Here is a 58,464-nt window from a genome sequence, read left to right on the forward strand (position 1 = left end):
ACAGTGTGAAAAAAATTACTGCAACTGAAAATAGAACTGCAAAAGATAAGACAAAAATTGTTAAAAATACAAGTAAGTTTTGAGATAGGAGTAAAATTCTATGTTCTCTTTTTTTTTTCAATTCTTGAATATGTCAACAGCTATTTTTCGCAAACAGTTTGTAGTTTGCAAACTGAATGTTTGCATTTGTTCTGTTAGTCTTTCTTGCTTTGAGGGTTAAAATAATTTTAATAGGAAGTAAACCAAGTGCATGATAGTAACTTGATTTGAAACAATTTTCATAAAAATGGTTTACGTCATCTTTAACTTTATATTTTAAATCTCCGGAAGAAAATGAAATCAAAACAATCCAAATTCAACATCTTTAGTGGGTTAGAAAACATATTTTAATTAATTCAATTATTTTTTTCCACTATTTGCGCCATATGTGGCAACAATAATTTTTTTTTTTAAAAATTGCCTTTTAACCCTGGGTTAGGCTGGTTAACTAACACAATTAATATTTTTTAGGGTACAAATTATGTATAGAAAATATTAAAACTGTTGACATTTTATGTGATGCAATTTTCAAAAAAAAATTGCTCAAACATATAATTACAAATTAGCAGAAATGAAATAACACACAAAAACACAAACTAGATATTTATACAAAACATGAAAATAATAACACAGGTATTAAGTCTGATTTAGACACAAACAATTTAAAATATAAAGTATGTTTAAGATTCCACTTCATGCTTCACGTGAGATGGATCTGCTTTAGTATGATGCTGTGGAGTTGAAGGTGGAGTATTATCACAAATAATCTAGAAAAAAAATTACAGTTTGAAATACAGTATAAGATAAATAAGCATATCTTTGAGCAAACCCTTTATGAAAGCAGGTTAAAAACTATTCAGTTTATATTTGAATAGTTGACAACAAAGAAAGGGTTGAATGAGATTGATGTAATAACCCTAGTTTTGAAGAGCTTCATTTGGTGGTGTAGTAATATGGCTGTAGTAGTAATATGTTTGACAGCCAACTTTTGCATGCTACATGCACTTCAAATGAAACGCAATGTTAAGGTTATCCCTTAACGCTTAAAGTATTCTTAATGACTTTTAAAATACTTCGTTTATCAGCTAACATCTAAGAAATCTGTATACTATGCACATTTCAGTATCTGTATACTATGCTAGATCTGGCTCGCATTTGAAGGCCCTAGCCCAAGATCAATGAGATTTTTTATTTATTTTTTTTCCTTGAGCATTAGATTTAATATGCCGAATAAAGGGCAAAATTCTACTAGAAGACGGAAATACAAGATATATATTTAAGATTATATCTTATACCTAACTTCTTAGCATGATATTTTATGCTTTTAAATAATTTATGCTAAATAATTGTAGATTTTTTTTTATCCCAAATAACTGAACCAAACAGATTTTTATGTATTTCTTTAGTTTGAAAGTAATAATTAGTAAGTTGTAAATAATAGAAAGTAATTACCGGAGTACATGATGTGCTCTTTCGGCAATATTTGAGAAAAAAAACTAAATAAACAAGGACCATAATGTTAGCTGAAGAAGAAGAACAGTAAATATTTCTTAAAGATATGAAAACTGGTGTTTCTTTTTTTTGTATTTACACACTTTGCAGCATAAAAGCAGGTTTGGAAAAATTTAAAAGATCTTGCATAAAAAAAAATTTTATAAGGATAACTTCACAAGAAAAACTTAGCCAATTACATCAAAAAATACATTATTTTAAAATCCAAGTCTGTATGCATCATATATTTTCTTTAATGGAAAATTTAGAGCACACATTTTCTCTTGTTAGCTAATTCAATGAACTTTAAAGTAAAAATTAAATATATAAAAACTCTTATCTATAATAATAAAACTTTAAGAAAATGTCTAAATTAACTTCAATGGGCAAGGGCTACTTATGAATATAAATAATTTTAATTAATGAATAATTTGAAACGACAATTCCTATTAAATTTTCTACACATTCAAATTTTTCTTTTTTTTTCTTTTTCTTTCTTATGTTAATATGAAATCTGATGCAAAACGTTTTCCTATCTTAGAAAATTAAACGTTGAAAAAATTAACACAAACATAATAAAAGAGCTAAAGCAGTTTAGTTAAAAAGAGATTTGAGTTGTATTCAAGTTCAATAGTAGTGAATACGGAATATATTTCTCAATTCAATGTATTTGTCGCTATTTAGCTCTTTCTAGAAAAGTTTTAATTACAGTACAGAACGTTGTGAATTTTACCATATCTTTTCACAAATTCTTTAAGTGCAATCTTTAGCAGGAACTGAGCGTGGACGACCAGATCTAGATAGATCTTTACAGCTATTAATATCTAATAATCGATTGATAGTTCCCTATATAAACGTTCTATTAAAAGCAAGATTTTAATTGCTGAAAGAGTTCTACATCCCGAAAATACGTGATCGAAAAGCTGTTTAACTGTCAACCTTCTTTATTCCATCTTTAAATTGATTCTAAGTATTTTGCTTTAAACAAAAATTGTCTGCACTTATAGAAAGTGCCACTCACAGGATTACTGAGAAAGCAATTGTTTTATAGAAAGATTAAAATTAATTCCCATTTTTTGGAGAGATACAGTATTTAATAGCCACCCTGTAGTAATTGATAAGTTTTATTTGTAGAATTAATGTTGTTTGACTTAATCCCTTAAATGTTATTTTTTATACAATACATATTATTGTTAATTTGAATCCTTTTCCGATTCCACAATGTAACTTTAACCGATTCAACATCGCCCACTTTTTTTAGAAAATTAATATTTTCATTATATATTAATGATATAATAAAATTCATTATATATTATTATACATTAATGATATATTCATTATATATTAATGATATATTTTATTATATATTAATGATATAATAATTTATTGTATAATAAAATGAATATTTTCATTATATATTCTCTTTGTTCATTCTCATTCCCAGGCTTTGACCAGAACAGGTCTGCTCGTATTGCTTTGGGTTTGATTTACGAATTGAGAAATGTCTAGTCAGGGTGCTATTCAACTAGATTATAAGACCAGAGTAGATCAACTCGCAATGCTCTATCAGTTTTATTTCATGTAAAAAGAGTCGATTATCTATATAATATTTTATGCTTATTCCAAAATTAATGAGAATCTGCAGTATTTCAAATAAAAGGAGGAAATTAATATTCACTTCTGAGTAGATTGATTCCGCAGCACTTCTGTAATCATCTCCATAGCCATCTAAGCGATCAATTAAAAACCTAAAGATAGGGAAATAATTAAATCAATTATAATGAAAATATTCAAACCAGTGGAGTATAAAAACAATATTTAAAGTTCATCATACTTTCTTTCTTTTTTTCTTCTTCTTAGAAGTTTCTTTACATAATATATCCTATTAATAAGCTTTTCATTGTTCTGAAATAGAAAAATTCAATAAGTAAATTGTACTACTGTATTAAATTATAAATCTGCAATTATGATTAAGAAAATATAGAAAAGACACATAAAAACAATAAAACAAAGTAATTCTTTCAGAATTATTATTTTTGAAGAGCACAAGAATTTTAGCTTAAAATGTATAAACATTTAAAATGGATATGAGAAATGAACTGTTCTAACATAAAAAAAATACATATAAATTTTTGAAAATTAATAAAATAGAAAAATTCATAGATGAACACCAAAACATTTATTGCATAGAAAACAACAATTCAGGCCTTTGTTTTCTAAATTAGCTTTTTTTTTTAATTCAATTTTTAAAACCCTGTTTTTCTACATTAATATTAATTATCCTACTTAAGTGATTAAAAAAATTATTTTGCTAACATTAAAATTATGCTTTAAAGCAAGCTTATATTTTTTGGAGGTATTGAAATAATACAGAGATTTCTGGCTATGCAATTCATAACTATTAAGCCAAGTAAAGAATGGGAAATGTTGGAACTGGCCATTTGTCAAACTTCTTGTGGGAAAAGGAGAGTATAAAAATAAAAACTGATTAAGTGCTCGAAAGCTGCCGACCACTTCTTATCAACCCACCATTCGCAAAACTCATAAAAACATCATAGTTTGACTCGTTTCATTCATAATTTTTCATATTTATGAAGTTTATTACTAAAAAGTATATATTTTAGCACTAATGATTAATCTTAAGTTATGTCACATGTGTTATCAGTTTTATGAGGTTAAGTGTAGTTTGACCTTTTTTCAATGTAACAATCCTCTTCAGCGCAGAAGAAAAATCTTTCTCAGACAAATTCGCTTTTAGATATTTCCTAGACAACTTTTTTGGGAGGAAGTCGAAAGCAATAAAAAAAAAAGACATTGACACTCTTTTCAACTATGGAAGAATAATTCGAGTTTTAGTGATAAATTAGAACAGAAATGCCTTTTTTTTTTTACTTTCCAAAATATTTTAACTTGATTATATTAAAAATAAATATGTTCACTTTGAAGGATAGGTAGGAGGATGATACAACCTGAGAAGATTTTTTTTTCTTCCTCAGTATTTAAAACATGATAAGAAATTTTTGTTACAAAAGTTGATATAAAATTGTTACTTGCTGATTATTTTGAATAGTATAGAATATCAGTAAGAAGCACATACTTGCTTTAAAATTTCACATCGTTGGAGGAGAGCAAAATATTTTTTCTCGTAAGGAGCTATGTTATTTCCAAATATTTTTCTTTCTATCTCTCCATTAATACTATCAGCCAATGATTCAGTTGGTGCTGATATTTTGTCTTTATCTGAGTTTTCAACCTAAATTTAAAAAGGAACAATTTAAAAAAATTAACAGAAAAATTTTAAAGAAAATATCAAATAAATAGTGTCTAAAAATGAAACAAAAGCATATAAACAACAAAGAACTCCTGCAACAGTCAGTTAGTTATCAGCAAAGCTAATATTTAAAACAAATTTATGGTATTTTATTGAAAACAATATTCATGGTTTTAAATATATTGCCAATTGGACTGGGTAGGAGTCAGGGAACTGGCCTTGCATCAGAAGGGTTTTGGGTCTGAATCCCGGACGAGGCATGGATGTTCTTTCCCTTGTACTATCTGTCTTTACTGTGAGAGCAACATTGGCCCACTTAATAGGGTGCCCTGATTCCGCATCCTACTTGCACCAACCCCAGTGCTGATGTGAAATATCCTCAGCGGTAGACGAATCATGGGTTAGAGTCCCCTTGCTGTCAGACTAACCATGGGAGGTTTTCCTCTCCATGTAACGCAAATGCGGGTTAGTTCTATCAAAAAGTTCTCCACAAAGGAAAATTTCTCCCAATTTTTGATCCAGGAGTTCCCCTGTCTTCTAGATTGGATTAAAAATCATAAGGCAAAGGAGTTGGCGATTAGTAGTCGTAAATCCAAAAAAATTGGGTCACCTGTTCAAAGACAGTTATAAAATAAAATAGTTTTAAATCAAGCGTGAGATTATTGGCTTAGATTCCCCTAACAGCATACTGAAAACAGCAAAAATATGATTTTATATTTCACAAAAAAAGTTGTAGTTATCCATGATTTCCCTGTGTACTCCCCAACTACACTTTGTTCATGGTAAATTTTACTGACTGTCTTGATAGGTCACTAAAAAAATTTATCTGCATATGGTCTGTGGGCTACTATTTGACGATCCTTGCCAAATAAAGGTAAGCAGATTCCTATTCTTGTTCCTAGAGTGCAATAACTTTATTTCTTTTTTCCATGATGCCTTTTTAATTTTAGATCAGAATAGCATAATCTTGGAAAGTTTATCTGATCAAAATTAAGTTCATCAGGGAGATTCCCTTTCAAGCCTACTTTCAACATTGTTTTAGTTTTAGAAAAGGTTTTAAGAGATTCAGGTGTAAACTTGAGAGGAAATATTTTCTTCAAATCTATTCAAATTTTAGCCTATGCTGTTGTTATCATTGCACAACCTTTTGCTGCTTTAGAGAGGATTTTTCAAGTTTTTGAAAAGACTGCAAAGGCTTTACATATAACACAAACCAAGAAAAAATAATATAGGATCAAGTTGGGTAAAGTGGCTGTACGTTAAAAAACATCTATTTTTTTCTTTCAAATTGGGATAATTTGGTCAATATTTTTAGACATTTATCGAGACTTTTGCAAGCATTTTTATTTAAATTTTAAAAACTGATAAAAAATTTAATGTTTACAAACTATGTATCTGTTTATGATCTAGTATGTTAGCTTAAGATGTTAATGACCTTTCTTTTAATGTCATTAAAAACTGGAGGGGAAAAAAAACTATCAATTTTACTTCTAACTGGTAGAGAGACATCTAAAGAACAGATCTGCATAGAAATTTAAGATCAAATTTCAAAATTCTATTTATTATGAATTATTTTCTAGGGTGGGAAAAAGTGAGTATATGGTAAGGCTTAGCTAAGTGTTTGTATATGATAGGGATATTTTTTTTCCCCTTCTGTGTTATTTTTAGAAAGTATCTGAAATGGTTTATGTTTTATAATGAAATAGCTAAAAAAAATAATAATTTACTTGTTTGATTATAGCCCTACAAAGTAATTAACACTGAAAACAATATTTCTTTTAAATTTTAATTTTAAAAGAGAAGAATGAGGGAGGGGGAAGAAATAACAATGTAGCATATATATGTAGATACAATTAAAAAGATTGCCAAAACAGTAGGTATAATGGTACAATTTAGTGAGCATATTTAAAGATACAGATGAGTTTTCATGTAAGTATCCGCATTCATATGACAGTTTTCATGGAAAACAATACATGTCTGCTATAATAAAAACACTTTTAATTGCCACAATTGATATTTAATTTTACATTCCTATTTATATTTCAAATAAATTAAAAAATATTACAGCTTTCTTTCTTTTTGATGAATTGTGTAACTGTAGAGTTCAGCAAAATATATATTGTATCCATAGTTAAACCTAATTTTGACAAACATGGACATTGTTGTTGTTGACTTATGCGTGTTTAGGCAGAGGGGGTGCGATTGTTCCTGTTTTCCAGTGGCGCCATCTATGGCCAAGAATTCGACTTCTACCACACCATACAAAACACCCGTTTATATGGTAGACCCATTCATCATCTACAGATCGTAATTTCAACCTGAATCAGAGAACGATCGATCTCCAATCCAGTACCCCCAGAGGCATTGATTTGTTATGGGAACATGGGGGACTTTTGCGATTCGAATGATTTAACATGCATCAGTCACTTCACTACATGGGGAGTCTTCGGTCAGCGGGGTTCGAACCCGCGAACATAGGCCCAGCGCCCTACCGACCAGGCTAACCCGGCCTTAACATGGACATTAATTCTTTAATATAATAATATGAAGGGAAAAAATTAAGTTTTCAGCATTTATTTTTTTAAATATAATCATGATGCATTTATTTAAGGGCATTTTTATTTCTAAAACAATAATTAAATATGTTTTCTAGTGAAATATATACTAATTTTAGAACTAAACACACTTTACCCCACTTTGGGTTAAAGTGGGTTTATCAAAACATGTTTTTTTTAAACAAAACATGTAAGAAACAAAACAAACAAAATAGATAAGTTATCCTTCATATTTAATCTATATGAATCCAATGTACATAAAATGCATCAAAATTTTCCCGAAAATAAATTTAATGGTTTCGTTTTAGAGCTTTCTTTAGAAAAAGCTTCATTTTATATACCCCACCTAACTCTATAAGCTTTCTTTGAGTAATATTTGCCATGATACATCCAATATTTCCTTATGTGTTTACACTTTTTAACCATTCGCTAGCTTCAAATACTTAGGATCAGAAATTAGTTATCAAAATAGTATCTTACCAGAAATATAAAACAGAATAATGTTTGCTAATAAAGCCTTTTATGAACTAAGAAATATTTTTAAGTCATATTTAATTAGCAGAAACACTGAATTTTGGTTATATATTATCTCTTATTCGACCTATTTTGGTCTACGGCTGAGATTTAGACATTGACAAGATCTGATGAATCTTTTTTTAGTATTTTCGAGAGAGAGATTTTAAGATCTAATTTAGGAGGAGTTAAAAGAAAAGACTTTTGAAGAAGATGATAGAATACATAAATTTATAAATTTAAAAACCCAGATATGATAAAAATTTTCACGATTAATAGACTGAACTTAGTCGCACATGGTCTCACAATGCATGGTTTAAACCCTATCGAAGCTTGTTTTGCCAAAGCTGCAGGAACAAAGAAAAAGAGAATGACCCAAACTGTTATGGATAGATGCAGTTAAAAGAAATTTTGGAATCCTTAAGGTTAAAAACCTGGAGAACGATTGTCATCAAGAGGGCGGCTTGGGAATATATTAAGTTGTGCATTTATTTGTGAATTTTTTATTCCACAAACAATTTTTTAATGTTAAATATTTTCTCTCCAAAACAACCTTTAAATTTTTCAAAGATAATTGAGGAATAAAATAGAAACCTATAACATAATTGATTAAACCTATTACATAAATGATTAAACCATTTCATGTAAAATTGATTCTTATTTTCAAAAAATTTAATAAAGATTTTTTTTTAAAAAAAAACAATGTCTCCTTTCAGAGAATTTTATAAATTTTGGTAGAAAAAGAGTGCCTTTTAAAAAAAAATAGGGAAAGTTGGCAAATATGAGATCTGTTATCAAAATTTGTATGGTATCAAATATGCTTTGTAGAAATTCAAACACTATCAAACATAAAAAAAGGAAGTGTTTATAATAAATATGTTTGATAGTAAGCTTTACTTACACCAGAAATGCACAATTTCGAACCAAATGAAGATCTCAAACTGTCAGCCCCTGCTTTTCAGCCAAAAATTAATTGCAAAAACTAACATGAGAAATATTTTTTGTTGTATTTAATCATATTGTTTTGTCATAAATGAAGGGTATGACTGGTAGCCAGCTCTGGTCAAGTAACTTCATTTTTTTTAAAAAAAGAAGGGAGAAAGATTTATATATTGTGATCAGTAGCAGAATTGATGGCAAGTCTTGGCAACTTCCAGACAGCGGTTGCAAGAAACTAAATAAAAACATCCCTGAAGGGGAGCAACTCAAAGAGTATAACTTGTGGTCACATCCGGGCAAACCTCTGCGAGTTGCCTTTAAAATAATTTGCAAGTTTAAAATCTATTTGGCGCCTTGGTTTTGTAGTTGGTGCAACAGATCACAATGCGGAACTATGACCTTTAAAAGTAGTTGCAGCGAACAAGTACTGACACAGAAAAGCAGTTAAATGCTACATTTTTAACTGTCCAAATATGCAAAATACATTTTTCGTTGTATATCACAAATGTTTCTAAATTATCCAAAATTAAATGCTAATTGGAAATATCGGGGAAATTTCCGTATCGTGATCTATGGCAGAATAGTCGCCAAGTCTTAATAGCTTCTGGGCAGTGGCCCGCAAGAAACTAAAAAAAAAAAAAAACATCGCAGAAAGGGACCAACTCGAAACGTACAATTCATAGCATGTTTTTGTTTGTTTTTTTAATTTGCAAGTTTAAAATCTATTTTGCAACTTAGCGATTGTATTTTGCACAACAGATCAAGATACGGAAATATCCCCAAAGAGTTTTTTTTCTATCAATATTATTCTTTATTTTTTAAACTAAAGAAATACTTTTTCATAGTTTACTGCTAAATATCGATTTATATTACCAAAAATGTACTCAGTATTTCCGAACAACTTTCCCGAGAAGTTTTATTTTGCATCACACAAATAATATAGTGTCTTTAACTTGAATAATTATTTCGTATATAATAAATACTTTTCTCTAAACATGTCATGACCAGATATTTTATGCCTATTTATTTTATTTTTTGCTGTCCATTTCCCCAAAGCGCATTAAACTGCCTATTTCTGCAAAACTAAAGGAATATTTCCGATAAATGGAGTAAAAAATTTTTCAATTAAACGACATAATCAACGTCCATGTTAGAAAATGGATTTTGTAATTCATTTTTGGACTGAAAACAAATAAAATATATTGTAATGCTGTAAAAATCAGCATATTTGTAAACTGTATTACTTTTTGATTTTAATATTAAATAAACAAATTATGATTGGCAATACTATCCGTGAGTAGTTTGTGACGTCACTTGGCTGTTGTTGTAGTAGTCGACATGATAAATTAAAAAGCTGTCAAAAGAAGAGTTTATAAATAGATATAAAAATAAATTGATGTATAATTGTTTATAAAACATGCAGTTTTGAAAAGAAAGCTATGTATAATTATTAATATAGCTTGATATCTGCTCTTGAACTTGAAAAACTAATGTGAGTGCGGTATGTTTTCGGGCATTCTGGATTAGTAGGCCAGAAACGAAACCTCGTCCATTTATGTGTACTGTTTTTAATTTAGAAAGTAAATAATGGTTGACATATAATTTGCTTCAGTTATGAATTGATTTTTATGACTGAAAAAATATGATCGTTGACGACAGTAGTTATTTATCCTAAATCTTTTACAGCGTTAGATATATTGTAATTAGCTATAATCACTATCCTGGTTTGTGAGAACCTAATACTTTAGACACAACTCTCTGAAATATTGTAGTTTACAAGTATTTTACCTTTTTTTTTAAAAGGTTATTCCTGCTTTAGTTTTGATATTATGAGAGATTGAATGCATAATTTGTGAGATTGTATCATAAATTTCCACCTCAGTGGATAAAACTGCTCCAGTAGAAATAGGTTTCTTCGAATTCAATTGAAAGAAACTTTTTTTAAATAAAAATATGAACCCAGTTTTTGTAATCTTGTTTGTGTTTAAATAATAGTATCAATTTCAAAATTATTTATTATTAATTCTAAATAAATTAAAACTAAATATCAAAAATTGAAAAGAAAACTAGAGTAAATGGCTTTCTTCAGAAAGTGAAATATTCTTGACACACGCAATTGAGTAAAATAAAACCTAATTATTTAATTAAATGAACTGTTAAAATATTGAACAAATTTTTTAATTCTACTGAATATACAAATGTCATGAACAGGACTATGAATCATGTATTGTATACACAGTTACTAATAAATAGCACACTATTATTTATATTCAAATGCAATACTGTTAAGTAGAAAATCTAATTTTAATAATCAAATTTAAATAAATGGTTACACAAAGTTTAAAGTTTGTCCAGTTTCTTCTGGTTTTCTGGAATAAATAGGTTTCTTCCTGACATAATGCCAACCTTGGATTATATATTATTTACCTCAATAGTCATATTTATAATTTTAGTTAATAAGTTTTTTAATTTATCAGAGTAAATGTTTAAAAAATAAATATATTTTTAAGTGCTTGATGTGATGAAATTTTAGTACAGAATTTATACACATAATAGAATTTTACAATCGGGTAAAGTGGGTACTAAAAGCTTTTGCAGAAGGCTAAAAGACCAAACCATTAAATTTATTTTACTGAAAATTTTGCTGCATTTTATATACATCGGATTCATATGGATTAAATATGGGATATATCTGTCGCATCAACTACAGTCACCAAGGTGCCAAATAAATTTTAAACATGCAAATTTAAGTTTTAAAATAAAAGTGTAGATGTTTTCTCAGGGGTGGCTATGAGTTATACCTTTTGAGTTGGTCCCTTCCTGAGATGTTTCTCATAGGCCGCTGCCGGGAAGTTGCCAAGACTTGGCTATTATTCTGCCACTGCACTATATAGAAATTTGAAGCATACCTTATCTATTGTATTTGTTTGGTTTTCAACATATTTTGATATACCTACTTTACCCCAAAGTGGTGTAAAGTTCTAAAATTAGTATATATTTTACTAGAAAATATACGTAATTGTTTTAGAAGTGAAAATTCTCTTAAATGTGTTATGATTATATTTAAAGAAAATTTCGAAAAATAAATATTTTTGTATTCTTAAATTAAAAGGTTAATACTCCTGGCTATCAAAATTTATTTCACTACAGATGCAATATATTTTGCTGAACTCTACATAATTTCGTCATAAATCAAGAAAAGTGTATTAGTTTTTGGTTTATTTGGAATATAAATGAGAGTATATAAATAATATCTATAGAGGTAATTTAAAGTGTTTTACTATTTATAGCAGGCATGTATTTTTATAGAATTTAGTTACTTTAAGAAAATTGTTTTGTTTTCCATGAAAAAACTGCCATAGGAAAACAGAAACTTGCATGAAATCTTATCTATATACTTCAATATGCTCATTAAGTTGTACCATTATATTATTTGGGTAATATTTTTAATTATATTACGTCTGTTTTATTGTTATTCCCTTTATCATTCTTCTCTTTAAAAAATAAAATTTGAAAGAAATGTTTGCAGCATTGGAATTACTATGGCTATAATCAAACAAGTAAATTAATTTTATCTATTTTATTATAAAATATTGAGCATTAAATGCTTATTAAAGCTAATGCAGAATTAAAAAAGATATCCCTGTTATACAGCACTTAGCTAAGTCTAACCATATACCCAATTATTAACCATATGCCCCCCTCAGAAGATAATCTTATGAAAGAGAATTTTGAGATTTATTCTTAAAATTATAAGTAGATCTGTTCATTAGAAGTCCCTCTAACAGTTTTAACTAAAGTTAAAAGTTTTTGACAGTTTAATGATATTAGAAAAAAGCTTAAACTAACATACTTTATAAGTTGATCATAAGCAGATAGTTTGCTATCATTCAAATTTTTTTTATCAGTTTCGAGAACTGAAGGAAAATGCTTGTTGCAATCTCAGTCTCTAAAAATATTAAATAAATTATCTCAGCTTAAAGGGATAAAATAGATGTTTTGTAACTTATACCCTCTTAACTCCCCCCCCCCTCCCGACCTTATTTTTTCATGATTTGATACAGTTAACACTTTTTTCAATCTTTCCTTTGAAAAAAATTTTTGCTTATAAGCTTGTATCATTCATTTTTTAAAAAGTTTTATTTGGTGTGTGAACTTTTTTTCAAATTTGTATCTTTTTTATAGTAGAGTTTTGCATCAATTTCGAGTGATTAAAGTACAATTATTATTTCTAAATATATTTGAAATATGTTTGTACTTTTCACTAGCTTTATATCACAGAATTCTCCCTTATCATTTAATAACAAAACTTAATTCATTCCAAGCTTTGAAAGCTCTAAATACTACCTGTTGCTTTCTTTTAAAAAATTTGGTTCACTCTTTCCCTTGTAGAAGGAATATAATTGATATTGAAAATTGTTAGCTGTTTAATTTCTTAAATGTTTAGTAATAAGTAGAATATTGAACTGCAAGTTTCTGTTTTGGCTAAATATAAATAAGAACAATTGTAAAAATTCTTCATATCAGAACCAAAACAACTGTATGTTTGTTTAACATATTTGTGAGTGTGTTTTTCTTCCAAATTGTATCACGAAGATACATATATCAAACTAAGTTCATTTGTTTTATTTCTTTGTAGATTGTAAAACTTCAAATGAAATCCACTAAAGAAATCTTCAGCTGACCAAATTATTTTGGAGTCCAATAATTGTAAGCAATACTAATTTTATTCAGATACATGTATTACACTTAAGGCACTTGGTATTAAAACTTGCTCAGGCCTCTACTTTTCATTCCTAATTATTTCAGACTCAAGGGATTTTTGTAAAGTACTTTTTTCTTTAATTGAAGATTTAATTTTATTAATTGTTGTCCAATCCATTATAATAAAAGAAAAGTTATGTCAGTCTTAAATTTTATGACAGTTGCTGCATGGGGAAATTTTTAATACTAAAAATCATTCAAAAAATTTCACCAATCTGTTTGGGGGAGACATTTAAAAAATAAATATTTCTCATGTGTTTTAACATAAAGCACTGTTATAAATTAAATTATGGACTATTTTTTTTTTTTTTTTTAAAATATAACACCAGTGCTGTTTGCTAGCTTACCGCTCTGAAACAGAATTTTATTGCTTCTCCTTTTGGCATTGTAGTAGGGCTTCCAACTGTTCCATTCTCTTCAAAAAACTTAATAAATTGGTTGTGAATTAAATAGTAAAACTTTCGAATAAGGATCATTACGCCTGATCTTTAAAACTGTCAACATGAAATAATTGCACTAAAGTTGCCCTTCATATATTTTGATATGTAGTGGTGAATAAAATAACTTAAAATGAAAAATACTGAACTAAAAATAACTCATACTTTGTAACCACTAGAATATATATATTTTTTACAAACCGGAGCAAGTTGCTCTGCAATCTGCAAGGAGCATCTGCTATAGCCTGGAACTGGCAAAGGCCGTCCTAGTCAGCTTCCACAATCGCTGCCTATATCTAAAAAGAGGCTACTGTCCGCCTACTTCTGATACCTAACACACCAAGATTTTTTTTCTACTTTGTTCAACCACCTCATGGTTGGGTGACCTCTTTTCCTGGTGCTAAAAATCAGTTTTCTAACAGTACAGTACAGAACCCGTTATCCGGAAATCAGAAAACCGAAACGAAATTCGATAAATTTTCCCGCCATTTTTAAAAAAAAATAAATAAATAATCTTTTTTCTCATAGGATTTTTCTTTCTATTTTGAAAGATGTTAACCTTACCATCATTTTGGAAATAATCATTAGTGTGTTACTTCATCGTTTTTTCTTCTTTTTAAGATTATTTCCAAATTTTGTTTTTTTTAGTTGGGTTTAACAGTAAAAAAAAACGGCTTTTTGTAGCGATTCAGAAAACCGGAAAGATCAGTTATCTGGAATAGCGATGGTCCCGATCGTTCCGGATAATCAGTTCCCTACTGTATTTGGGACTTTTTAATCTTTGTAAGTGTCCAAGCCATCTTATACATTATGCTACAATGATTGAGATTGAAATATTTTGTTTCGTTGATTGTTAAGTCTATAGTGACTTTCTCAAGAGGAGCAAAGGTTTCAATTATATTCTGTTTTGTTCCACCAATGTTGTTTAGTGACATCGACATGCACCAGAATCTGTATAAATTAATCAAAAAAATCTAAACGTGTGTATTTGATCTAAAGTGGATCTTCCTCTCATAAATTCACATTGGTGTGATCCAATAATTTCTGTGACATAAGACAATTGGATAAGATGTTGGAGAATATTTTAAATGTGATCTTCGGTAAGGTAATGCCTCTGTAATTTTCTTATTCTAGTTTATCTTTTTTGTGAATTGGCCATACAGAGCCTTCAACCCATTTAGTGGAGATCTCCATACCTTTCTTAGGTGTAGCAGATGATTTTATACTCCATACTAAGATGTATTGCATATTCTTTATTTATCTGATCGATGTTGTCTCAAAATGTTAAGTAAGCAATGTGAGGGAATGTCGCCACATTAGTAGTTTAAAAATTATCTGAAGCTATATATTTGATTTTTTTATGGTTACTGTTTTGAAATGTGTTTCTGTAGACATAAAAATTAAATTGCGATCCAATGTGCCAAATGTCTGAGTAAATTGCTTGATAGTGGTAAATTTTGACAATCTTGAGTTAGACGTAATCGGCAGCATCATTTCCATCGCAGAATGATAATAACTATAGTTCATCTTTCTTTTGTTGAAGTAAACTTCTAAAAATTTTATTATTTAATGTAAACTCACAAAGAAGAGCAATGAATAATTACAAAAAAAAATTTAAAATTTTTTTTTCTCCAATTATCGTGTGTCATACATACGTCTTCAAGTTTGGTACATGATTATTTGATGTTAATGCTGATCTATTAATTATTTACTTTTTGTTTCACTCCATTCTAAGAAATTCAGTTAATATATAGTTCATCATAGTAAATGTAATCAATAATAATAAATTGAACCAATAAATACAAATGATTTCAGAAGTTTCAAGAGATGGATTTTATGTTAGTGTAAGAATAATTAACTTGATTTTAGTATAAAAACTTTAGTGAACTTTGTTTCAAATTTAGTAATTAATTTCTTGTAACTATTTTAACCTTTATTTTACATTTTTAGAAGCTTATTCACTATGGCAGAGGAGACTAAGATTATCTATCATATTGATGATGAAGATACTCCATATTTAGTGAAGTTATCTGTGCCTCCTGACCGAGTTACATTGGGTGACTTCAAAAATGTGTTAAATAGACCAAATTATAAGTTCTTCTTTAAATCCATGGATGATGATTTTGGGTAAATAGTTATTTTATGTCAGATATTTTTAGTTCATTTTTTTTTCTATTCTTAGAACAAAAAATAGGGGAAAGGAGGACTTTAAAATCTTTTAATATACAGATTTGATTTCAACTTTTTTCCTACTTTAAAATTGATTCAATTGGTAGTTTAAAGAGAACTAGCCTCAAAAAATCGGGAATTTGTGATTTGAACTAAATATCACAATTGCCACAGGCGACTAAAATGTGGCTATTTGCAATTATTTTTGGCTTTTATGTAAAAAGTATCCTATTGGCCACCAACTTGACCAAATGGATATAGTATATGATAATTAAGTGATTTAATAAAATTTTAGTCATATTTTTCAGAGAAAAATTTCTTATTTAGGCAACTATTTTCATAGTTTTCGACAGCTATTTTCATGCTTTAGTGTACTGAAAACAACTATTTTGTTCATTTTCTTCTGTGGCAGCCCTGTAATTATGAATTATTATGTACATTTTCATTTAGCGTCAGCTTATCAATATTATATGCTGTGTTAAAGTTTAATATATGAATTACTTTCTGAGAAAGTGAAATTATTTTAGCTCATTCCGATAACATAAATGCAACATATTCTATAGATTTTTGTGCCAGCTATTGAAGTACTGGAGCTTTTGTAAATTACGAAGAGCATTTATCTATTTTTTTTAGTATCTAATTTTTTCAAGAAGTCAATGGTTATTGTTCATTATCAATGCTTCCTATTACAGCAATAACTCAAACTTTGTTTTTTAATTATGCCTCAACAAAAGATTTCTATTACTTTGAAAACTATGGCAAAATAGTTATGCAATAACAAATCTTGCCAGAAGTTTACTATCTTGTAATTTAACAAAAAAATGCGTAATAATTAATGCTTGACATTTTTAAACTAATACTGCATTATGACAAATATTATGATTCCAGTGTTGTGAAGGAGGAAATCAGCGATGAAAATGCAAAGTTGCCATGTTGTGGGGGACGAGTTGTATCCTGGGTAAATATATTAACCTCAAACTCTTATTTCGTATTTTTTTAATGTTATTACCATAATAAAAAATAAAAAAATTTGTTTCAGTTGGTTACTGCAGAAGGGAGTAGTTTATCTGATAGTACGTCTCAGTGTACTGACACTATGTCTCAAAGATCAGAATTAAGATTACCACTTGAAAGAACAGTTGGAATAGGGGACAGTCGTCCTCCCTCTTTTCAGTAAGTTAATTTCTAATTGATATTGCCTAATTGATTGATTTAATAAATTAATTGTTAATTTTAAAATCTGACTTATCCTTATTATTTTCTGATTTAAAGATATTTTAATTATTATTAAAATATTTATATAAAATTGAAATATTTTTGTCTATTTTAGTTGAGCTAAGTAAAAAAAAATTTTTTTTGCTTTGAAAATCTTTTAGTTTTATTTTAGTGAAACTTAAATTGCATTTATAATACTTCTAACTTTGGATCCGTATAGATACATTTTGAAACATAACTATTCTATGTAGTCCAATTGTTTTCTTACAATAATGTATTTAAAAGAACTTCCTACAGTCAAAGTTTTCTACTCTCCCTTTATCCCTAGGGAGTAGTTATAAAAATTATTGTTTGTTTCTATAAAATGCATGTAAATATTGTTTTTGAAGAGAATGCTCTGAAATAAGTGGGTTTTTTTTCATTTATTTTTTTTATCAGTAAGTGTTAAATAAAATAGCATTTTAAATGTTTTAAGCTGGTGTTTGATTCCATTTAACTCCAGAAAATATGTGTGATGAAAATTCACTTCCTTTAGGAATTACTGTTTTATTGTTATTATTTGTTTACAATTACATTTAAATCTCCTGGTCAAAAAAATATTTAAATAAATCAAAAATTTTGCGTTGAAATTCGTAAGTTTTGGATTCGCTTGAAATTCAGGAATTCCATGTTTCTGGGCCCTTCTTATAAAAAGTGAGTTACTATTTAAAATATGAATTTTCAATTTCTGTCCATTAATATTCACATTAAAAATGTTTCATATATTGATTAAAATAGAATAAGAAATTTTTTGTCCCATAAGAGGACGTGTCACATCTTATTTCTTGGGCGTCCTTTATGATTTTAGGAATATTTAACATGTTAGAATGCACAAGCTGGCATGTCAAAGCACTGTTTTCTATGCTTTATTTATTTATCGACTCTTTGAAAAGATTGATATTAAACATTTGATGATCTTGCATGTGTTGCACAAACTGAACCAGTTTCCATAATTTTGTTTTGTAGGAAAACAAGGAAGGGAAAAGAAAACACAATTTTTCCCTGCTATGAAAACAATAAAAAGTAATTAAAAAAGTAGTAAAAGTTAAAAGCAAATAATAAAGAAACTGATTGCTCTATTATCACACTGTTAATAATGATAAGATTCTAATTTTATTGACTTCAGTTTGTCATTTCTTGAGTGTTTTGGTACAGAAGAGATAAAAGAAAAATTTTATTGCATTATCCTTTGCTTTAAATTAAACTTCTATTTTGTGAAACAAATTAATATAGTGCTTTAATAACTTTTCAACTTAATATAGTTTCTTTTTCTGGGAAATTATAAAAGATTATTATATCTGGGACTGTTATTTATTTGCATTTAAGCAAAAAATAATTAGAAGTTACAAATTTCTTTCAATAATCTTATATTTTTAATATTTCTCATTTTTCCTGTGCTATTTTTTTTTTTTTTTTTTTTTTTTTTTTTTTTTCCAAATTAAAAATGAACTCTAGCTCTCAGATAATTGGGAAATCGTTTGACTTTAAAAATGTTCTAAGTGAATAAATTTTTTCAGTGCTCCTGTAATAGACCATCGAGACTTAGGGGATACGTGTACAGAAACTGAGTCCGTCATTAGTTCCAGAAAAGGTAAAACTTTTCTATTTCAAAATATAAGCTTTCTTTTGATTTTCAGAAGAGCATTAAATAAATTTTTTATTCATTTATTTAGATCTCCATTCTCACATGCATCGCCCCATCAAGCACAGGGACAAGCACTTTCATGATGATCATGGTAAAAAAAAATTTTAGTCATACTTTTTTATTTTGATAACTTTTAGTAACTTGCCTTGTTTTGATTTCATGTTTTGTACTCTAGATTAGTTAAAAGCAGTAGATTGATCTAAAATGGAAAATTTCTTAAATAGAGATTGTTTCGTGATCGGAGCATCTGGGGCTGGTGTGGACAGTAAACATGAGCCTCCCCCCCCCCCATAGTATTTTTATTAACCTTCCTTCTTTTTTTACATTAGTTACACTCACTAGTGTAAGTGATATATAATGGTTCATTCTTATGATTGGCTAACAACTAATACCAGATGAAAAGAATTTTAATTTGTGAAGTTCCTAACTCTGCAACAACAATGATATCACTCTTATACCATTGAAAACGTAAGATCAAGCTTTTCTATGTTAAGCTTTTGGTCCTCTTCATAAAAGTTTTTCTCAGTATAGCTTTCTTGCTGAAATTGTTACAGATCAGGTAGAGAAAAAAAAGATAATACAGCTCTCCTGAAAATTATAATACAGTGATAATTCAAAGAGATTATATTTGTAACAGCTCGTTTCTAAAGTTCTTCTTCTCAATTGCTTGTTTCTAAAGTTATTTCTTCAAGCTATTACAGTTCTGCATTGTTTTACTGTACCAATGTTTTTTGTCATGACTTAAATTCAGCAAAATGATATTGTCATAACCATCTGTATTTGGAAATACATCATAAGTAGTCTCTTTACTGTCTTGTACTGCTAAATTAGATTAATATAATGTGCATTGAATTTTCATTAAAATTTACTGAAGCAAATTAGAATAAGTTACTAAATATTTAGTGAGAATGGTGCACAACTTACATTTATAGTGTTGGCTTCAATATCTTTGTGTTAAATTCACTATTTCCTTATCTCTGTGTTAAAGATTTTTTTATTTTAAACATATATATTTTTTTTTTTATCATGTTCATATGTTCCTCTTATAGAAGTACTTGTAAACAACCTTGTGCATCTCTAGGGAAACTTTTAAACAATTGAGCTGTTTTTTAAAAATATCATGAAGTAAAAAATATATTTTATTGAAAAATCTTGAAAAGTTCCATAAAATATTGAAATATCATTTAAACATTTGGACACTTTTTATGGAAATTATGTATTTTTAAAGAAATTAAGAAAACTGTTAGTATTTATTCCCTTCTTCTGTATATTTCCATGATCAATTTCTTTGTGTTCACATAATTTTTTTAAAGTTATGCTGAGTTTTTCCTGATATATAAATGAGGGATTATGTTCAAGTTTGAGATTTATTTTTAAGGCAATTAACAAGGAATTGGGGCCATTAATAATTCTTAAACTATGTCTTTAAAGATTAAATAATGTTTATTAATAATTTAGTGAAAATTCCTTATGTATTTGTAGTGCTAAAAAAGAAATGTTTAACTAATTATTTTTAATTTCCATCTATTTATTCCTTTTCAATATGTATATTTTTCATTTTACTAAAATTCATATATTTTGATATTAGTTAATGGTTAATTTTCGTTTTAAATTAAAATATTAATAATAGTGTATGGTAATGTTTAGATTGGTAAATTAAGATACTAATTGCACAATTTCCTTTGGCTAATCCGAAATCACTGAAGCAAAAAATCTGTGTCTCTCAAGTGTTTCAATCTAATGTGTTTCTTTTAGTTCCATGTGGATGCCCATCAACTAGAATCAATGGCCATAGCAAATCTAATCACCCCCATGCTCATCCTAGACATAGAAGTGGTCATGGGTATGAGTCTTCCTCAATGATGACCAGTGATATAGAGAGTACTAGTTTTTTAGATTCTGAAGAGGAAACAACTAGCAGGTATTATTTCACTGTTATAATTGAATTTTTTTGTTTTATGATGCACTTTAGTCTCATATCAAATGTACCAGATGCTTAAACATTAAAAAAAGAAAATCATTTTTATATGTTAATAATTAAATTTCTTTGTTAAGAAAAAAAATTCTGGAAATATTTAAGAAATTAATATGTATGCAAAAGCATGTTTAAATAGTTTTAATTTACTTTTTAATAAATGCTACAGCCTTTTAAATCTATTTATTACTTGTGTAAGCAATTTTTACTTTGTAGTGTATATTTAAATTACTACTTAAATTTTGAATTATTCATAGAATATTTTTTTGGAGTTGTCTGTATATAAATATTTTTATTTAATTTAATTTATATTTGTCTTTATTTCATATTTTTTATTTATTTTTTGAAACTTAAAATTTAACACTAAAATTTGCTCTCAAACCAATATAATCTATTAATTTATTTTGTATTGTATTAAACAGTATTACAAAGATATGTATTTATTACTAAAGAAAATTTAAAGGCATATAATTAAAGATTTTTTTAATAAATTATACTTATTTTTTGTTATTTTTAGAATATCTACTACTACAGAAGAAAGTAGTGTTTCTCGAATTCATCCTAGACATCGAAGAAGGCGGCGTAGGCATAGAATGCCTCCTATGAGTCGGGTAATGTAACATTATTAATTTAGATGCATTAAAATATTTTTTATATTGACTTATATCAAAATAAAAATAATGACTATTTTTTAAAAAAAATATAGTATAAAAAGTAAAAATCTTAACCTTAATGATGAAAATTATTACTACCATGTATGAGTTTTAAAAGTCTTATTTCTTATGAAAAATTTTCAAATTTAGTTGCAAGTTATTTGGAAAGAAAGTTTTAATATTAAATTTGAGCATATTTTAACTGTAAAAAATGCTCTTGTAGAAAATTATAGTCTTAAAATATTTCTATAAGACACTATTTCTATAACTTTGTTAGAAAAAGCTGCTTCAAAATAATTTTGACTGATTGACAAATTTTTATTTCTGTTTGTAAATAAATTATAATTGTTCAACTTACATAATTTAAAAACTGATTGACCTCATAGTTTGAAATGTACATGTATAGTATTTGCATGAAGTATATTATAAACAGTGGTTTTTGAATTTTCAAACTATTTTTTTCTAAATATGCTCATAGATCAAAGGTTAAATGCCATATTTGAAATATTTTTTAAATGTTCTTAAAATGTGTTAACCGTAGTGTAAAATGTAAAAATCACATTTACTGCCATTATTTTAAAGAATCTCAATGATTATAAAAGATGTAAAACCATAGTTGCTAAAAACTTAACCAGATTTCTTACTATTGAAAATTTTAAAATATGTCTTTTTCAATTATAAAAATTGTTAATAGAACTACTAGTTTATAAGATCAGAATATGACGAAAAGGAAGTAAACTCCTCATCAAAATGTATTAGGGCACTTTCACAATAAATCAAAAGTTCATAATTTACTTATGTACTCCATTTTAATTTAATGCATGTTACTTTTAAATTACTGATAATGAACCCAAACTTGTTTGAAAATTTTAACAATTTGAAAAGTGCTATAATATAAGAGTAAAATTTCTTTATGCTTTATTCAAAAATTTCTGCTACATTGTGAATTATCTTGGAACATGTCAAAAAAATAATTTCTTTGCTGCACCATGCTGAAGTGGTGTAACTAGATTTAGTACAATTGAAGGAGCTTGTGGCAATATAATTACTACCAACATTTTTCAAATTATTTAGGGAGAACTTTTTTGGTGAGAAATGCCACAATTTCTATGTAGACTAAACAATATGCTCTTATTGGCGTAACTTAAGCAACTTTATCGAAACATAACAAGAATGGCGAGAGTTTTTATACATCTAATACAAGAGTTCAACATTTATAAGAAAACAATAAAAAACCAAAATTAATTGATTTCTAAATAGATAATGCAGTGAGAAAACTTTTTTGAAGTAGGGAATTGTTCTGGAAGGGAGCGAGATTTTAAGAAATAAAACTTGATTATTTTATTTAGGCTAACATATTATATTCAACACTTTTGTTTTAAGAATTGAGAAAAAGATTTCGTTGTTTCATTTTTACTGTTTTTTTTTTTTTTAAATTTTTTTTTATTATTATTATTAATATAGCATGGCATTTTAATGGAACATTTTATAATAGATTTTATTCTTTTATTGTTACTTTTTACCAGTGCGGAAGACAGATAGCTGGTAACAAAAAAGCTGTGAATTTCTTTTATCACATTAAAGATTTATTTTAAAAAATAAAAACATTTCATTTTCTGTTTCTCTTTTTTTTTTCCTTTTTTTTTTATTAAAAAATGGAAAAAGACATTTATAATGAATGTTATTCTTTTATCATCACATTTTTCTAATAAATATGATTATGTAAAAAAATTTATCGAATTTTCTGGTGTTAAAATTTTCTTTCAAAAATGAGGATCGATTTTTGTTTTGTTTTCTATTTAGCTATTTGTTTTTTTAAAAAAACTGATTTGTATCATTGTTTTTATTATGAAGCAACAATTAAAAGGTTTTTTATTAGACCTAATTCTTTCTTTACTTTTTTTTTTATAACATTTTAATATTTGTAACATCATTGGGCTTTTTAAAATATATTTTGCAGACCTCATCCATCAGCAGCATCACTGATTCAACTATGTCCTTGAATATTATAACTGTTACCTTAAATCTAGGTAAGAAGTTACTATTTATCTTAAAATACTGACATAAATCTATATTATGAACATATTTATAACTTTATGAATGCCTTAACTATACCTATTAGTTTAAAATTAATATACTTATATGAATGTATTTTTATAAGATTTATAAAATTTTCAAATATATAATATTGTTGATTTATAGTTGTGTATAAACGTAATGTAAGTGATTAAATTTGCAATTTATTTTTTCAGACACTGTAAATTTCCTTGGTATTAGTATCGTTGGACAATCAAACAAAGGTGGTGATGGTGGCATTTATGTTGGCTCAATAATGAAAGGGTGAGGTTTCTGATGCCATTTTTATGAAATTATTCATAAAAAAATCTTTTGCAGTAGAACTTTCATTAAACAATACTTAATTTTCAGTGGAGCTGTTGCACTGGATGGAAGAATTGAGCCTGGAGATATGATACTTCAAGTAAACGATATAAATTTTGAAAATATGAGTAACGATGATGCAGTTAGAGTTTTGAGAGAAGCTGTACAAAAGCCTGGGTAAAAAATCTTATGAGACCATACTTTTTTACTAAGTTTTGAACTTTTTGATATACATGCAGTAGAACTCATGTAAAGTTACTCATGAATGTATATTTCTCGCTTTTATTGTTTTTTGTTTTTTTCTTAGTCACCTTTTTTATTTCGTATATCAATACTGAAAAAAAAATCATGATATTTAAAACACCCTCTAATACTATTTCTCTGAAATACTGACATTTTGAATATTCTTTCTCCCAACTCTTAGATCATAATTCTCATGTAATGCTAGTAGTCACACATACAAAATAAACATTTTAGGAAAAGATGCTAAAAAAGTTAAATATATAAACTTCTCCCTTATATGCAGAATTTAAAAATTTTTTTGGTTGAATGTTTTATTGAAGCACATTCTTCCATGGAAAGATTTATAGCATTATATGATTGAATTGATAAATTGAAAAAGTAACATAATTTATCATATCGCTCAGTATGCAAGTTATCAGCAAGCAATGATGAAGTGATGCTGGAGGAATGAGGTATTACCATCTTTACTTTTAAAAAAATTATGGTCATAAGACCAGTTTATTTTTTTTTTTACCTTCCAGAAAAGTTATGTGAAGTGAAAGGTGAATATTGTCATTGCAGTAAATTGTGGAAGGAGAAACTAATAGTGTTATTGTGCTGTTACTCAAATGGTAGCGAAAAACTGGCATCCCTCGTAATTAGTCACTTCAAAGACCCATTCTGTTTTTAAAATGTGTCTAACAAAATATAAATCAAATAAATTGGCTTACACAACCAAAAATCATTTTCTGCAAATATTTATTGAAATATAGAGAAAATTCAAAATAAATTGTATACAATGTATTAGAAATAGTCTTTGAAAAGGTAAATTAATAGAGTTATTCGTATCTATCTTGTTTATAATGCATCAATATTTCACAACTAATGAATATTTAACTTTATTACTCTGATTTTCGTAAAATGTGTGGAGTTTGGAAAGTTGGCTTATACACAGTACATGTAATAATTATTTTAGTTTATTATATTATATTTTTATTCACATGCATTCTTTTTATCTATATTTTTTGCATTTTTATTCTTTTTTCCCCCTTTAGTCCTATAAAACTTGTGGTAGCTAAATGTTGGGATCCAAATCCTACTGGTTATTTTACAATACCAAGAACAGAACCAGTTCGTCCAATTGATCCTGGTGCTTGGGTTGCTCATATTGAAGCAACTAGAGGTAAATTTACATATTTTCCTCATTATTATTATTACTTTGATTTTTTTTTTTAATCTAGTAATCAAACATTAATAAAGTTTTATTTTAAACTGCTGTTTTTACAAATGTTATAAGAGATCAGTCAGTCAAATCCGATTGTATATGCCACAAGCCAAAGAATTTGGATTTAAACCACATTCATTTGTTGACTTATGTGGAATAAAATGTTTAAAATATATATTATTCTAGAAGGCTTCTCACGACTGGTACCCAACCCACGAAGATTTCTCTGCATTCTTATTTGGTTTGCTCTGCAAACCTTGCTTACTCCTAAGTTATACCCAAACCCATTTTGAATATGTTTTAGCAAAAAATCTGAAGAATTTAGATCAGTAATTAAAATCTCTAAAACTAATTCTTCTTTAAAAAATAAAAAAAGATTTCTCAAGTTGTTCAAATAAAACAATTTTTAATTGGAAAAAAATGGCAAGCAATGGAAAAATTTGCAGAAATTAAACATTATGCTTTTAAATAACAATGCCTTTTAAAGATTTTTTTAAAAACACTGTTATAAATTTCCGGACTTGAAGCTATTAGAGTAAAACTGTCAAATGACCAAACTCTTGAGAGGGCAACATAAAATTGTTCATGTCTGAAATCTGGTTAATCTATTAAAATGTAGCTCTAAATTATGTTTGAACCTGCATAAGTATGATAAAAACATTATGTAAAACACTTTGTTGAAATAAATTATTTTCGTTTTACCTTTCAATTCTTCCCAACTTATAGCTGAGTTTGTTTCAACTTCTGTTATCCACACGAGAAAAGAAATTTAATTCTTATGACCGCTTATACACTTATATTTAAATTCTTCATTGCCAGCTCAAGAGATTAATTAAGACTTTCTTTCCCGTTGTGTTCAAGAAATTTATGTCTATATATATATATTATAATATTTATATTGTGTTCTTTACTATTTCTAATTATTTATAATGATTAATTGGAGCAAAATCAAGTTTTTTTCCCCTATACTGATCCTCTTTTAGAAGGGTTACTCTTTAAAAAAAAGTATTTATTTTCCTCTGAATAATTTTTGTATTCTTTTAAGTCGTGATAAGGGACAAAATTTTCTCTTAAAATTGTTGCCTGCATATTAAATCCCTTTTCTGAATAAGCTGAAAAAGTTAATTACCATTCCCCATTTTTTTTTTTAAAGATTTGCTTTATACATGTAAGAAAAAATATAATTGTTTTTAAGCCAAAATATTTTAGTTTAAATAATTATGTAAAAATAAGTGGTAGACATTTATTTTTACATAAAAACTATTTAAGTAGGTACTTAAAAGATAAACTGTAAATTATTCATTGACATTATTTTTTTAAAAAAAATTAATAATACAACACTGACTCAAGTGAAAAAATTATCTTCTGGTGCATCATTTTTAAATGTCTTAATATCAACTCTTATGATTATTTTTAAGGTAATAATGAAGGGGCTTCTGTTTCCTCAAAATATTAACTTTTATTTTATTGTTTAAATTACTTTATATGCAATCTTATCACTATTTTCATTGAAATGAAGAAAAAAAACAATAGAGGTGATTATATTTTGGAGTAATTTTATCTAATGAGAATACTCCTGTGTATAATCAAGGAATATTTTCACAGTTTTCTAGAACACAAAGTTTTGAGGCAGTAAGATTTATGTTTTGTTTTACTCCCATCTTATTCTATCTCAGTCCAATAAAATATCTAAAGCTCTAATAAAACCAAATGCTTAAGTTGTGGGGAAAAATACAGTTGTACAACACGCTAGTGAAACCAAAAATTTCATATGGCAGCAATTGATAGGCAATTAAGGAAGCAGACAAAGAGAAACTGATGACATTTTGAGAGAAAAATATTTATTTTATTAAAATTAAATAATTATAAAATTTTTGATGCAGTAAGAGAAAACGGAATCCGAAGAACTCGTTACAACCATGAATTACAATCAAAATACAGAGAACCTTACATGGTAAAAATGATCAAGATTTCTTTAATAAGGTGGCTAGGAAATGTATTTCGATACGGCAATGAAAATCCTGTTAAAAAAATAACCTTCCAAACACCAGAGGGAAAAAGAAAAAGACCTAGAACAAGATGGTTGGGTAAACTAGAGAAGCAGTTAAAGGACTTGGTTGTTGATAGTTGGAGAAATATATAGCATCAAATAGATCTAATGGGATAAAACTGACTTAGGCGGCCTTGGCCGGTAACCAGCTTTAGTGCCTAAGAAGGACATACTATTATTAGTAAACAAGTTAGTTGTTATTGTGTACCGCATCATATAAGCATAAAATAAGTTATAATTTCAATTCAAAATATTGAGCCGTAGTCATTCAGGGGACAGAGCACTCTCCTCACCGTGAGGTGAATCGGGGTTCAATCCCAGCAATGACTTGTTGATTTGAATTTCCACACACGGCAGGCACTGACCACAGTGCTAGCGTAAAATATCCTCGGTGGTAGACGGGTCATGGGTTAGAGTCATGTTGTCGTCAAGCCAACCGTGGGAGGTTTTTCATGATTTTCTTATCCATGTAACGCAAATGTGGGTTAGTTCCATCAAAAAGTCCTCCATAAAGGCAAATTTCTCCCAATACTTGATCCAGGAGTTGCTTTGTCTTCTTGATCTGGCTCAAAATTACAAGGCTACGGAGTTGAACATTGGTAGTCTTAAACCCTTAGTTGGGTCAACTGTTCAATGATTGTTATAAAATTCAAAATTTTGTTGCAATTTGTTTTTTTAGCATGTTTCTAAAATTAACCTTTTATTTATAGCTGCTGATTATCCACTGCGGCCTCCCTCAGTTAGTACTCTGACATCAACAAGTTCATCAATTACAAGCTCCATACCAGAATCAGATAGTGAGTTATTAAAACCAGTTTTTCCATCTGCTTTTTACTAATCTTTAATTATAATTGTCTAAATGATAATTTTGCAATGCAGGACCATTTCAAGAAAATTCTTTGACTGTGGAATCTGATATGTTATCAATTGTTAAAGCTATGACAAATCCAGAATCTGGATTAGAAGTTAAAGATCGTATGTGGCTGAAACTTCTTATCCCTAACTCATTTATTGGTAAGCAAAGTTAAAAATTATGTTTAGTAAAATATTTCAGATTTACTAATAATAAGTGTATTATTTTTATGAATGTTTATAAATTTGTATGTTATATTTAGAATTTCACTGTTTAGCCAAAAAAAAAAAATTCTGTTTGATTGCTATCGAAAAAATGTTTTTTAAATTCTTTAAAAATCTATCAATTATCATCTCCCAAACTTCAAATTGGTCTCATTTGAATGAAATAATTTAATTTAAAGCCAGTACGCTTTGTACATAATAAACAAGAATTTACAAATGTTTTTACAGAATAAACTAATAAAATTATATTTGACAATCATAAAAGTTATATAAATTAATGAAACGGTTCGTGCAATGATGTTGCTTTTTATTCTTTCTCAAAAGTTATGTGAAATTAATGGTCTGATTAATTCAATAAAAATTAAAGCTGCATCTCTAAGAAGTCCATGTTTCTTTTTTTTAAATAAATATTAATTGCAAAATCTTATTAAAAACTCCTTTTTGTAAATACCAGAAATGAAACTGGACCACTTGAATGATAGTTATTTTTTATGATGTTAAAATAGCTTTTTGTTGAATTTTATAGGTGCTGATGTTGTTGACTGGCTGTTTACTCACGTCCAAGGTTTTCAAGATCGAAAAGATGCAAAAAAATATGCTACTCTTCTATTAAAAGCTGGTTACATTCGTCATACTGTTAATAAAATAACATTCTCTGAACAATGTTATTATACCTTCGGAGATATAACTTCTAGTAAGTCAATGTTTATATTCATATATATCGAGGTATTATTTCTTTAACTTTTCAATTTTTATTATTTTTTCCTTTTAACTGATGGGCCTTTTCTACCGCCACAAATTTCAGTTGCAAATATAAGTGAGACAACAAATTGTGATTGTAGATAGTGAATAAGTGAAAAATGTACTTTTGTTTTAATATTAGTGGTTGCTAAAAAAGGGTTTGGATTAAAAAACAAGTAGTTCTTAACCCCTTAACTGCCGAGTAAAATTAACGTGATTCACTCCCCAGTGCCACCGTTTTTCGCTCAAGTACACTTTCTTACACGGTGTTTCGGTGGTGGAAATGATGCATGCTTTGCAATTTAAAAACAGTTTAATTTTACAAGACAAGAAAAAGGAAAGAAAGAAAATACAAAATTTAATTTAAATAATTAAAATACAATATAAAAGATATTAAAATTTAGCTGCTGTATGACAAATCCTGAAACATGGTTGGACACATAAACCATCATCACATTCATCGCACTGATAGCGGGATTCACGACGAATTTTTTTTCTTGAACAAACAGCACATTTTCGCGATGCATTTTTCTTTGAAGACGTTGATGGAAAGAATAAAAAGCACCAAATACATACGGGAAACAAAAGCGAAAAAAGAATAAACCCGATCTTACTCAAATAAATACACACAAGCGATTAATACGATATCACTTTTCCATAACATCCTTTTCCCATTCCCCCTCCTCCGAAATTAGTAATACAATCGCGAAGCAAACACTTCCAAGGCCATTTTACTGCATTCTGAAATAGGGGGTGTAGTTCTATTTATAGCAGCGCAATGCAAAGCATCGTACTTCGGGAAAGCGTATATATACGCCTGCGGCAGTTAACGCTTCGTCTGGCCGAGACGTATATATACGCCCGCGGCAGTTAAGGGGTTAATTTCTTGCAGATTGTTATATTTTAAAAAGTGTTTCAACACGGAACTTACAGAAAATGTTGACTGGGAATCAGTTATGGATAGGACTTAATCGCTTTAACAGACAGTAAATCATTTTGTCCAATGTTATTCACTAAAGAGTTGGGTATGGCATATATACTTGTATTAGTGCTTGAGAAATATGATGCAAATGTCAATTTTTACAAAGTTGATGTGTAGACGAATTTGCTACTCTCTCAATGTATATTTTTATCTTAAACTCTGATTAATTTAGAAGCTGTGAACTAGTAAAAAAATTCCGCACAAAAAAAGATAGGATTTCAATCTTGATTATCTCATGAGCTTAAAAATGTCAGTCACTTTATTTCTTCCCAAGATCACAAACTTATCCAGAAAGCATTTCAGTTAAATAGTTAAGATTTATTTCTTGTGCTTTCAGTTAAGTTCTTAATTATGTTACATATGCATGATCGAAAAAAGTACTGTCACTCTCCGAAATCTTTATAAATTTGGAAATGCTTAATACCAGAATGTATCTTGGACATGTTTCTATAACATTATAAATTATATTTGTTTTTATAGCATTTGTTAATAGTTGTTCTTTTTTTAACCAGATATTGCATCACTGAAACTAAATGAAGATGATTCTGTGAGTGAAGCTGATCGTGACACTTTGGGACCTTTGCCTCCTCCTTCTGGTCCTTCCCCATGGGGAAATCAGTTGCCTTATTCTGGTAGCTACATTCCACAGAATCCAGGATTCTTACCCATGCCCTTTAATTACGTAAATGACAACAACAGTAGTTGCAAGAACTTTGTTAGAGAAGGGAGCATTCACAGTGGTTCGGGTAAGTGGCAAGATTATTATTATACATCAGCCCCCGTGGCGGAATTGTCGCAGAACGTTAAATTTTTTGTTGAAAGATTTTTCATTTGGGAAGGGGAAATTTTTTGGTTTTCCTTTGCATAATTTTTCAAAAAAAATTTTTTTTAGTTTTTATTTTACTTTTATTTATTTTTTTGCAGAATTTTTTTTTCTTTGAAGAACATCATATTTTACATACACTTGAGGGACTTACCCGTGACACACTTGAGTATCTATTTTTTAAAGAGTCCTATTCGCATGATTCGTGATCCTTTTTTTTGGGAGTTACTGCACAGATTTTGCGATTTTTAATTTATGTGCAAATTTTAATTATTTATCATTAAATTATGTACGAATTTTAATTTGTGTAATGATTTACAAAATTCGAAAGAGGAAATAATTAGTGCATTTTTCCGCCTATAAACTGCGAGAATATCTCCTATAATATTAGAATTAAAAAATATTACTTTTAAAATTAAAAATTTTTGTTCTATACTTTCTTCTATGAACACAACATTTCTGTTATCTTAAATTAGTAATTGCTGTAATTAAAAGTATCATAAAGTAAAATATTAGTTCTAGGGAAGTTAGTTGCAGAAAACCCGAAAAAAATTCTGCCACAGGGCATCAGCGTTTTGAAACCTGATGGTCATAAACCTGAAACCTGAGGGTTCCTTGAGATGTATCAAAATTACCTATAAAATTAATGTGAATAATGAATTTGTTTTTCAATTAAAAGTTTGGCTTCATGTTAGTAACAAATGAAAAATATCTCCTTTGATTTCTAAACAAATGTAGGTAGACAATTTGCGATGTTTCACTTGTCTTTTGCAGGGATGAGATTCTTTCGCGGATTTCCGCTTTTTTTTTTCAGATTTTTCCCGCTAATTTCCACTGAAATTTTTTTTTTGCACAAGTTAAAATATTTTTATGAGGAATTTAATTTTCCACGGAGCGAAATTATTGAAGTCCTTATTCCTCCCTCTGAAGTTTCTCTAAAAATCATTTCCTTGGGATAAAACTGGTTGGCCTTTATACAGGGATGAGATTTTTTTTGTCTCTCGAATTTCAGCCTTTTTATCAAAAACTCTGATTCTCTAAAAGTTTCGTTTTTTTAAAAAAAAAATTATTTTTTTTATTTTATAAATATTCCGCTTATTTAAAAAAATTCAGTCGTTGAAGTAAAATAGTTATATTTATTTACGATTTTCAAAGATAAACAGAAAATTCAAATTACGTCCTAGCTGCTAACCCTTCCGCATTTTTACTTATATTAGCTATTTTCTCCGATTTCATGCACAGAAAATAAGATTTTCCGTATTTTTTATCCGTCGGTGGGATAGCTCGTATTTTCGTAATTCAGACATCGCTGCTTCTTGTATTCTGGCGTGAAAACAAACAGAAAAAATAGAGGTGGATTTGCGGTGAAAATATTTATTTGCCCATTCAGTTAATCTTGTAAATTTTTATTTATTATGTCTAAACAAAAACAATACAAACAAGCCTTTTAGAAATCCCAAGTACAGACTCTGCAAATATCTCGATTTTTATTCACGCAATTTTAATATCAATCATCGATTTTCGCATTTACCTGATTTAAAAGTTGCGCATTGCGATTCTTAATTACGCTATTTAAATACCGTACATTATGATTCTTATTTACGAGATTTAAAAAATCCAATATCGTTTTTGTATTTATGCATTTTTAAAATCGCGATTTTATTATCAGACATCGATTTTCATATTTGCCTGATTTAACAGTTGAACGTTGCGATTCTAATTCAGGCAATTTAAATATTGTACATTGCGATTCTTATTTACGAGATTTAAAAAACCAACATCGCGATTTTTATTTACGAGCTTTTAAAACCCTATGTAGCAATTCGTATTCACGCGAGCTTAAAATCCAATGTCGTGATTCGTTTTTGCGGTTGTAATATCACGCGATTTAAAAATTATGCATCATGATTTGTATTTTCGCATTTTTTAAATTCGATGTAGAGTTTCATATTTACGTGATTTAAAAGCCTCATATCGGGATTTATAATCACATGGTTTACAAGTTTAAAAATCGCTTTTTTTTTGTTAAATTTTTGTTCATTATGTATATATATATATATATATATATATATATATATATATATATATATATATATATATATATATATATATATATATATATCTTCTTGGATTTCCTCTTTTTTACTTTCTGACTACTCTCATCCCTGCTTTTGTTTTCTTATTGGTCAAAGGACCAAAAAGGTTGAGAAACAATGCTGTAGATATATGTGTGAATATAGTGTGTTAATAAATATGCTGAAACTTTTACCAATTCAGAGTGCTATGACAATTTTCAATTGACCCCACAGAATGACCCAAATTTAAGGCCCTGTTAACTAGAATAATTGTTTGTTTTGAAAAGCTACTAACAATATGCAACAAGGCTGATTTTTAAAAATGAATAATTATTCACTTTAGACACCAGAAGTAAATTTGAAATTTTAAAAAATTTAATAAAAAAAATTCAAATCTTGGTAGCATGTTAATGAAATATAAATAAACACAAAGTAATTTGTTATAAGTAGTTTGAACTGAGAAAAGAAAGTCACCTTATACTTCATAGTGTTAACAAGCTCTTGTTTATAACTGTGATTGAAAGATATTTTAAATAGTTTGTTTAACCTGCAATTTAGTAACATTAATTTAAAGAACTTGTCTCTTGATTAGCATATAGTAGAACAGAATAGTATAGAAATAAAAGTGGATAGTAGTGAATTGAAGAGTTATTTTATTAATATTTCTACTTTACAGTATTTAAACTTGTTGATTTTCACACTTATATATGTAATGTTTCTATTTGTAATTTCAAATTGTCTTAACCTTGCTACATTCTAAATACTTTTTAATAGGTGGCAGTAGTAATGGCGGACATGATAAGGACAGGAAATCTGGAAGCCCAGGAGGTAGTGACTCGGAAGTAGCCAGCCAGAGGAGTATACGTCGAATCATTGCCAATCCTGGAGATTGTGGAGCTGGTAGTAGTGGTAGTGATCGTAGTGCCAACACACATGTCACACAAGATATGCCAATGCCTCGGCTGGAAACATTACCTCCAGAAATTTCTGGTAGTTCTCAATCTTTTCGTGCTGCTATGGGAAATCCATGTGAATTTTTTGTTAATGTTGTTTAGTGTTTAATTTTGCACTGTGAAAATTTATTTTAAAATATTTTAATCATATATATGCTTTTAATTGTTTAGTGGTTTGAAATACTTTAATGATACGAGATTGTTTTAAGATTAGAAATTTCTAATGTTTAGCCTCATACTCAAATTATTTTTATGAGCCCATGGCTGATAAAACTTGTCTGTGATCTTGCAAAAATGTTGCAATATTAAATAAAAATGAATTGGTGTAGCGTTGGGTGATAAAAAATTTCTAATATATTTAATCAAAAAGTTTTGAAGACAAGTGTGTTGTTGAAATTACTAAACAATATTACATTGCGTAATTTCTCGCATTAGAACCAAAGTTCTATCATTGTCGATTTAGGAAATTTGCTTACTGACTGTAAAGATAGCATGAAGAATCTATGATTGAATATTTTAAATGGCAATAGAATGCCAGTAAATTTCAGAACATTAGACTTAAAAGGATTAGTTTTTAGTCTTTTTATTTCTATGTTATGCCTTACCAAAAAAGAAAACTAGAGTAAAGTAACAGAAAATGACTAGAGATCTACTTCTTAGACTAATGTAAATTATAAAAAGATATACTGATACCACAATAACAGTATGTATTATTTGAAATGAAACTATAATAACAATTAAAATAATTATAATAAATAAATAAAAAGTAAAATTTACTTTTTTATAATTTAGACATTGAAATCTCTCATAAAAGCTATTAATCAAATCTGAGTGAAGTGCATGAAAATTGTTATTTTCCAATTTCTGTATTATAATCTATGTAGTGTTTTCAGATAGATGCATGCATCTAACAAATTGAATATTTTATTAACGTTAGCTTTTGAATACATTAAATTTGTCCTGTTTCAAGAGTTTTGTTAGAAATGTTCAAATTTTTCGCTTAGAAATAAATGCTTTTATTCATTTTCACTTTTTATCATTTTCATTCATTATTATAAATAATTGTTTAGTAAAATAAAAATAAGTATGTTTTCATTTGTAAAGCATATTCACCTTGTTTATATATTTCATTTGTTTTGCTTTTCATTAGATCTAGTATTTTTAAGAAATGTGACATTGCTTTTTTGTAAGTGTTTTTGAATAATATTGTTTAATATATTTGCAAATTCTTTTTCATGCTGCTTATATTAGTTGAGGATGATATGCTGGAATACCGCTACTCTGACAAAGGTATTGTGTAGCTGGCAAGTCTTCAATTAGCTATATATACATATATTTACAAGTTTAAAGTGTCTGCTTGTACAGTTCAAACAATTTTATATATATATATTGATTATAAAATTTATTTTATTGATAATAAATTGTACTTTTAAGTTATAAAATATTGCAGAGATGCCAACTATTAAAATTCATTTTCCAATTTCTAAACTGGGATTTATTTTAATATTTATTTTTTTATGGATTGATTAATTAATTTAGCTTATTGCATTTTGAAATATAAATTTTGCATCACAATCAAATCTTAACATGCTCAAATATTTGTTTTCTTGATAAAGTATGCACTTCAAAAATGTTTGCATATTTTTTTTTCTGGTATGAATTTAGCATAGCTAACAATTAGATTAGAATCTTTACACATCCACTCCAAAACATATTTTATTTGTAATATGTTCCCTGCCATCTGAGTTAATATAACTGACACTTGGTAGAATTTATTTCCTAATTACTTTGTTCCTTTGTTTTATTTTGCTCCTTTTAAAAATATTGCAGAATGTGAAGTAATGTATTAATGAAGGAAATATATTGTTTTTACAACTCTATAATATAAGTTATATGGATTCATAGGAAATATACCTAGGCAATATCTATTGATGACTTCCTTTTGTGATTTCATGATATTATCTTAAATGTCCATCACTTCCTGTTAAGTTTTTTTGTGATCCTTTAATGCATACATGCTTCCAATTATATTTTTTTTTTAAAAGATATTCATGTAGTTTACCAAACCTTGATTTCAGATATTGCCTTTATTTTCTAGAGTAAACAATTTTGATTATATAATAATAGATATTTGTGGAATATTCTAATTGATAAACTTTCTTTTTATTGTGATATTTTGCTCATTGATGCTTTATATGATACAATTGATTCAATGACGTTACAAAACTATATTAAAATAATCATTATTAAGATAAAATATCGTGTATTCACTTGGTTTACAAAATGTTAAGTGTAAGCAATTGCTTCCCTTCTTTTTTTCTTTTTTTTCCTCCAAAATATACACGAGGCAAACGTGCCAAACTTCTGTATTAAAATCTCCAGATTTTTTTTATTTTTCTGTTATTATTATTTGAAAGAAAGACTCCTCTAAAATTAATCAATTTTAAATAAATAGAGCATAATTTGAAGAAAATGAATAAGTCTTCATTCAGCTTTTAAAAGAAATGAATAAAAAAGAGAAAAAGATTGTGAGATTTGGAGAGCTTATTGATTGTTAAATAAAAAAGAAAACTCCTTATTTTCAGTAAAAGTATTGATTGCTTTTTAAAATAACTCTTTTGACTCTTTTAAAAATAAAAAAAAAGAATGTTGAATATTTTATTCTTTTAAGCATATTTGTACATTTTGAGATATAAGAAGTATAGCTAAAAGATTAATTCAATTTGTATTGACTTATTTTTATTTAATTTTTCATTTATAATGCTATGTCCTTGGTTTTGGAAAATGTGTTCTGTTTCTTATTTTGGTAAGGTTAGCCATTTTGATGAATGGTGCTTCAAATTGCTTTAGCTCAAATTTGTGGACTCAGCTGTATCAGAATTCAAATCTTGTTTTACAAAATAGTAAAGTGTACAAAATCCCATTCATTAAAAAAAAAAAAAAAAAAAAAAAACTTTTTAAATGTTGGCATCTTTAAGTTTGACATTTTAGTTCATTACTATTTTTCTTTAAAACTGATGATACATTTATATTGTAAACAGGGTAGCTGTAACACAATAGAAGGTGTTCAGGTCTGTTTTTTAGGCTAAAAACGATTCAAGTGTGTGGTTTAAAATTCTGCGTCAGTCAAACACTTGTTTTTAATCATTCTTCTTAATTTTTTCAAACGATTTTCATTTAAATGTGACATAAAAAATTCTTTTATTAAATACCTAATTTTGTATTATGGTCATTTTAAGTATTCATTCTTTAAGATTGGCAAAAGAAAATCTTTGAAAACCAGAATTTATTTAAATATCTTATTCCTTAATAAAAACGTTTATTTTTGTTTAATTTGAAACAGAATAAATAATAGCATATAGGGATGTGTCGATGACTGAAGTTTTTTGTAAATTATAAAAGTATTGTTCCAAATAATTATTTTTTCTACTAAAATCAAATGCGTGTCATACCATACTATTTCAAAATATTGCGGTTCAATCAGTTTACTGCATGAGGTTTATCTTATTTTTATGTTTAAACTAATACATTTTAAATTTGGATATATATTGTATGTTGATATTTATTTTCTGATCAAATAACTTCGTATTAAGAATTATTAATCATTTTACAATATTGTGAAGCTTACTAGATTACCAATTTTTGAATTTCAGTACTGAACGTCACAAATATAGCAAAATTAAATTTGAAAAAAAAATCACAATTTGATTTATTTACTTCAAAATCTTTATGTCTAAATATGAGCTTATGTACTGCATATCAGATTTATTGTATTATCAAAGCACAAAAATCGCATCTAATTTCCTTCCATTTTAATAGATTTAGGAAATAGTTATTTAAGTTCTTTCAATTGAAATAAAAATGAATTTAAAATTATTTTCAACTGTTTTAAAAGCAATGTACATAAATATAAGAGTTTCACTTTGCTTTTATGTTTGAAACCAATCTAAATTGTGAGACTTGGATGAAAAATATTTATAAAATTCTTTTATCTGTTTACGTCTCTTTCCTATCTAGTCAAATATTCATTAATTATATTATGAACTGTATTAAAGGTCAAATAATTTTTACTTTCACTCTTCACAATAATTTTGAAAATTATCAAATCAGTCCTTGTAAGTAATTGATGCAGATATATTTTCCAAAGAAATCTGTGCAATTTGAATATTGAATTAAGGCACTGTATATAGCAACAAAAAAAACTGTTTGAAATGCCAATAATGAATCATTGGAGCATTTATTTAATTTTGAAAAAAATGTTCTTATTGTGTGTGTTTTGTCTGTATTTTCATTTATTTACTTGTAAATTTTTTTTTTTTACTGAGCCCAAAGCTTCGCTTTTGATGAAGAATCTTTGTAGGTATGTGTAACAATGGAAAATGGCATTTATACATAAATAAAGAAAAGTATAGAACATGTAGTTTTTTCAATTACTTAACCTGTTAACTTTGTTGCTTTTTTTTCCCTTTACAGCTAATTGATATTTAAATGTAGGAACACTGGCTATGAAAATTGTCTAATTTAAAAGATCTTTATCAGTATTAAAAATTGCTGAGACATTTACCACATTTTTGCCAATGCAACCTTGGATACATCAAGCTAACTAAACTCACTCTTAGATAAGGGAAATACGACAGAAAATTTGGCATGAAGATTTTGATAAATTGTCTACTACAGCACATTTTTTTCTGAAGGTATAAATTGAATTTGGATAACGTCGAAATCCTAGTTAATGCTTAAAAAATACTCTTAGCTACTACAATTAGATTTTTTTTTCTTTTCATTAGCATTTTCTTTTTCAAACCTTTAATGACCTATATTTTTCATTTAGTGTAATAAACCCTATACAGAAAGTCACAAAGCAGAGATTTCGCATTGTTAAATTCTTTAATGAATCTTATATTACAAAAGTAACAATATGTAAAAAATAATAAATCACAGCTCCGTTTCCAGTATTTTTAGGAATCTAAAAAAATAAAATCCTCTTAGTAGAGAACAAATATGTATATATAGTAGTACAGCTATACTAAAAATAACATTGGAGTAAGTTGTCTATTTACAACTGTAAAATTCACATTATTTCATCTAACCTTATTTTTATTTAAAATATCTTAATACTTCTTGTAAGCAGTCTGTCATAACCACATCAGAACCTAGATCGATGGAATTAATTTAAAAATAAACAGGATTAGGCATTTAATTAAAAATTTTAAAGACAATTTTTACTATGAGAGATATTAAATGATCAGTGATAAAGTAAGCTAAAAGTTTATAATTTTTTGTTAGTATATAAAAATTTCAGTTAAAATATCATTCAAGTAATTTAATGCTCTGTTTTCAATTTTATTAAAAAGAAATACATACCACAACAAATAAATTCAAAATTGTTAAAATGGTTTGTTACTGAGGAAATTTGATATCATGTGGAAAGCTGGTCCAGGTTTGTCTTGTGGAACCATGTGTCCAGAACCCTAAAATATAATATAATTTAATTACATAGACATTACAGAAGAATAAAATAAACAAAACTATAATTTTTTTCACATTTTTTTGTGTAAATATACTAATAAAAAACTAATAGACTTTACTAATAAAAAATCAATGTATTTACTTCTTTATCCAGACTGTTATATGTTTTTGATTAACAAGTATAGTATAGACTTATTGTTTAGTTAACTCTCAAACATTTTGCATATTATATCACATGTATAATTTAAACTTTGTTTATAATTGTTGTGTTGAACACATTACTAACACAGGGTTGGTGTTTTTGCCAGGACAGTGGCAAAAAACTGGTAAAAACCGGCATAATCCAAATTATCTAAATTGCTGATTAAATATTATTACAAAATACTTGAAACAAATTTAAATCAATCATAAGGAATAATAATTTTGATACATTACATGAAGAAAAAAAAATTTTAACATATTAATAATTAATATAAGGGTAATAATTTTCAAAAGATTGAAAGTTTTTGACCTCTTCTCATTTTAGAATCCTTAAGTAAATGTTTTTTTACAAATAAATAAATATTATTTATTATAAAAAATTTTTATTTGTACAATAATTAACTACACATGTTGATAGATATTTTATGCTTTAAATAATAGTTACATTAATTTAAAATAAGTTCATTTCACTGGAAAAAAGAGAATAATCACAAATTTTCCAATCAATAATGTTTTAAACTACTAAAAGGATATATTATTACATTATGATTTAATTATGGAATAATAATTTTGTTAATTTTTTTGTAATTGTTTATATTTATAGTATATATTTCAATTTTAGGAATAATTTTGTATCAAAAATGTGTTTTTGTCCACTCATCTTGGAAAATATAGGTTTTTGCCAGGACAGTTTTTACCGGTATTTACCATGGTTTTTTTTCACCTGTGGCAAAATCTTGCCAACCCTGGTTGAAAAGTTTTGAGGAAACCTCAAAATGTATAATTGGCCCTTTGAGCAAGTGCTTGTGAAGCTTTGACCTTATATTCAAAAGCATTTCTAAAAATATTATGCAATCAAAACTTTTAAAAGTTAACATGAAGCTTCAAATTTAGACTCCAGAACATCTGCGTCGGATTCAATGACAGCAGTGCTGTCGTACGAATCCCACTCCGCAATGGATTCTGCATCATCCTCATCTGCAGTCACTCAAAAAAATTCTACTCTATTAAAAGATTTTACAATAACATTTGAATCCACATTTTGTTACAGATAAGCACGGAAATGTCCTGTTTTTGTAAGAGTTTAAACTTGAGACAATTTTCTAGACTTCATAATTTTTTAATTTTAGAAAATTTTATATGTAAGTTTTTTCAGCGTTTGACTTAGCAAATTTCTGATATATCAGGTGTAATTAAAATTAGGGATTGATTTATGTGATAACCTATTTAGCATTCTAAACTAAGTTTTTGCAAAAAATTATTTACACTGTACTGAAAACCATTTTGTTTTGAATTAATATTGTCACACACATAAAATAAGTGAAATAAAATGTTATCCTATTTTTTTTAATTAAGCTTAAAATTGCAAATCTATCAAGTTGTTTAATAGTTTTTGTTTTTCTGCTAATGGCTGGTACAACTGTTAGCATGTTAAAAGCCGTGGGGGAAAAAAAGTGGCAATACCAATTCCCAACATTTTCAGTTATTAATACACTACAACAGTACACGCACAGTATTTTTTCAATAAAAGTGATATTAACAATTAAGTTGTAATCAAAAAACAAAGACATTTGTTTAATTTATATTATTAAAATAAATTTAATAAAAAATTAAAGGAAGAAAAAATGTTCCTTTAAAGTGGCACAAATCTTAAACAAGACTACTATGATTTTTAAACTGCTTAAAAATATCTGAACACAAATTATTTCGCTACGTAATCATCATAGTTAGCTGAACAGTGCAATGTGGGCCAATGTCCTCCTTTGAATATTTCTCCATAACAACTTCCAATTTTTTTCATTAATTGCAAGAAAAATTTGCATATATATAACAGCTAATATTTAGTTATTTAAAATAAATTATTGTTTACATTTGACCTTTTTTAAAAATAAGTTCCAAAACACATCTACCTGTTACGTCTCAACATAAAATATAATCATAAGGAATACTGAAAAAAAAATATTTTTATTGTAATGATTTTATAACTTTTTTTATATCATGAAATTTAATTTCTTCTCTCTATTATAGCAAAAATATGTAAAATATTTTGTTAGTACATTTAAAATCTCTTACACATAAAAATGCCACTTATATCAGAGAAAAATAAAACATATTTTGCTAAACAATTAAAAGTATAGTAGCATTAGAAATTCATATATGAAAATATTGATGATACCATTTCATATTATATAAAAAAGAAGGAAAAAATTTATTTTAATCTGAAAAAATTCTAGTCTGAAAGTGCTGAATTTTTGTCCTGGTCAAATAGTCACTTTATGTTAGTTGGATAGGAATAAAAAAATTACCTTGATAGTTAAGTAAGACAGATTCTTATAATACTTTACAAAACCAGCTATTTGATCATTATATTTCCAAGGTGTATAATTCTTTGAAACCTTCAGAGAAAAAAAGATTATCAAACATGAAAATCACTTTTATTCACAATATAGCCATGAAATAAGTCAAATAATTTACAAATAGTATTTAATTTTGATTTGATTATATCAAATTAAAAGTTTATTTAACATGCATAAAATGAAATAGAATAAGACTAAAACTACATTTAGTAGAAATTCATTTATGTGTGTATAACAAGATGAATAACATTCTAAAGGGTGACAATGATTGAACTGTATGGAGAGAAAAAAACCTAACTTTTAATATCCACGGATGGCAAAAATACATTTCTTTTTTCTCAATAGATGGCACTCTGGTCAGTCTTTGGTCTCAATGTCAAACATTTAAGTGAAATATTGCTATTCGTCTGCCCACATTCATACACATACATATATGAATGTGGGACAAATAAAGTGTAATAAAATAATGTTGAGTATATAGTTTAATAACTTTATGCTTGCTATTTAATTTGTGTGTATTTAGCACAATTTCTACTCTGTAAATGTACATTTTTTTTTTTTTTTTAAATACTAAAATGATATATAAACAAAAAATACTAATACAGTAGAAAAGAAATAATAAATATCCAACGCTATAGAGAAACAAACCATTCTAATCTTATTTTATAAATAGTACACCACCAGTTTATTTTAGTTACTAACCAGACGGAGCCACAAAATCAAATATCAGTCTTTACAGTTTTTTATTTCAAAATGAACAGAGAAAAAGAGTCAGAAAAATTTCAGAAGTTCCTAGCTGAGAAACTAACAACACGATAAACCTGTTTCTAATATGTTTATCATACAGTTAATTTTTCAATTTAAATATTTTCCAAGGAAACTTAACATCAAACTATCTAGATTGTAATAAAACAGCTATTTGTAATTTATTTAAATCAACATATGGTTGAGTGACTTTATAGTATCTAACATAATTGATTTAAAATGTTTAAAAAAATTAAATATTGGGAATTACCTTAAGAGTTTATTGGTTATTAAATAAATTTGTGTTAACATTACCTTTAATCCCAATTCATTAGCAAACCATTCATCGCCTAAAAAGTTGCATGCCATATCAACATCACCATTATAAATGAGTCCTCTAAGTTTTCCAGATCCAATTAACTTCAACATTTGTGGAACCATAGTGTTATATATTCTTTGGTATCCAATTTCAACATCAAGACTGAAATAACACATTACTCTATTACTTTCTCAATTTTAGTTAAATATTGAGAAACTATATATAGTAAGAAAACATCAGAAAGTGAACAGTTAAAAGAAAATAAGCGACCTGTATAACTTTTGATTTAATTTCTCACTATATAAAAATATGACAGATGTTAACTTAACCCTAAAAAGCACAATAGCTGTTTTTAATCTGAAGCTTGTATTATTTGTAAGATCAATTAAAATGCAATTTTAATAATTATGTTTAAAAAAATTTCAATTGATCTTATAAATTGATGTCACTTCATATTAAATTTTAAGCAAAGGCAAGTTACGAAATAACAAATGCAATAAAGTTGCGAAACGAAAGAAAAAAAGTACCCTGATCAAGGTTTAACACAGAAGATAGGTATAAGCTAAGGTAAATGAATTTTTTTTAATATAAAGTTAAATTTTAATTTTGGTTCGAGTTTGATATTTTAGTCATTAAATTAGATAAAAAAAATTTGTGCATATTTTAATCAATGTAAAATAGTTTTTTTAATCACATGATTTAATATTAAGGAACTCTATATTCCAGATTTACTGTGATAGTCACTGAATGTAACGACTTCTGACAAAATAATTATTTCTTTTATTATTATTTTACTTTATAAGATTTAATGAAAAATTTTAACAAACCAAGTTATCTTTTTAAATCATTTTTTACAAAAGAAAAAAACTGGAAAATTTATTTGCATGAAAATTTGCTAATTTTCATGTTAAAACATTGGTTACGTGCTAAGCCAATAATCTTTTTTTAAAGAAGAAAAACATTTTTTTCAATATTAAATTTTAAAGAGCATGCTACAATCTATGTACTTGGCTACACATTTTATCACACAAAGAAAATATATTAACTGAATATATGGATTTTTTTTTTCAGTCGACTGTAAGTTGCACGTGCAATTTTTTTCCTTACAGCCTTACACCAGGAGAAAAGTACCCTAGTCATGTTTTCTTCTTGGTCGAAAATAGTTTGTGTTTTTCTTACTCCACAATGAAAAAAGCTTTATCTTTAGTCTTTCAAATTTCAATTTAAAAAAAAAAAAAAAAAACAGATTTTTATCAAATTCTTTGTGAAGAAAGCATTTGCAATAATTTTTCAAGAAAATATATTTTATTTTCTTCAGCAATAGCTATTCCTCATAGCCATAAAAAAATGCTTATCTTTTGATTTTAAAGAAATAGAAGGTTTACAGAAAAGTTTTGATTAAAGAAAGAAGAAAAAAAAGATCTCTTACAAGTTCTTTTAGTTTAAAGTAAGATATATGCTTTTTTTTTTTTTAAGAAAATGCATAAACCTAATTTAAAATAAACAGGGTCTTCAGAAATTTGGGGTACCAAGTCCAGATTATGCTACCAATTGGAGAACTAAGGAAACATAAAATAATGGTTTATAAGGAGTTACATTAGTACTCATTATCAGATATATTTTGATAAATGATCAACCTTACAAGCAATCAGGACTAGGCTATACATCGTAATATGTTGATTTAATGCATACATCGACTCGCCAATGTAATGGCTTTCATTTCTCTCGATGCATCGAAACTGTGATTTAATTCGCCTATTTACAAAGATGCTTGTGATGTAAACTAACGATATAAGATTAACAATAAGGGATCCTTGCCTACGGTGACGAAGATTTTATTTTCCTCTAGCTATAAAGATGATGCTGATTTTGACAAACTGTTTCGCTATGAAAACAATGATTTTTTTGTGATATTGAATAGCAAGAACGAATTTAATCGGAAATCATGGTTTCGTGCAGAGATTAGCATTATGCTGTAGAATGCCAGGCATTGTTTCTTTTTGCAAAAATTTTTTTTTTGATTTACAATGTTTCTTGAAGATTGTTTTTAGTGGGTCTTCTGTTACTTTGCAATAGCTGTGCAATTTTTTATCTTCCTTCAACATGGATGGAACGTTTCGTGCAAAATATTTTTAGCTAGATTACTGCTACCTAATTCATCAATTGTTTTTACAATTGACAAATAATTATTTAGTCAATTGTTTTTTAGGATTTAACGTTTTTTGTAGATTGCTTTTAGTAGGACTTCTGTTACTTTGCGATTGATGTGCATTATTTCATTCTGAACTCAATGTATTTTGCAAAAATATATGTATTGAAAAAATTTTCAAATTAATTGCTTTGTATTTTTTAACATTTTTTTATTTTAAAGGGATACAATTTAATAGGAGTATTTTATATTTAAATAATTTATACTTTGTTATAATGAATTTGCTTGTTAACTATTAATTTTATTATTTTTAAATTTTCTTTTGGTACATGTAAGTTAAATATTTTGATAGAAATTCAGTATTATTTTTAAACTAATAAATCTAAAGTCAATTATATTTAAAAAGAAAAGGATAATTAAATAAATAAATAAAACAAAACTTACATTTATTACATATAGAATTTGGCCATTAGTCAATACAACTTCATTATTTTAAATAAATACATAAAAAAAATAGTTAGCACTGTTTCAAAAGCATGTTTTTTCTCCAAAATAATTTAAAACTTCGTCTTTGTTATAGTTAAGTGTACAATTACTTTTGTTTGTTTTGTACTCATCTTTTTTTTAAAAAAAAAATTATAACAAATAGAAGCAAAATATTTTGATAGAAGTCTATTATTATTTTTAAACCATTAAATCGAAAAAAATTTCTAATTTGAAAAAAAATTTTTTAAATAAAGCTTATACTTGTTTTTACTTTTAAAATTCGGTCTCCAGTCCATCATTTTTATTAAAAAATTTAAACAATGACATAAAAGCATTTTTTATAATTAACATTTACTTTTGTTATAAGTTTTTATGATTGTGTAGTTTTCATTAAAAAGAAACAATATTAGAACTTATGTTACATAGCTATACTGTGATGTCTAAGACATCATAATGATAATTGATATAACAGCATGAAATTTCTTATGTCGTTCAGTCCTACTAACAATCAATTAATTTGAAATTTCACATTCAGTTCCTTGACATATTTTTTTTGTCTTGTGAATATTGCTTATGTTCATTATCACAAATTCCATTCTTTCTCTCCCACTCATTGCTTGGTCTTATGATAACTCCACATTTAGACTAATACTTCATTAGTGCTTATTTCCTGGGAGTGTTAAGTAACAAACCTACTTGTGGTACACTGTATGTGATGTTAAATCAAATACATCTTTTGTCTATATCTTGAAGTCTACTTTATTGGATGAGTAAAAAAGAAATAGAAGCACTAAATGAGCAAATGTTGAAGGACCCAACAAAAAAAAATTTTAATCCTTTAGTAAGCTCTAGTACTCATACTCATTTTTATGAATACAGCCAGCACTAAAAATAACTTGTATTTCTCTCTCTCTTTCTTTTTTGTTGCAATTATAATTCATAGTTTCCTGCCCAAAAAAAATTATCCTTGCTTATTTCTGAATACATAAAATACTATAAAAATATTTTAAAATAATTAATTGTTCAATAATTATAGTAAAATAATTTCTTATTCAAAAAAATTTGTTCATTTCATAAATTTTTTTAATTCATTGATATTTAAAAATTCAAATTTTATTTTCAACAAGTGTAGATTCAGAGACTGGCTTGCACACAGACTATACAAAGAAAAAAAATCCACTTTGAAGTCAAACAAAGGAGGTAAGTCCTACATGGAGATTCATATACTGAAAATTTTTAATATGAATGAAATACTTAACAATTTAATATTTTTTTTTGCCTAACCCTAAAATAAAAATATTAAAATTGTCTAAAATAATATAAAAAATCCCCTTGAAGCCTGAAATAAATAAACAGTCAATAAAACTAACCTGCATATATCCCAATCTTGAACAAATGTTGGTATGTGAAGAGCTTTGCGAACAGATGGCTGATTTAAAAATTTCCTTAAATTAGAAGAATCAGTACAAGGTGGATCATCTTGTATATCCTGCACAAAATATATTTAATAAATTAACTGCAAATGTATACATTAATTCTCTTTTTTTATCCCAGCTGTATTTAATGTAGGGGTAAAATTGATTAGAAGAAGATATGAATTTTTAGTAGGGAAGAAGAATTGAGAGCATTTAATGCATCATTTCAATTTGAAGGGGTCTCATAGTCTATATCATACAGACGAAAGATGCAGCTGTCCAAAATATTTCACCTGAGCATCATAATTTTCCCTCCTTTCTTTGCAAAGATAGGTGAAAAATTAGTTCTCTAATAGTGAAATAGCTTAGCAATATTTTTAGTTATCGATAAGGCAAAAATTTGCATGGTTTAAAAATTTTGGAAAAAATTATATATTTATGGACTTTAAAACAGAAATTGTTAAGATAACAGAAATTGTGTAATAACAGAGGTTGTTTCAGGCCATACATTACAATTTGCATCTGGTTACGAGAGTGACCGTTTTACGAGAGAATACATGATGGTTTATTCATAGGGGATTCATTAGGAATTTAAAAAGATGTCTGTAAGGAAAGGCGTTTGTTTAGTGGCAGTGTCTGTAACATATGATTTCACCATACTTAAAAACAGGGGTAAAACTTTTCAGTCTCTGAGTTTGAAACACAGATTAAAAAATATGAAACACAATAAAAAAAGACACAAAAAAAGTATTAGATTTAGTTATGAGAAAAAGCTAAGATCTGATAACAACAATTAGTTAATTATTATGTGATAATCAGTTACGTATGGTTATAGCAAACTATATAGAAACATACCTCTAAATTTTGCACATAAAATAAGAAAGAAAACAATTAGTTTGAAACAGGGGCAAAATATTCAAATTTTTTAGTTTGAGAAATATTTTAAAGAGACAGAAATCATTTAAGCACCAGTTACAAATTATTAGGCACCATGAAAACCAAGATTTTTCAACCCTGTTTTTCAGTTGAAAAAAAAAAAAAATATATATATATATATATATATAAGTATAAATTGAGAAGAACATGTGTTTAAAAATTGTCATTGTATGTCTTAATCATAGAGATAAGATAAATATTTTATTCTCAATGAAAATATTTCATTTTTAACTTTTTTTATTTTATTAGCATTAGGTAAAAATCTACTTAAAAAAAGTTCAGAGTTAAAAATTTTGAGTTTTCTATACCAGATCTGAAGATTTTTTTTTTCTTATATACCAATGCCAGGAAAAAATAAAAATGCAAAAGCACAAAATATTTGGGAAAACGTGCATTGTTTTAATATTGAATAAACCAAAATCAAATATTTCCCATAAAATATAAACAAATGTTTGTCAGTAAAATATAAATAAAAATTTACTTACATTTAAAGATTTGCTTAGGAGTCTTTGAAGGTTTCTTTTGTCAACAGAATATCTTGATGCTCCACTACCAGTACTTTCAGAATGAGCACAATCAGCATATAAGTTATAAACATTCAACCCTGAGTTACCAACAATCACAGAGACATCATTCACCTTAGTTAAAAAAATATATATATAATTATTATAATTTAAATTAGATTAATTACAATTCCTATTGAGGAAATTTTCACGAAATAGAATTTAAAACGATAATTAAATAATTAATTTAATAATTAAAAGAAAATTATTTTTAAATTTGAGTGTTTAAAATTTCTTTAGTATATTTTAAGAAAAATAGATATTGATCCTGAAAATGCCAGGCTAATTTTACTTCGGAGAAGAACTGATAAAATTAACAGATGTATAGCACAAAAACAGGTATTCTCAACTAAACTGAAACGAAATTACTAACAATTTTATGTTCCTCAGGATCAAAAATCTTTTATTTACCCCCAGAGTGATTTGAATAGAGCCTAATTGATCTGACATAGCAAACTAGTTCCTCTTTTTTCAATGAAAAAGAATAACTCAGCAGAAACTTTTTTTTAAAACAGGTTTGGCAAGGTAGATTTTGACAGTTGAAAATATTATTTTAACAAATATGTTTAAATTTAATAAATGTTAAGTTAAATATGTTTACTCTATTAAAAAAAATAACAAGAAAATAGTTAACCATGACTTACACTGCAAAATTATCATTTACCATGACTAAGGCAATGTAGGGAAAGAAATATTTTATTTTTATTTTAAAATGAATACCATTCTGTATTTTAAACAATTTTTAATGAAAAGCTTATTTTCATTTATAACTATTAAAATTTATCTTCAAGCAAATTAAATAACTTACAGCAGCTTGGCACTTAGATGAAAGATTTTCATAGAAATTACAAGTGTTTATTGATGCAACACCACCACAACAATATGTTTCCAAATTGCTCCATACTCTAAAAAGAAAATTTAATAATGGTAGTAAAACTCATTTAATACATTATGTTAAAAACTAGTAAACATAAAATTCATAGATTTAATAAGTTTATCAGCTTATTTAATTGATAAATATGAATAGCTAAATGAATATGAAAAGCTTAGTGTATCACATTTTACTTATATATTATCTAAGCAAGTAAATCTATAATAAGAAAATACTCTCCTCAATAGCAGTATAATAAGTAATATGCAGACGTGCCAACCTAGCAAAATTAACATTCAGGAGTTTCCCTAACAAGAATTCAGGAGATTTCAGGAGGGGTAAAAAAAGGTGCATGGTATGCAACATTTGGCACTTCTAAGGAATTTTAAGTAAAAAATTTATTAAATATAAGAATGCAAGAAATTTTACACACTAATAGAGCAATAATTGTTTAAAAATATTAAATGGAAATAAAATAATTAAACACAGATTTAGCAACACAAAACTATATTAACAGGGTTCCCACTCTATGATGAGATTGAAATTCAAGGACTTTCCAGGACTTTTCAAGGACCTCAACAAAATTTTCAAGGACCTTAATCTAAGACCAATTTCAAAAATTATTCTCTTCTATTTTACTAGAAGCAACAATGCTTGTTGTGGCAATAATTAATTTCAAATATAATACCTAAATGCTTTGCCTATATAGAGAGAAGAAAGTATATGTATTATGGACTAAAATTTATATTTTTCAGGGATGAGATTAGCCAAAAGGCAAAAAAGCTGAATTTCCATGATCATAAATTTTACGCAAGCGCAACCCTTTGATAATAAATTCCAGACAGTTTAAGGTAATAAATAATGTGTTGACATACAATTTTGTACTAATCTATTATTATATAAATGATTACATTGCTACTTAACATTTAGTGAAAATAAAAATTACCAATTGAAAAAATAAAGCTGGAAATTATAATTTTCCTCAGTTCACATAAGAGACAATTAATACTTGAAAAACTACCTGGTTTAGCAAATTAAAACTACTGAGAATATACATTAATATTTCATTTCTTTTAATAAATACTGTTATGTGATTTATAGCAAATATATCAGTAATATTACTTTTTAAATTATATTGGGAAAAAAAACTTTAACAATGGACCGAATCATTATGTTAATATTATAGTCTAATCTAACTAGAGCCCTTTGAAACATATCAATAACAGTGAAGTAGAAATATATAGTAACTCCTTAACATACAAAAATTGCTATTTTAGTTTGAAAAATTACATGACAATCAGTAACTATTTAGATAATTGTTTTTTATTTGATAAGAATTTTGCCTTTTATAGCATAAATAACAGCAATTATAAATAAAATTTTGATGATGAGTTAATTAACTCTTTTTCCAAAAAAAAAAAAATTAAATTAAATCCCTTTTTAAGTGATTGCTTTTGTTTGCTATATCTTTTATGTTTGCTATATTTAGTCGTTAGTCCATCTTCAAACATCTTGTGACAAATCCTATTTTTTCTTCTTTGCAAGCACAGAATGTAAGTTTTGAATATATTCCCTTCCAGTTTCTCTGATGTTGTAACACTTACATATACTAATAATCGTCGTTAGAAAAACAGTCACCTTTATAGTAACTAATTTAAAAAAATAATTTACTTCTTACAAGAATCGCGATAGTTGATTTTAAAATAGCGTGAATATGAATAACAATTATGGATTTTGAAATCACATGAATATGAAACTAGATATACGATTTTGAAAATGAGGAAATACAAACTGGGATATAGAATTTTTAAAATGCGTAAATACAAATCACGATTCATTCTTTTTAGATTGCGTAAATACGAATCATGATGCGTAATTTTTAGATTGCATAAATAAGAGTTATGATGCATAATTTTCAGAATGCGTGAATGCGAATCCCAATGCCTTATTTTAAAATCATGTATAAATACGAAAATCAATGTTTGATATTATAAACCGCATGAGCAAATCAAGACATTAATTTTAAACTTGCGTGAATACGAATCGCTATATAGGTTTTTAAAAAGGCGTAAATACGAATCACAATATCGGATTTTTAAATCTCGTAAATAAGAATCGCAACATACAATATTCAAATCGCGTGAATAAGAATCGTAACACGCAAATATGAAAAACTATGTTTGATATTAAAATCGTGTGAATAAGAATGGAGATATTAGCAGATTCCAGCTTTGGGACCTCTAAAAGGCTTGTCAGAAGCAGCGTCGCTTGTACTACAAAAATCGGATCTATCGGGAGGGCGGGTAAAAAATTCGGAAAATCTTATCAGCTGCTGTAGTAAAAGGGGAGAAAATAGCTATAATAAGTAAAAATGAGAAAGGATTGCTAGCTATGTAGTTTGAATTTTCTGTTTCTCTTTGAAAATCGGTGAATTTTCTGAAAAAGAGGAATACTTATAAAAAAAGTGAAATTTTTAGAAAAATCTGAATTTTTGATAAAAAAAAAAAACTGAAATTCAAGAGATAAAAGTGAAAAAAGCGGAAATCCGCTAAAAAGCGGAAAAATCTCATCCCTGATTTTTTTAAAAACAACCCTACTGGTTTTACATATTAATTCACAAAATCATTTTCAGCACAATCTATAACTAATGGTAATGAGGTGTTAATGGTGAAATCCTTTGATCCTGTGTATTTCCATGTGAAGGCTGCATGAAAGACAGAGTTAAATCTTAGGTATTCCATATTCCGTGACTATTCCATAACCCCCTCCTCTCCTCTATTAAGCATCGTTTCTGAAATTATTCATCCATAATTTACACAACCTTCTCTAAATGTTATGCAGCAACAATTCTTTCTGAAAATAAAAATTAGAAGGAACATATCCCATTTTCACCATGGTTAAAAGCATTATTCGTTATGTGTGATCCACAACTGCCAATGAATATGAGCTGGTGGGAATATTTCTCTTTTAATTCACACTGAAGCTTCTAATAGAATTTCCAAGTGACATAGGGTCCATCCTTGGATAATTGAAGTATTTTAGAGAGCTTTTAACCATCATCCATGCATTTGTAAAGAGAGGACAAAATATTTTCTGCAGTTCCATGACCTATAAATTGGGAGGTAAGATACTTAGTGCAAACTTTATTATCAATTCCTTACCATAATGTCCATCTGCTTAGATTGTAGAGACTGACTTAACGTCTCATCAAAGAGTACAGTGTAGCAATCAACATTCTTCAGCTCATTTATAAGAATCCCTTTGAAGTATAGTGCCAGTCCAAAGGAGCCCAAATAGGCTCACTTTGTGGCACTACAAAAAAATTGTCTCGCTATACAGCTATCAGCAAACATTTTGGAGAACAATTTACTAATCCCTTCACAGGAGTTACATGAATAATTACTAGTGATGCACTTCAGACTCCAGAGAATTTCAGCATCAAGCACATTCCTTTTGACCAGAGAAGAAGACAATGTTACCTCGGCCACTAAAGTTTCTGTTTCACATGGGGCACACGATGTCGAAGGAGTATTTACACCAGATGAATTAGATGTTGATGTCTTTGGAAAAAGAGAACTCAGGGCATGAGACTGCTATTTTGTTTTACCTTTCTTTGATGTGTGATTTCAGAGCAGATTCTTTCATTTTCGCGATATCGATCTCCTTCATGCATAATCGGCACTTGGCTCTGAACTTCTTTTCGGGCATCGATAAAATCCATTCTTTATAAGCTTGATTATCCATCCATTGGGGATTAAAATAGCACTTCCCAGGCATAACTAGTCTAAACTACATAACACAAATACGAAGCCGTGCCTTTGCGAATACGCTTTACAATAAAGTTTTGAAATGACGCAAACGTAAGGACAAGTGCGGATGGTAAAACGGCAAATTTATTGAAAACTACAAGGTACATATTGTTACGAAATTCGAGAGTATTCCAGTTTCGTTAAGAAAAAAGAAGATCTAAGCATATGTGACAGAAGATGAAGTGGAGTCTCGCCCCGAACGCATTGATTGTCTGCTGTGCTCCGCGTGCTTGGCAGACACCAAGACGCTAGGCCCGGTTAGAAACGGTGGCGTTAAAAACCAGGTGAGAGAGTTCGGGAACAAAACAGAAAGAACGAGAAAGATCCGCGGGTGTTTTATAAAAAGGGCCGCCAGCAGTATTGGACAAATTCAAGGACCTATCAAGTTTTTCATGGACCTAAGACGTTTTTCAAGCACCTTCAAGGACCTAAATTTAGCAAAAAAAAAATTCAAGGACTTTCAAGGACTCTCAAGGACCGTGGGAACCCTGATTAAGTAGATACTCTTTAAATAAATACCATTTCCTTAATAAAACATTATTCAAAAACCCTTGACACTGTAATAAAAATACACAAAAACTTTTAAAAAATAAACAAATTGAATAAGTATTTTATTTTAAAAAACCAATTCAATACTAATGTCTGTACAATAAAGAACCAATTAACCGGGATGCTCGGTACCATCGCTATCCCGGATGTCTTAATTTCCCGGTTTCCTGGATCGACAAAAAAGTGTCGTTAATCGATGTTTTATCAAACCCAAATTACAAGGAAAAAATGTAAACACATTTTAAAGTAAGAGAAAAAAGAAAAGCACTCCTAAATCTAAAAAGGAAAAAAATTGTAGAAAAATAAAATTTAAAAGAATAAAAAAATTTGCAAGTTTAGACAAGAAAAACAAGTTTAAAAAATAATTACGATTCCTAAATCAACTAATAAACAAAACCAATGATTAAATAACGCAATATATTTCATGGGGGGGGCGAAAATAAAAGGAAAACCTATTAATCTAAATAAAAACAACACTTGAAAATTATCGAACCGAAACGATAGTTAAAAAACGGCACTAGCATAAATATTAAAACCTAGAACAAGGCAAGATCAACGGACTTTTAAAAAAAAAAAAAAAACTAATGAAAAAATTTGGTAATACAAATAATTTTATTGAGTGCAAAATTTATCATGAAAAAAAAGAAGAAAAAAACGTAGTGGGATCAGAAAAACGAAACTGCAATCTGCTTCATAAAATAATTGTATGCTTAAATTAATAAACAATTCTCCTTTTTTTTTTTTTTTATAAAAACGCGATTTTTAATTAAAGCAGGTGTGATTCCACATCAAGAAAAACTTGCGAATGATACCGCACTTCCAAAGAATCAGAATTTATTCAAAAGAAAAACATTTTATTTTTATTAATCGATGTCAAATAGATAAATATATTTTTCTTTTTCATCTTCTGTTCACTGATATGCATGTGCAATGCATTTTCCCCACCCCCTCGTAAATCAAACTAGCAAACGAAATCATCATGCCAATCATCATGACATGTATTTTTTTTTTTGTAACAATTATTTTTTAACTGTTCCAGTGAGTTTTTTTTTCTTCTTTTCTTTGAAAACTTACTGGGAAAAATAAGAGTTAGCTTTCAAAAATTAAGAATTCTCAATAACAGTCGGTAGTGTCAATTGTGTTTTGATCTGAAATTCCTGTGAGAAAATAAAAATACTTCTTAAAACAATTTATTGTTGTTTAAAGCCGTTTTTGTTGCAAATTAATAAATGGACTATGACGAACGCATTTAGTTTTTTACGCTAAATCCTTTAAATTGATCGGCAAAATAGTTTTGAAATTATAGGGGTTTTATGCACAAAAAGTACTATTTTGCACATGTACATATTTAAGCTTCTGACATTGCTATCTAAAAAAATAAGATATTGCTCCCCATTGCTATTTAAACAAATAAGATATTGTTCCGTATAATTCTGATGCTTCCAAAATGTTTAAATAGTTTTTTGTTAGCTAAAACAGGACACTTGAGGTCAGGCAATTTCTTACCACTTACTATGAAGAGGGTACTTGAAGGTTTGCTGATGTTTTAATTATTTTTTTTAAGATTTTCATTTCAAATTCTATTTTTTCTATATAAGTAACACTGATACAGGAGTTGATAATTTTTATTCCAGCATATTATTCACATCTAGTTTAAAAAGTTAAAATAAATTTAATTAATATTTTTTAGCATTTTTGTAATGATAATGGTATCTGTAAATTAATTCCGAATATTTTCCTGTTAATTAATTAAGTTAATTTAAACATTTTTATATTATATATATATATATATATATATGTAGAGAAATTAGAGAGTTCAAAATGTAGAGAAAGCATGGAGAAATTACAGAACAACGACAAAAGAGAAAAGAAAAATAATAAATATCCCTAGGAAAAAAAGATATGATCTTTTCATTAGCCCACACGATTATATCCGCAAAAAGAAGTGCTTTCTAATACTGTATCGATATAGCCGAAGCAAAATATATCAATACAATAGTGTGATGAGCACTCAAAAAATAGAACCCTTTTTGGGTTCATCTAATATATATATATATATATATATATATATATATATATATATATATATATATATATATATATATATATATATATATATATATATATATATATATATACATACATACATATACCTACTCCCCTCTGTAGAGGATCAAAATTGTGATGGTATGTCGTCGGATCATCCTCAGGGATGTTTCCCAGACCGTCGCCAATAGCCCATTGTGCAGCTCTAGTGCGACGTAAATGAACTACAACAACATATACCTACACATATATACATACCAGAGTTGGCCGTCGATTACAGTAATCAATTACAACTGTAATTGATAACAAATAATTACAGCTATGTGATCAATTACTTGTAATCACGATTACAAGTAATCGCGATTTCAAGTAATCAAAATTTTCGATTATATCAGAGTAGAGCGAAAATGTAATCGATTACATTTTTCAACTATAGTAATCAATTACTTGTAATCATGATTACAAAGTTTGATTACAGCTGTAATCATGATTACATAGTCGATTACAGTAATCAATTACTTGTAACCGTAATTACAACTTTCAAAAAATTTTGATTACAGCTGTAATCATGATTACAATTTTGATTACAGTAATCAATTACTTGTAATCATGATTCCAAGTAACTGCGATTACAAGTAATCACAACGAAAACGATTACGGGTAATAAAATGCATACATTTACGTGTGCATCGATATATGTACGCGCAAAGTATGTACTTATGTACAACGTACGTATGTACTTGAATAACTACACACTTTGTTAATACTTAAGCGCATGTAGTGCATGGATGCACAAAAAAATAGTTATATGCACAATGTACGTATGTACATACAACGTATACATATACATAATTACAAGTAATGTATAAATACATGCGTACATTTAAATATATGTAATTACAATATACACATACATTGCGCATATATTAAAAAAAATTTATATAAGTAAAGATATTAAAGTTTGTTTTAAAATTTATTCTAAGGCTTATAAAACTCGACCTCATATTTTTTGAAAGCAAGCGATAATTTTATTTTAATTTTCTAAATATTATTTTCACACATAAAATTTACCGTTTTTTTTTTTGCCATTTAAAAAATTTCTATAAAACATGCATTATGTTATTAAAAAAAAAATCTGTATTGTCAAACAATTCATGAAAATACCTGAAAATAATTCTTTATTCAAAGAATTTCAAAATGACTTAGAATAATTAAAGCTGATAACTAAATTTAAATGTCGTTTGATTTTGTCATTTAACTTGCTTGAGTCATTGTAAGTTAACTTACATGCATTTTATTTATTGCATTGTACACATATTTAGACGTAAATGTATTGTACATATGTATACGTGTAATGTATGTACGCATGCACAATGTATGTACAAACATTCACGCATTGTACATGCATATATAGTACAAATGGATATGCATACATGGAACATACGTGCATTGTACATGTGTGGATACATTCATTGGACATATGTACATTGCACCATATGCATAGATAGGGATAGCATACATGTACACATGTAAAATTTGTACGTAAGAATTATGCTCAATATATTTATGCACATATGTACTGTATATGTACATTATATGAATATGCATCAGTACGCTATATGTATATACATTTCTACAATATATGCATCTCAAATGTGTGTATGTACATATGTTATGCATGTCGAATGTATGTATGAATATATCTAAAATATAAATTGCCCAATGTACGTACAATCGTACTCAAATGTATTATGCATATTGGAATACATACATTGAGCATGAACATATTGTGTATATGTACATCCATACATTGGACATGCATATCATGTACATGTATAAATACATATATTGTACTAACTATATATATTGTACATACATATATATACCTATATTGTACATACTACATATATACCTATATTGTACATACTACATATATATCTATATTGTACATGCATACATATATTATACTGTTCATAAATACATGCATGCATGGGGCATACATCGTACAGACAATGCAAGTATGTTTGTACAAACAACAAGCACTTGTATATACATGTGTACATGAACATAGATATACATTTTACATACACAAATATTTGCATAAAATGCATATATTCATTGTATATAAATGTACATGTCTGCATTGTTTGCAGATACATACGTAATTATTAGCTATATACATACATACATATATTTTATACTTACAATATAAGTGTATGTACATATGTGTGAAACTAAAATGTCTCAGCATATGCACTAGATAAAATCATATGTACATACATTTTAGTTACATTCATTTGTACGCATACAAATACGTA

The 58,464-nt window shown here is 27.4% G+C and overlaps 3 protein-coding genes across 8 annotated transcripts; 1 reads left to right on the plus strand and 2 right to left on the minus strand.

The window, feature by feature from the left end:
- Window positions 1–627: 627 nt before the first annotated feature.
- LOC107456682 (uncharacterized) lies at window positions 628–9,878 on the minus strand. The gene is made up of 5 exons (XM_016074619.3): window positions 9,682–9,878; window positions 4,628–4,783; window positions 3,365–3,435; window positions 3,209–3,278; window positions 628–806 (listed from the first exon to the last, which is right to left on the minus strand). The coding sequence occupies exons 1-5, from the start codon at window positions 9,733–9,735 to the stop codon at window positions 720–722; spliced, it is 438 nt and encodes a 145-aa protein (XP_015930105.1). The 5' UTR covers window positions 9,736–9,878; the 3' UTR covers window positions 628–719.
- Window positions 9,879–10,101: 223 nt separating this feature from the next.
- On the plus strand, window positions 10,102–35,544 carry dsh (Segment polarity protein dishevelled). 6 transcript variants are annotated; one of them, XM_071181467.2, is made up of 19 exons: window positions 10,104–10,309; window positions 13,448–13,518; window positions 15,960–16,136; window positions 17,067–17,136; window positions 17,218–17,351; window positions 18,950–19,023; window positions 19,106–19,168; window positions 20,833–20,998; window positions 21,570–21,663; window positions 23,666–23,735; window positions 23,958–24,045; window positions 24,133–24,261; window positions 25,362–25,489; window positions 28,292–28,378; window positions 28,461–28,595; window positions 29,185–29,352; window positions 30,894–31,127; window positions 34,054–34,269; window positions 35,484–35,544. In XM_071181467.2, the coding sequence occupies exons 3-19, from the start codon at window positions 15,973–15,975 to the stop codon at window positions 35,531–35,533; spliced, it is 2,070 nt and encodes a 689-aa protein (XP_071037568.1). In that variant the 5' UTR covers window positions 10,104–10,309; window positions 13,448–13,518; window positions 15,960–15,972; the 3' UTR covers window positions 35,534–35,544. The 6 variants fall into 6 exon arrangements, with proteins under 6 accessions (XP_015930393.1, XP_015930402.1, XP_071037568.1 ...); XM_043044363.3 differs by having other exon boundaries at window positions 10,104–10,300; XM_016074907.5 differs by lacking the exon at window positions 35,484–35,544 and having other exon boundaries at window positions 10,102–10,388; window positions 34,054–34,849.
- A 3,556-nt stretch (window positions 35,545–39,100) lies between these two features.
- Window positions 39,101–49,817, minus strand: LOC107456912 (lysosomal protective protein). Its single transcript, XM_087150189.1, has 7 exons — window positions 49,680–49,817; window positions 48,794–48,946; window positions 47,328–47,446; window positions 43,319–43,484; window positions 42,209–42,298; window positions 39,597–39,703; window positions 39,101–39,198 (listed from the first exon to the last, which is right to left on the minus strand). The coding sequence occupies exons 4-6, from the start codon at window positions 43,442–43,444 to the stop codon at window positions 39,620–39,622; spliced, it is 300 nt and encodes a 99-aa protein (XP_087006315.1). The 5' UTR covers window positions 43,445–43,484; window positions 47,328–47,446; window positions 48,794–48,946; window positions 49,680–49,817; the 3' UTR covers window positions 39,101–39,198; window positions 39,597–39,619.
- Window positions 49,818–58,464: the final 8,647 nt, after the last annotated feature.

This window comes from Parasteatoda tepidariorum, chromosome 8 (genome assembly GCF_982258835.1).
Source record: "Parasteatoda tepidariorum strain Cologne lab strain chromosome 8, Ptep-v5.0, whole genome shotgun sequence".
Lineage (NCBI taxonomy): Eukaryota > Metazoa > Arthropoda > Arachnida > Araneae > Theridiidae > Parasteatoda > Parasteatoda tepidariorum.

Bases quoted from the DNA above. Each gene is read 5' to 3' on its own strand.
- dsh (XM_016074907.5), top strand. From the start codon at position 15,973: ATGGCAGAGGAGACTAAGATTATCTATCATATTGATGATGAAGATACT. The intron at 17,352-18,949 runs GTAAGTTAATTT...AAATTTTTTCAG, and splicing joins AGTCGTCCTCCCTCTTTTCA to TGCTCCTGTAATAGACCATC. The intron at 19,169-20,832 runs GTAAAAAAAAAT...TGTTTCTTTTAG, and splicing joins GCACTTTCATGATGATCATG to TTCCATGTGGATGCCCATCA.
- LOC107456682 (XM_016074619.3), bottom strand. From the start codon at position 9,735: ATGCAAAATAAAACTTCTCGGGAAAGTTGTTCGGAAATACTGAGTACA. The intron at 4,784-9,681 runs GTAATATAAATC...TTTTAAATTTAG, and splicing joins AAATACTGAGTACATTTTTG to GTTGAAAACTCAGATAAAGA. The intron at 3,436-4,627 runs GTATGTGCTTCT...TTTCTATTTCAG, and splicing joins GATGTGAAATTTTAAAGCAA to AACAATGAAAAGCTTATTAA.
- LOC107456912 (XM_087150189.1), bottom strand. From the start codon at position 43,444: ATGGTTCCACAAATGTTGAAGTTAATTGGATCTGGAAAACTTAGAGGA. The intron at 42,299-43,318 runs GTAATGTTAACA...TTTTCTCTGAAG, and splicing joins CTAATGAATTGGGATTAAAG to GTTTCAAAGAATTATACACC. The intron at 39,704-42,208 runs GTAATTTTTTTA...ATTATATTTTAG, and splicing joins TGTCTTACTTAACTATCAAG to GGTTCTGGACACATGGTTCC.